A 55,353-nucleotide genomic window follows, 5' to 3' on the forward strand; every position below is an offset into this window, starting at 1 on the left:
TGCAGCAAAATACAGGCACGATATATTACATTGCATCTGTCTTGTCAAACTCATTGAACACATGCTGATTTTGGTTAAACTGAAGTGGTCCAGTGCATATCAAATACAATGCCCCATTCATTTGGTATCCATCAGAGTACTGACAATCGTAAGGATGAGAGCATTTTAAAAAGTCTGTTGCCAGAACCGCTGTGTACTATTTCTGTGAGCCTCCTCATAGGTTGGAACTCTCATTCTACAAAAACAGTCTGTATAACCTAAATACAGTAAACTGTTCTGAGGAATGACTGTGTACAGTGGACTGCAGAATGCAAAATAACTCTAAACTGTCAAGCAATAATGGTTGAAAACATGTGTATTAGGGTTTGATTGCCGCTGTACTGTAGCATCTAAAGCATTGTACAATTCTCTGCTCCTAATAGGTGATGAAATAAGGGAATTGAAGTGTGTGTGACTGAAAGGTAAATAATCTCAACATTTATATGATGACATCTAGTGGCAATATAGTAGACTTGCCTTAAGATATCCCCACACTGACAATAAAATCTTTTTGTTTAACATCAATAACTGAAGGTGGCCTAATATTGAGTGCACACTATGTGAGCTTAACATTTGTCTAATTCGTATATTTTAAGTAAAAAGTGCACATTACAGCTGAACACACTGGTAATTTGTCTTCATACAACTGATACAAATGATCTAATGCATCTAACTTTCTGATTGTGCTCTTCATTTGTGTTGATTCAAATAATCACTTCTAAAAGTTCACAAAGAAAAAAAGTCAAAATTAATTATGTGAGAATGTCCATTGAATGACTCCAGCCCCTAAAACTAATCATTGATTACATATCTAAATGAAGAGTCCAGAAAAAAAAAACAAAATCAGAAATAATCACTGGTTGAAAAGCATAAATATTTTACAGTGTCAGCATACACAAGCACCTCTTTCAAATAATGTGGTATCAAGATCTACGAACAATGTCCACAAGAACAGTTGATTTAAAGTCATGCGACTGCAGTGAGACAAGAAAATACTTGAAAAAAGGTTATCTTTAAAGCCATTGACAGCACTATGACGGATGCCTGTTTGCACCTTAACACTTTGTGACTACTGCAAAGCAAAACACATTCAGTTCTAAGCCCCATTAAAAGCAGATTTCATATAGTGACATACTGAGTGAGCCGTCACGTTATTGGTGAGATTAAAGGACATTTTCCCTAAAGTAATTCATTAGAAATAGCATTTGTTGTCCAAACTATTTTTGTTTCCTCGACCTCTTATCCGACAGCTTCTGTAGAAATGTGGTTGTGCTTGACAGACAAAACTAAAATTTCAGGTTTTTATTCTAAAATACTCTTGTTAACACCTCTTTGAGGTTTGATCTGCACTTCATCTAAACTACAAGAACAATTGTCTTTTTTTTTAATCTTTTAAAACACCAAATCAAGATAGTATGTCCAAATGCACCTATGTCTTCTCAAAAATATATCATTTCAGTCATCACAACAAAATAACAGTTCTATAAATAATTCTTTATGTCTTAAAGAAACCTTGCGCCTTCCAGTGCCTCCAGTGAAGTGGCCAATACCACTGTCAGTGCATCAATCCTTCAGGCAGCTTCTTGTCATGTTTCATCTTCAAGTTTCAGGATGCTAGAAGAGACTGTTCCTATTTCCCATCAGGTATTACAAGCATAGCATCACTGTTTCCTTCCAACCGGCTGTAGGAGACACAGTTCACTCCCGGCTGACACAATTGGTAGATTGTTGTCACGGTGATGGCCAATAAGGTGGCTAATGCTGTCAAATACATGATCTTTTGTCCGTACCTTTGAAAAGAGAAACAGATGTGATAAGTCAGGTTTTTTCTTGCACAGTGTAGCTTTAATTCAACTCAAACCTTTAGTCTTTTGTTTTCAAATAATCTCACCAAAACACACTCTACTTGACCTTTAACTCCATCTTACCGTGCCCTCAGGGTCCACCAGTAGTAGGTGTTTGGCAACTCCATTGTGCATGCCCGTTAGCACATAGGACCCTGGGTTGGTAGTGCTCTTGCGAACCAGGAAGTCCCCATCTTCTTTCAACAGTTTTTCAGCGTCACGGCGGCTCATTTTGCCATGGTACCATACTTGGCCCTCTAGCTCCTCCTGTGCCCGAAAGGCCAGTGAACGCACAAGAAGAGGGCTAGAGTTGTCCACAGATGCTGCCTTGTGAAGACTGGACACTTGGGCTGATGATGGATGGGACTGAGACTGAATGGCGTCCTCGAAGGGCTCTGGTATATGTGAGGGAATAATCAATTACGAGAGGAAAAATTTATTTACACAAGTTGGCATCCCTTCATTTGTCAAGATTATTTAAGTTAGGTTATCCATAAAATAATTGTTAATATGAAAATCTGAAGAGCACAAGGTCAGTGTTAAAATTTTAACTCACTATTAATGTTTTGAATAAATTAACCTGATTTTTCAAGCACTGTACTGTGTATAATCGCAAATCTATCAAATGCAGGAAAAGTAAAATGTGACTGTTAACAAATATAGAACCACAGTAGGTGGACAGAGATGACTACATTTCATATTATACCAGATCATTTTTTAATTGTATACTTCACTGCTCACGTGTAATTTGTTTAATGCGTTGTTACACACTATGCATGAGTCACTGTGTCACTGTGTGACTCAATAATTTCAGGAATACTAAGAGCAAAGTTTGAATTATATATGAAAGTTAAGGTCAAAGTTGAAAGAAGAAAAGAATAAAGCTGTACACTGACATTAACACCGTCTTCCTATTGTCCACATACTGGCACGATGTTATTATATTTCCACACTGAAGTTACTAAGAAACAAAAGCTAGGAAACCTCTATAATTAAGAACTGTGATTAGAAAGGAATTGTACAACGTTCCTATTCAGATACTTTACAGCTGAGTTTGAAATTTTTTAGTAAACAGTGAACTGAAAACTGAACTAAAATGAAAATATATTGAAAAATGTGAAACTGCAGTCTCTTTTTTTGTTCTTGCTTGTAAACCCACTACTCAGACTACTTACTCATGTCAAACAGGTCCGTCTGTGGACCGTCTTTGGCTGCGGCTGCCATATCCTTTGTCACATTTTCCGCCTCTGCCTGTAGAGCTGCGAGCACCTGGGCGTCAATCTGCTGCGTGTTCACATACGTGGGCAGCTCTGCTGTTTTCACTGGCTGACCTTTACTCTCAGGCAGACTGCTTATATCAAACGATCCTAGATATTTGGAGAAACAATCATAGTCACAGACCTGCTCACATAAAATGCAACAAAATTGACCTTATATTTTTAGCTTGTAGGGAATAATGGGTTTTCTTACCCTGTTGTATGAATATGGCCTTTCTTTCATCTCCCCAGTTTTCTCCGCAGTGGCGTCCTTGGTAATACGTCTGATCTACTGAACCTGGGCCCATCTGATGACATAAAGACACACAATGTGTATCATATTTGTATAAAACAAGACTTAATATAAACTGAGTATTGTGGAAAAACTCAGATCTAACCTCCCCAGTAGTTTCCAGCTATGAAAGTTATTCATAGAACTCTGATGTGGACTAAACATGAGTTAGTCTGTTCAGTACCTGGCATCCATCCGGCGCTGTGTTCTGATTGGTCAGTCGTGTGTCGATGAAGCCTCCCGGAGGTGGCATCTTGCCAGGGATGTTGTTATAGTAAGGGTGTTCTGCTGACTCCTCCTCTTCCTCTGTCCAAGGTATTTCCTCCATGTTTAATACCCTGGGTAAAAACACAGCATATACGTCAGTTCAGCTAACTGCATCCGTGTTTCCTCTCACTTGTATCTTCTGCAGTAGCCCCTCTGTCTATAGACACAAGGAGAAATAGAAGCATCAAATCAGACTTTTGATGTCTGTCAGAGCTCTGTTGCTCTTTTGTTGGTTTGTACTTGACCATATATCTGAATTTTGAATCTTGCCATTATTAGTTTAGAGTTGGTTCTGTAATTTATAAAACATGTCACCAACAGATTTCTAGTATAGGGTCTAGTCAGTAAAAGACTTTCATGAAGGCTGAGGAGGGATGTAACCATGGTTTGATCTCAACACCTGCTAGTGCTAGTGAATGTATACTCTTTTCCATCTTATGTGTGTCTGTCATAAGCACCTCACCTGTCATGTGTGGAGGACAGCTTGCTTGAAGGACATTGCAGGTACTGCTGGAAGCGGAGGTCAAAGGCCTGGCCTATGGTACTAATGACGTCCTGGGCCAGACCGTCAGAGCACTCCAGGATGTGACATGCTGAACAGGGTCATAGAAAATAAAAAAGATTTAATGCACATGTAGGATGAGAGACATAAAACACTCTATAAAGTAGTAAATAAAATTTGACTTACCTCTTCTGTTAACAGGGTCCTTTGCTACATAGGCAACATAATCCGTCGTGTCCTGAAAGAGACGTTTTACAACTGCTGTAATAACAACAATAAAATTCCATAACCCAAATACAACAACATTTGTTGGTCTTTAGATGCTGTTGTAACTGATTTTTTGTTTTTTTACAGCAGTAATTGGAAAGTTGAGATAATAGTGATGATAATATAGTGTAATTTCTAAATTTGGTTATTAACAAAACAAAAAAAACGTGCACTAAACGGAAGCCAGTGAGTTCTAAAAACATTGTAATAATACAAATACATTTTGTGCTGCATTAGTAAATCAGATCAATGTTATGATTTCAGATTTTCATTATAACAAGACACAGATGCCAAATGCTAAATTGACAGGAACTACTGGAATACTTACTGGGTCTCCACCTGATGCAAAAGAGATGGACTGCATATGATGGTTGGCTATGATCTGTCAGTAGCAAAGTTATACAACAGAAATTAGTTGGAATGTATTAAGATACCACTTCCCACTAACCTTGTGTTTAAATCTTACTGATAGGTTATTATGTTGCGAATCATATTTGATCAGTCACATGAACACATTTGAGTCTCTAGAAAGTTGCATGTCAATGTTATCAGTTGCTTAATGAATGGTACTGGGGCTCCCAGCACTACTTTCTACCAAACAGAAATTAAGAACAGAGGGTGAATAGCTATGATTTGTCACCACTCGAGATATTACAAATGTCACTTTCTCTTGTGAGATTAATTTGCAGGATTTGGATTTTGTTACTTTGACACCATCTGCTGTTAAAATCAAGAATGACACCAAGTAAGATATGGAGAAACACAGGACAATTGAAATCACCGTTTTTGATAATCCAGTATTATTTGTGCAAATCAATAACAAAAAATAAATAAATAAATAAAATGTGTGTACCACCTGGAATAAACAGTGTTGCTATTTGTTTTATCATAGTAGTAGCGTGTTATCACTCTGTATTTCCTGTAGAGGTTGCCAACTCACCTGTTTGCAGTCAGGTGTCATCAGGTTGAGGCTACTGGTGGAGATATTTAGGTTGATGGACATACCAGCAAATTGCAGGTTGCTCTTACCGAGGATATTGGACAGAGCTTTGGACGGTGGCTGAAAATAACACAGACATCTACAAATAAAAAAATTGCACCCAAAGTATATTTTTTAACAATGTTACAATATATAAGAAATCAACATTTTTGCTTTATGCTTATTTGCCATACTCGCATCCCTATGATTGGAAATGAGAAAACAACTAGTCTGCTTCCATTTTAAGATAAAATAATTTATGTGATGTCACATTTTTAGAGTGCTGTGTATTTTCTCTTTTTATAATAAGCATATTTCCCAAAAATGAAAAAACCCTCTCTTAAAGGGAGTGGATCTAATCTCAGTTTTTGAGATTAGAAGCAGACCAAGACCATGACCATCGCCAAGTAGCTTGGCACTAAATAACTGTCAATCTCCAGCATGACAATGACCCAAAACAAGCAGCCAAGGCAACAAAGCAGTGGTTCAAGAAGAAGCATGTGAAGGTCCTGGAGTGGCCTGGCCAATCTCCAGACATTAATGCCACAGAAAATCTGTGGAGGGAGCTGAAGGTTGGAGTTGCTAAACGTCACCCTCAAAACCTAAATGAGTTGGAGAGGATCTGCAAAGAGGAGTGGGACAAAATACCTGCTGAGATGCAAACATAGTAGACAACTACAAGAACTGTCGGACCTCTGTGATTGCCTGCAAGGGTTTGGCCAAAAAGTACTAAGTCATGTTTTGCGAAGGGTCAAATACTTATTTCTCTAATTAAACAAGCAAATTAACTGTTTGCCAATGCCATTAAAATCATAGACTGATCATTTCTTTGCCAGTGGGCAAAAGTAAAAAAATCAGCAGGGGATTTAATTCTTTTTTCCCCTAAGTGTATAAAGTAAACTGTTAATTGTGCACTGATTTCAAGTCTCATGCTAAGGTGCATGACGTACATAGCGTGTAATGTTTAAAATACTGTCCGAATTTTGTTTTAATGGAGAAAGGAAGCAAAGAGCCAGATAAAATAAGTTAAACCCATTCATGCTTTTCAGTCTTAAGCTAGTTGAACTAGTCGGAGCTGATTTTGTGTTGTATCCTCCTCCCTGACATTTGAACAAGCTCTAGAGTGCAGAGTAAGGCTTTATTTCACACCCCTGATTAATACACAGTTTCCTCACAAACACTGGGGACACACACCATGTGCATGCAAGCATACACATACAGGACAGATATCCACTAAAACATGCACATGACCACACACACACACACACACACACACACACACATTAACACACTTCAGCCTTCTGATCACAGATACAGTGCACTACATGAGTCACTAAGCACTGTGCATGGTGTGCAAAGCATTGTGGGCTGGAGCTACGCCCACGCACATACAGTCCCATACCTCTTAATCTCTCTCTTCTCTCTTCAGCCTCTCTAAGAACAATCTCTCTCTCCCATCATTTCTTCCTCTCTCTATCCATCTCAGTTTTTTACATGAAGGAAGGATTAGAGAAAGGAATGCAGTGGTGCTATATATAGAACGTGGAAGGGGAAATATCTAATGCTGCTTCCTCCTTTCCTATCTCCTAACATTCGTTTTTCTCTGCTCTCTCAGTATGGCCATCTCCTGTGATCACTCCATCTTTTTCTCCCTCCCTCTCTCTTCATCTATACATCCATGTACCTTTCTCTTCCTCAGAGCTCCTTTGGTCCCTGGAACAGCCTCACACACCAGGCTGATGGCTTCTCTAGAGGAGGGGGGGGAGAGGACAGTGAAGCCATAATCGTATCCACAGACAGTCACAAACTCAGTGTCAACAGATATTATTATTGGTTAAATAGCTTGGATCATTGTAGGAACACGAGTAGGAGCAGCCATGTTAGTTAAATGCTAACCAGCATGCTAACCCACTCACACTGGCAATGCTACCATACTGCTGAACACTTAGCAGCAATAGAGTATACAGTACTCACTGGCATATGTTTAGTTTATGTTTAGGATCTAAACATGGAAGCATTTCTAATTAGCACTGAACACAAAATATAGATGAGGGCGTAGCAGTCGTTTTTGCAGCAGTTTAGTAAGAAAACATAAAATCTGAACCACTAACGATGGAACTACAAAGTCATGTAATACACTAAAAGTATTACAGTTAATCCTGAAATGAATGTCTGCACCAATTCATTCATTCATGGTAATCAATACATTTTTGGTTAGGCCTTCATCTTAAAACCACCAAACAAATTAACACACTAAACTCAAACTAAATTTTGTATTTATAGTATGCCTGGACTCCTGCACCATATACTGCCTCATCTATGTAGAGGGTTTACAGCATTTTATATAGTGCCATAGGGAATATTACACTTACATTTCACCTCTTTAAACTGTGTAATTGTATCCAGTATACAGTGTTCGACCAAATGAAATAAACAAACCTTTTTATTTGTAGCTGCCATCACATTTTCATAAAAAGGTCAACAATATGAACAACAGTGGCTAAATTTAGAGGTGATGTGAAAAAATGTCCGATTCTCCAAGGGACAAAGCGAATATTGATTTCATGTTGGAAACTGAAATAGAAACATTAATTTCTGCATCTTTTCTAGGTGGATAAATCATGCACAACAGTAGCTTCTTTTGGAAACGCAGAACTCTAATAATAGCAACAGCATGAGACACAGCTTTTATTTTCTGTTTGTTTTTATCTCGCTTCCAACTTCTCTTTATTAGAGAGAAACAGAAACACAAAGTGTGAGAGAGACAGAAGGCCTACTGCTGTGTGGCCATCTAACGTTAACACTGGTCTTCAGGAAGTCAAGCAGAAAAGTGGACATGACACAAACTGATTCACTGTTGGCATTTGCCTCACTGCACAATAATAATTGATTTCAAACATACACATGGAGTCACAGAAAATTCCATACAAACAAATGTACTCTAAATAATTTACAATTTTACAAGTGTCAACATACCTTGTTATTTGTGACCTTGTGGTGAAATCCAGTGATCTCATTGAGCGAAGGACTTCTATACAGCCCAGATACTGGAAAGCAAGAGTGAAAAGCCTGCATTAAATAAATATTAAAAGAAATGTCAAACATTAGAGTAATAATGTATATTTTCCATGATCAGAGTTTTCTGTGTTAACTGAAACTCACTAAATTAAAACTAACCGTAATACTTCAGTGTACTTTACACCAAATCCCTACGACAGTTACATAATATTCCGCAGCTTATTCCATAAGAAACCATGATAGGCCAGACTGTTTGTTTAACATGAGACAATGAAACATGACATGAACGTGTCAATACTAACAGCACTACATGCTAAATGCTGTTTTTTCTTTCTACCTTCTACGTTGCTGTTTTGTAATAGTTCCAGGGAACAACAAGGAAGTTCAAATTTGTGGCCGGTAAATGTGTCAGAATGTACCCACACCACAGGAACTGGTCAATTTCTGACTAAATTCATTATGAAGAAGTAAGTCCCATGACGCATTGCCTTTCTGTAAGTTACTGTGTATAATATCCAGTCGGCACATAACTAAACAAACTTTTGATAAACGTTAAATGATCTCACAAACTGATAATTTTAGCAGTTATCCTTTCATCTGACCTTGCTCTGCTCTTGTAAAAAATAGTTTACAGGCAGATGTAAACCTGCATTACATCAGCAAATGTTTCCATAAACTTGCTAGTATAATCATTTTATAGTTTCTAGTTAAAAATAGAAACATCCAGCAGGAGTGCACTAAGCCAAAGTCTGACACAAAGTTGATGAAAAGATAGAAAAATGTAATCATGTTAAAACCACAATATGTATTACTACACCATTGACTGTTGTCCTTCAGTCCCAGTACAAAACCTCTTCTGGTTCCTATTACACGGACTGGGAACATTTTGTGCTGACAAGTTCTTGTCGTTATCAGAATTACATTCATACCATTTCTATTTCCACTCCTTTTCAGGAATAGGCAAGTTATTAGAGTCATAACTTTCATGTTATGAGTCCCCTTCTCTCCAGCGAGCGTTTTGCAAGTACAAGCAAACAGACATGATGTGTGCCCATTTTTCATTTTATCTATTTTTAGAGTGGTGAGTTTGAAATGCACAACTAATCGGGGCCACAAATACACTGCTCGTCCAAAAACAAAGTCACACATTCTGATATTTCATTGGACCGCCTTTAGCTTTGATTATGGCACGCATTTGCTGTGGCATTGTTTTGATAAGCTTCTGCAATGTCATATCATTTATTACCCATTATCCAGAGTTGCATTCATTTTTGACCAAGATCTTGATGATGGGAGAGTCGGACAGCTGCACAAAGTGTTCTCTAGCACATCCCAAAGATTCTCAATAGGGTTAAGGTCTGGACACCGACATTGCAGTGGCTAATCCATGTGTGTAAATGATGTGTCATGCTCTTGAACCCCTAACAGCCCAAAGAGCCCAAAGAATCCTGGCATTGTCATCTTGGAATAGGCCCTTGTCATCAGGGAAGAACAAACCTGCTCTTTCAGTATATTCAGGTAGTCAGCTGACCTCATTCTTTGGACATATAATGTTGCTGCACCTAGTCTTGACCAACTGCAGCAACCCCAGATCATAGCACTGCCCCCACAGGCTTGTACAGTAGACACTAGGCATGATGGGTGCATCACTTCATCCGCCTCTCTTCTTACCCTGATGCACCCATCACTCTGGAACAGGGTAAATCCGGACTCATCAGACCACATGACCTTCTTCCATTGGACAGTTCTTAACCCAGTTTCAGCAACCTCCTCAGATGTTTTCTTTGACTCCTCTGAAACAGATTAACATCTTTTCCACGACCACAGGATGTGTCTTCCGACATGGTTGTTTACGAAATGAGAAGCTACATAAATAACTTGTTGCTGTAACTTGATGATGAAAGATAATCATCCATGCAGTAATTATCCAATAGGCGGCTCTTACCTATTTGCTTAGTTAAATCCAGGTGGTGACTTTTTTTTTGGACAGGCAGTGTATATCAAACAGTTGTAGAATTGATGGAGACCTATTCTGAGCACAACATGGAGACAAACAAGGACATGATTCACACTGTAACACTGAACTTCAGATTAATTATGAAAATCAATGAGAGGCCAGCTCTGAAGAGCCCATAAATAATCCCAGTAAACATTACAGCTAAATTAAGAGATCGTATTTATAGCAGTACATCTGAGACCCATCACGACATACATATTCTGTAACACACATACACAATAGTGCTTTCGTAAGAGGTAAAAACCTTCTCAAACAGGAAATTGTGATATTGCATACCGTTTTGTTTACTAGTGTCAAGATGTTGTCTGAACACTGAGTTTGTTCACAGGACTGTATGTTGACTCTGGAGGGTAAACGGTAAAGGAGATCAAACCAGAGCTAAAAAGCGGAGTGACTATAGGTGTGGAGAAACACAACCTTAAATGCATGCAAATGTTCTGTATCTAATGGCTGTAAATGATAGGGTACTGTTTGCTATCAGGTTAGCCACGTCACCTTTGTAAGGATATGTCAGTAGTTTTATGTCAGTGTTGAGTTCACAGCTTATTTGTACTGCCTCAACATGGCCAAGAAATCAGTACTTGCGAGTTTCAAAGCAGCAAGCTGCTACTGAGAGTAAAATGTCAGGTAATTCAACTTATAATTGTAACATACATGTCATCTATTATGTGCCCTGTTAGCCTATAAATACATTTGCTTGTCACTGTTGATGTTGTTTAATACGCCTATTAATAATACACTAGAAACCAAGAAGGCCATTACAAAGAGCAGATTTTTTTAAAAACACATAGTTGCCATGGTCTACAAGTGTGAGTGTCCCGTGTCCCTATGTCCCTTTGTCCTTTTAGAGTAATGGTGCATGATGTGCAAGGAGTGACCACATGACACTAATTAAAAGTGCTGTGAGCGGAACACCACATTGAACTAAATACACACAGGACTCAAACCACAGGAAAAGCAGAGGGTAGGGCAGAACAGACCAGACCCATTTCCCCTCTCACAGTGTGGACGCTTTCAGCGGCATTGACTGTACAAATAAGCGCTTTCGGCTTTAATGCAGTTAATGGAATGTGACGCTGGTCACAGATACAGTAGGCTTTGTTCAGCCACGCTGTAGTAGGTATCATATGATGGCAATAATTCTGGGTAACTTCATTTAGAATACAACATATTTCACCTGGCAATGCAATCAGCCCCCAACACAAAACACTGATAAAATGATTTAGTGTGCTAAATAAATAAAAGACAACAAATCATACCTTCAGGCAAATGCACAATTTACTGCTACTATATGGTTTCAGTCAAAATGGTTTATTCTGTTTTTTCTGTTCCATTCACTTCACACCTTTAAGGGCCAGGGCTCAGCATCATCACTCCTCATGCTAGTGACTCACTGCCAGCATGATGACATTCACAGCTCTTGTAGTTGTGCTCCTTTAAAAGATGTATGATGGCTGAACGACACTGCCATGAGATTTGGTGACGATGAACAAACACACACTATAGGTCTTCTTTCCTATTCCTCCATTTCACTAACAGCAGGCTAAAACAGCCAAAGAGCTCATAGAGATGCACATTGTACAGAAATAACACATCACCATGGTTACAAAAGCACAACGCGGTGGCTCCACATACACAAGACAGACATAAATATTATAAAATTTAAATGTGTACGTGCTCAAAACAACACTAATAACTGCTGTTTTTGTTCTGCCACATTTTACCCTCTACGGTTCTCCAGTGTTTTCTAAATTATCCAATGCCTGTTTTATGGTTGCTGCTCCTTTGCTCAGTCTTCTGCTGTGGCCAACCGGTATACACCCACTCAAGGGCATGTTGTGATATATGAGTAAAACTACATTATCTCTCCTTTAGCCCTGCTTGCAGGTAGCCAAGCTTGAATCACTGAAAAGCAGAATGAATTGAGGGAACGGTCAAAAATAGAAAGAGGGAGATGACAAAAACGGAAATGAGACAGAGGGAGGCAAAGACACCACCAACCTTCACAATGTATGTCACTCCTGGGCCAGAGATCTTCTCACTTGAGTGTAGCCATCCTCTGGACGGTTTGCTCACCAGACCACCACCTCCACCTGGATTCCAGTCCTCTCCGCCGGGCTGGAGCTCGTCCAGCCTGCTCTTCTTGCTCATGATGATGGCTGGCTCCAGCTGTGAACAAGGGGTTGAATGGGAGGCCAAGCTGCACAGAGAGCCGCCCACACCAGAGGCTGCTGCTGTTGCCGCTGCTGATGTCGCCGCACTGGGGCTCGGGCTACTAGAGCTGCCTGAGCCCAATCCCCCACCCCCCTGCAGCTTTGACACAGCCAGGTCCTTGACAGCTGAGGGCAGACCCTTGATGCCCAGCAAGCTGCCTGAGTTGCTGAATTTCAGGCTGGACACCTTGTTGATGAGGGTACAGAGGGTGGTGCCTCCATCTTCCAGGTGGTCAGAGCCGTGGCTGGTTGGGGTGCTGGAACCGGTGGTTGAGGACGACGACTGGACCTCAGTCGGGGGTGTGTATGATGTCTCGGCTGCAGACTGGGGGGAGGCCGAGACCTTGGGGTTCATGGACAGGCCGTGGAGAAGCTCATCGACAGATGTTACTGACTCATTCCTGAAGCGGTTGTATTTAGTACGGTGAAGCATACCCTTCTCTCTCTTGCTCTCTTCTTTCTCTCCACCAAGTGACACGCACAGGCTGCCTCTTTCACAAGTGTGCTGGCAGACGTGGCTGAGCCGTACTGATTTCCCTCTCCTGTAACATAGCAGCAGCAGTAAAGGCAACACACGTCTTTTAGCAATCACAGGCCACCTGACTGTAATTTTCTCTATTGAGGTTACAGTGGTAGTGTTGGCGTTGAGCTGCTGCTGCTGCTGCTGCTGTCGCCAAAGTCCAATCTGCTCTCAGTAAAATCCAGAGCTGCAATCCAGTCCGTCAGAGAGAAATACACAGATACAATCCATGGAAACACAACACTGAAGCACAGGGCGAAGAGGATGGAGAAAAAAAAGGTCTCTAAAAGGCTGCCAGTGTTGTGGTACAGCTTGTTTGGTTTCCAGTAGTGATCCTGCTGCTGCTGATGATTTCTATCCTCAAAAATCCAAAAAGTAAAAGAACAGAGAGAGAGAGGTCTATGTTGTCGATGATCACGGATACTGCAAGGGAAAAGCAAATACTCTCTACTGACTGCTGCCTGCCTGCCGGCTCAGAGCTATAGCATGACTCACTGATCTGAGAAAACCTTCTCAACAAAAGGCTTGCTGAACACTGCAAATCACTTCCTGTTGGAGGGAGAGAAAAAAAAACTCCCACTTACAGCACACTAGAACCAATCAATTTTTAAATTCCCCAGTCTGATATTTATTCTCTGTAATTCTTCCCCTCTTGTTTTTCTGAGAAAAGGAAATGAAGAATGAGAGGTAGTTTAATCATTTGACTTCATTCCAAAATATTTGTAATAGTTTTAACTCATGTTGTAGGCAGTTATGTCTATGTTATGTAAATTTGATGTACTGATAAAATTGAGGACATAAAGACAATTAATTAATTGTCTTTATTAAGGGAAATAAATAATGAAAACCAGCATCTATTTAAGGGACAGCTATAATCACATTATCTGTCAAAAAACTAACACTTATTTGATTCAGGAATAAGAGATGCCATTTTCCTTAGATGTAAAACAAACCTCTATAAATCACTGAATGAAACAATGCAGTAAAACTTTTGCATCACTCAAAATATGTACCATCACTAATATCCATGTGAATTCATAATAGAGAAAATGACTGTCGCATGTCAGGTTTTTAGGATAGCACTTTTAAGCACTATAATTGAACATTACACTTGTTTTTTCTGTGCAAAAATATTTATAATCAGACATTAATGCAAAAATAATGGCTTTCTTTAATTTATTTTTAAATTAAGCGATTTTGATGTACGATACTAATTCTCTATCAGCATTCTGGAACAAAGAAATTAATAAAAAAACATAACCAGGAAGCGGATACAGATTCACAGCTTGTCTAAAATATGCCACAATTGGTCCTCGTTGAACAACATGAATGACAAAACTCAAAAGAAAAAACAAACAGTATGAACGACATGTTTCTCAGACAGGTGAATCAATGAAACAACCAAAAGGGAAGCGGATAAAAGCCCAAGAGTCTCCTTAAACCAGCAGCAATCAAGCATCTTTGTCTCTCTGCTAGCGGAAAGCGCACAGCCAGGCACCATTCATGTAAAATGTCCTCAGGAGCATCTACCAAACCCGAAAGAGTGACACTCATTCATAAGCAGCTTCCGCTCTCACTCTGCTGCAGATTTCGCACTGCAGTCCCTCCCAACATCTCTCTTTCCTGCCTGGCAAATATAGAAGAAAAAAAAAAAAAGCACGTCTGCCTTCTCTCCTCAGAAACAAAGGCAAACACAAAGGCAGGGAAGGAAAGACAAGCCCTCGCAAATCAAAAGAGGAGGCAAAAAGATAAAGGAGAAAAAGAGCAAAGGAGAAAAAAGCATGCAATATTTAGTCTTTTATGTGAATGAAATAGCAGGCTGGCATACCAATGTTTCTGTGAATGGAAGCAAGGCCTTTCTGCCTCTGCAAGGCAATCCCTAGGGATGGCATGGTCTTATCCAATGAGGAGCCAGCTGGATGACTCATTCAGGGGAGGCTTGCAGAATAGTGGAAGAGACCATTTCAAATGCAGGTGTACATATTGTTTTCTCTTAAATACCCTTCAAAAATGCTGCGTGAATCATCATAAATAGGATGTTTGCATAATTTAATAAGAACATGTTTAGTTAACAAGATAACAAACAACAAATATATCCAGAACAGAAAACAGTAAGTTAAAATGACCCCCCTATGATTTTGATTGTCACCATTATCACCAGCTTTTTTCCACATTCATGTGAACAGTTACCACCTACACATTTAATTAGTTATTTACTGTTTATACATATGAAGGAAAGTAGTAATAATACATGAGACAGCCTGATATGCTTAGACATAACTGGAACGTTTGTGTTTTAAAAATGCATAATTAGCACCCTGTCCCCCTGGATTTTACTGCAATAACTGAGATACTTTACATATTATATATGTGAATAATATAAAGTTCAAATCATTGCCTTTTGCAAATGTATGACCCTCTAAGACACATATCTGTGAGATATTGATTAACAAAAGCATATCTTAAGTAGAGTAAATTTTTTTTGCCTTATTTTTAAACATCATTACTGAAAGTCACGAGGTGCAAAAAGCTCTACTCCACACGTTATAGCGCTCTGTAAACAGGAGCCAGTGGGTCCTGTTCACCTGTCACTGGGGAGAGACACGCAAGGTGCTCAGTTGAAAGGAAAGGGCTGGAATATCTGGAATATCTATTGGTAATGGGATGAAGTGTGATGGTAGCAGATTTCTGTGGGAAATACCTGCTTGTAACATACGTCTGTAGAAGGGACTGAAGAAAAAGTTAATCCATGAGCAGGGGCTGATGCAGTCGGATGCATAGGTCACAGCATGGAGCTTCCTGTGTAGTATTAGGGGGTCAGGTCACACAGTGTCCTTTGATAAACAATACATAAGGTTGCTGATTGTAAAGGCTCTAGAAAGCACATAAATACAACAGAAACACAAATATAAATCTAATGATTCACATATCATATATGCATATACACATATATGCATTTAGTCATTCAGATAGTAAGAACATATGTTTCATCCCAACCAAACATGTGATGTAATGTAATTTGTCTTATTTTCAGACATATATTATGATCGAGTGAGAAAGTAGAGAAAGAGGAGCATATAGTGGCAATGAAAGCGGCACACTTTATAACTTGACTACTGTTGCCAGCTTACCAAAAACATTCAAAAAAGCAAGAGTTATTTTCAGACTAGCTAGAAGAAAAATCACCAGTTCTGTGAATGGTTGACTAAAAACAGTAGGTTCACATACGCATGAGTGTGTCTGTAACCCTACTTAGTAATCTTTGGTCATATGCAGGGGTGATGGGTGACATAAGCACTCTGAGAATATAAGACATAACTTGATTAATTAATATATCACAGAGTCAGTTTAAGAGATAAAAGTGAAGACACAATTATTTTAATTGATAAGTGAAGGAAATGAGAAAATTCACTTTTTCACTGCACAAATACTTGAATTTCTTTCAACAGTACAGTGTAAAATACGTGCCATAGCTACTGCCAAATAAAATTTGTCAATACAAATAATAAAACAGTCTGATAAGTTTGTTTGTTTGTTTTTCTTTTAACGCTAATCACAATATTTAACATCACTCACCTGTGTTTTTGTCATGGTTGAGTTCCTGGAAGATTTCTGGTCACATGACCCAAATCATCCAATCAGAGTCCGCGTGCAATTTACACGCAATAGGCTAAACGTGAGTCGTGTTGACACTGAAACGTTTTCTAAATAACGTTTTACCTGAAAATATGTCTCGCAATCAAATATACTATTCGGACAGGTACAAAGATGAACACTATGAGTACAGGTGAGCAGTATTAATCAGTAATAGTGTTAACTTGCTGAAAACCTAGAGGCTAACTAGCTAACTGTCAATGCTAACTTCCATGCACTTCCGTTACATTTCGCCAAGACAACCGATTCATTTTCACCCTTTAAATGTTTTCTTGTGTTTTCACTTCTAATAAAGTATTAAGTTCACCTTTTGTATCGCTTGTCGAATCAGTGTGGAATAAGTTAAGTGACTGTTGCCCCGTGTGGCCGCTGGGGAAACACTCCGCTAAGTACCCGCAGGTGCTTTCTGGTACCCGGCCTCAGGGGGCAGTAATGAGCCTATTACAGTTTGGCGCACCGCTATGATGCGAAGAAGACGTGTCACTACAGTGAATGTTTGGACAGGCGACACAAAGGTGAGATTTATGCTTTCCAGATGTGTTTTCAGTCCTAATGTTTCGGATTTACAAGAGAAAAGACTAGTTTCTAAAAATAGATGATTAGCTTGGCACATGGACGTCAGGTTCACCGCCCTCTTCCGTTAATTGGCAGCGCACCGCCGCTTCCCTGAACTTTTCTATGACACGATCCAGGAGAGTGTCCAAAGGATGCTAGCTTGGCTACATCCAGTTAGCACTTGCAGGTCAGTCTGGATCTCAGTGTTTCTAAAATTGATGGAATTGGGTTTGTTTAAAATCACACTTTAAGCTTTCATAACCTCATAAGCTGGATTGTGATATCCAACACTGACATGCACCCACTAATCTTAATTGCTAACTGTATACAGAAAACAGGGAGTATACAGAAGACACATCAGTCATGACTATGTTTGTTACTCGTTATTGTGCAAATACTTAGATGCATGGGTGTATATTTATTTGGCCACAGTTGAAGATCTGTTAGTGTTGCATTTTAGGAAACGCTTAAAAAATTTAATAACATGTTATCACCCAAAACTAAGAATACTCCTCTTTTTTACCTCACATCACTAGACATGTTGTTCTGCCGAGGGAAATGGCTAAATATGTTCCAAGATCACACCTGATGTCTGAAGATGAGTGGAGACAACTGGGAGTTCAACAGTCCCAAGGATGGATTCATTATATGATACACAAACCAGGTACTGATTATCAAACACATAATGTTTTTGGCTTGGTTTTGAAATGCAAAATGCACTGCTTATTCATTTTAAAACAAGGCAACCTTTATGTAGTTCACTGGCAAAAGCCAGAATCATTTCGTATAATCTTTTAAAAGCATATTGTGAGGATATTGGCACTCTTGGCATTGTAGTAATGTCTGTGTATCATTTGTGTGTTTTGTACCCTCAGAGCCTCATATCCTTCTCTTCAGAAGACCTTTACCAAAGAATTGACACCATCCCACCATCATCCATCTGGAAGATTTCTCCCATGCTTTTATTATTCAGTGAATACTGTGTTGCCTGCTGTGCACTAGCTGTATTTTCTCAGCCAAATAGTCTAATAAGATATGTTATCAACTTAAATAACCTACAAGATCTTTCTAATTTATGACTTATATTTTCTGGGAGTTTGCTTTTTTTTTTTTTTTGTTCGCATTAACAAGTTTACAGGTTAAATCAGAACTGACAGAATTAGCAAGTTGCAATTGTCATGAATTTGTTTGATGCCAATTGAAAATACAACAGTAATACATTTTCTTTCAACATTATATTTCAATCACTTTGCTTATGTGACGCTGAAGACCCTATTTGATAAACAATATAATCCTTTGCTTGGTCACAAGGGGGTGGTGTGGCTCCAGTTGTGGCTAGTGGCATCATAAAGGACATGAAAACATTAGTCATGCTGAATCATTGATGACTGATCTTTTCTTTAAGGTTTTATCATTTGCAGATTTTTGCATTTATTTATAGTTAATAATTTAGATCATAGAAAGTGTTCCTGAAGAAAGTCTGTCAAGATGCCACTGTAATTCTGTAATTCTGGTGCAGGAGTAAGAGGTCTGTCATTATTTTATAATTTGATATTGTATCAAATATGATGCATTGATAATCAATGTAAGGAGTCTCTATTTAAAACGTAAACTTATTTCTGCATATTAAAGCTGCTGTATAATCTGAAGAGAAAATGTCAAACTGCAAAGACTAAACAGATGCTTTGGAAGGTTGTTTGTGTGTGCAAACATCAAAATAAAACATTAACCAGATCTGAACTAACAAAGGCTTTGCATACATAAGCTTTATAGTCTGTCTTTAATAATCTATAAAAAAAAAACATTTGCATGTTCAAGTGAAATTTGCATAGTTTTTATTTAAAAAATAAGTTACGGGATGATACAAGAAAAATTCCAAGTCACTAAATATCTCTTGTAGTTAAAACTATCGTTAAGAAATTAAATATGGCACATGTAAATCTGCCTACAGCAGGCTGTTCTCAAAATCTATGCCATAGGTGGACTAGTGAGGAAGGATACTGAGACTCCTCTGTAGACTTTTACTTGGAAACCCATTTTCCACTTTGAAAAGTTTTCCCTTTTTTTGTCAAAGCCAGCTCAACCATGATTCAGTGTTATAAAAAAATAATAACTTCCATGGTAGTTGTAGACTTTTATAGCTTGTAAATACAATATAATTATCAGAATTGCTTATATCTCACCACTTTTATTGTTCCATGCAAGCACTGCTTTCAGGATGTACATTTTCATCAGTAGAAATATACACAAATGCATTTTTGATAGAAAGGTAGCCCACATGTCCTCAGATTGAGGCAACCCATGAGCTTCATCTCCTCCTCAGCTTTGATAAGTCCTCATCATCACAACCAGGTGAGCCCCTGCAAAAGGCAGGCGTTGTGAATGCTTTGCTTCATGGTCCAAACTTCTGTGTAAGAAGTGACACTGAGAAATCTTTATAACATTCAGTGTCAGAGGTGTGGTCCACCTGAACTGGTGATAATATTCACTACTAGGTTCAGCCAGTAAACCTCATGACGTCTTCACAGAGCTCTGTGTCCATCACAGCTTTCCTGAGGAGGGGAAACAAATAGAGGAGGATGTATCTAAGCATTTATGATAAATGCACAAAAGTCTCACCAAATGCACATAAACCTGTATTAAACTGCTATTCACTATAACAAAAGCAGGTATTTTTATTATTATTAATAACTAACCTGGATCTGAATCTGTAAATCTCATTAGGAGACTGACGCTTTACCATTTGGAAACTGCTTTGCAATAAGGAAGTTGAGTGTTTTAAAACTACTATTTCATGCATGTACATAGTAAATCTGAATACTGAAATGACAGCGTGTTCATCCAAACGTGTAGCCTAATGCTACAGGTGCAGGTCAAAAAAATAAATAAATAAATAAATAAAAAAAAGCCCCTTTTTCATTTGAACGACAGCTGTAAGAAAAACATCCTGATGGTATTTTTCTATCACTATTTTACACAAGTGTAAAGTGGCTAATAGATCATGTGGTAAATAAAATACTGTCAAGTGTGCTTACATATGATGTATAAATTGTAATGATAATTTCCAAAGCTGAATAATATTACTTTAAAAGACTCTGGAAAACACTGTAGAATAAAGATAATTTGCAGAGCACTAAAGCCATTCATTTCATGGTTTTACTGCCCCACTAAATTTGGACTTTGTGCTTCTCTGGTGCTGAGAGACACAGGAAAAAAAACTTGAGTTTGAATGATTACCCCAAAGGCAAACATCCAGAGCAGGAAGTCATGAATGAGATCAGGATTACACACACCCACATGCAAGAACAAAGACCTACCCAGGCCTTTTCCCATCTTTTTAACAGCTGCTCGTGTTCTGTTAGTGCACCTCTCCACTGGTTCAAATCTCTCGACGGAATGGTCTCTTCATCTGTCAATAACAACATCTTTTATGGGTACAGCAGAAACCATTACAACTCTCTACACTACTGAAAGAAAATGCAGCAGAATTCCAAATGCTTTACGCCCTCATGTTATTTTATCATTTGGAGCCACATGTTGCAGAACTAGACGGTTCCAATTCTCACAGCCACACCAGGTCCAGATACCTCCAACAGTGAGGCGGAGGTCCACCACAGACTTGTCATTTCCTGTGCTGGCTTCAGCGACACAGTGGTAACTGGCATCTTTGATCAGTGGCCCCTGTCTGAGCCAGCTGCTCACCAATACCTCTCTCTGACTCAGGGGCTGGCGGTGCTCCATTATGGGGGTGTCCAGGCTGTGTCCATTTATTAGCCAATGAATGTGGACATCACTGGGACCTAAAGGACAGAATGAGACTTCATGTTGACCTCTGATTGTCGCGACACGGACATGCCACACAGACGCTGTACATAAAATGGGAATACTTGCCTTTGGTTGGTCCGTTTGTCGTGTTCAGTTTCAGTTTCAATAAACATGTCTCAAGTTTTGAGAGATTAAAACCTAAATTGTTACATTCCGATTTAGGCTCCAAATTTTCACTGTTCTTAATCAGCAACCTTAAGTCTAGTCTCGCCTAGCTGAGAGATCTAATTATCCACATACAGTCATTTTTGCCTTAATGAATTCACATTGTTACAAGCAATAACTTAAAACAAGCCAGTGTTGAAAACATTTGACGATTTATTTAGCCTGCCTACCACGATCCAGAGCCCCAAATTATCCCCTAAATTTATGTACATTTTCAAAAGGTTTTTCCATATATACAAATATATTTACAATTGTTTACAGGCACAAAAAATGATCCAGATAAAGTATAGAGACAAGAGACATATGAGCCGACTATATTTGTTCTGAGAAGAGAGGATCTGTGTCTAAAGTTGACATGTTTACAAGTTGACATGTACACATTACACTGTTACAGAACAATTTGACCACAACTGTACCTTCCATTGACACAGAGCTGAGACGACCAGATCACCAAGAGGCAAACAATGTAATATTCCATGCATATTTCAGCTTTTTGAACATTCACTCCTTTTACAGGTATCTGTAGCCTAAAACAGAAATTAACAGTTCTCAGATGTGTTAAAACAAAGCTCAAGCTTGCTTTAAACAAATCCACAAAACCACACACACATTCACACACACACACACTTTCAAGTTAGCTTATGTTTGTTAGAGGTGAGCGGATGGTTAAAATAACAGCACAGGTGAGAAAAGGTGAGGGTTAAAAAGTGTGCAGAGTTTTCCAAACCAAGCAACAGGACAGTTTGGTTTTGCGATCTGAGCCGAGTCATTGACACAGACACCACTCACCCAAGGCGAGGCAGAAGAGCAGGAAAGCCTCCTGAGCATGAACCCCCCAAGCCTGGTCTTTCAACAGGGGAGGCAACAGTCTCACCTTTGCCTCCCGAGCCTCCACATTGTGATGCTTGGTGGAGGAAGAGGAACAGGAGGAGGAGGAAGAGGAAGAAGAGGAGGAGGAGGAGGAGGAAGGGAGAGCAGAGGGAGTGCTACTTCCAGAGGAGGAGAGGGAAGATGAAGTGTCGACAGGAGAGGAGGCTGTGAGGGAAGGAGTGATGGAAAAGAGAGTATTGAAGAAAAGTGGAACTCTGAACAAGGGAGGACATGCAAAACAGACGAAAGGAAGACGAATGAATGAAGGCTATGGTCTAAAATCCAAATCTGCTTCAATAAATAAAACAAAATAAAAACAAGAGTGGAATATCACAACTACTTACAAAATGGCCAGATTTATAGTACAACACAGTGACTCATCTTAATACCTATACTACAACTGGAGGCTTAATAAAAATATTAAAAACTTCAGATTGCATCTAGGGCTTTTTTTAGAAAAAGAACTTATAGATGATATTATCAAACATTGTGTCACATTGTACAGATTTGTTAGGATCACATAAGGGAAGGTGACTAATAGAGGTTAATACACAGGAACATGAGAGTTTGTATCTATGTACGACTGTTGAATTCACAGGGAGGACAAAGTTCAAATATAAATAGAGACTTAACACTGTAACTAAGGGTAACTGCACAAGACAGTGGTTCGATTTTCCTTCCTAGCTTTCCATCATGCGAGTTGTCATTTGCCCACTTGTTTTTCTTTACAACGCTCTACAACGCCACCTCACTGGGTGAGATTAAGGCCCACATACCAGGTGCTGCAGATGGCAATACTGAACAACGAAGCAAGGCTACAACACTGAGCAAATCTTCCCTGAGAAATGACAGAAATGCTGAAGCATTTACCCAAGTCCAATAGCCGACGCACTGCTTTGAGGAAAAAAAACATGCAAAAGCTTAAAGAGATTATTTTTTTTACTCAGGCTGTACAAAAACTTGATTCCAATTTGGAAAACATGGTAACTTACCAATTTGGTAAACAATGTTTCCAGTTTGGAATTTATGAAATAGCTTTACTTGCTGGACTAAGCTTAGAGGGTGCAGCTTCCATGAATACTGTTTCTGAGCCCTAAATCAGACAGCAGGAGTTAAGTCGCAACAGGGAAGATGGATGCCTGACTTAAGCCTCATGATGAACTTCATGAGGCCCATGATAGACTTCAAATGATGCTGTGCACTGAGCATGTATCCATACAGAGGAAACCACTTAAACTTGTAGGTGGTGAAAAGGTGCAACAAGCGCATGACCCCCTTTAAATAGTCTCTTCACTAAGACAAACAGAACAAAGGCTAATCTTCATCTGCATACTGGATGGACTGAGATTCACAGTCCACATCAAAGGGTTTCTCCTGGGATGGGCTGTCGTCTCCAAAACTGTGTGAGGGGATCCGACCGTTGCCACACTCTGGTTCAGTCTCATACCCCGTGTCACGGAGTGCCCGGTGGTTTTGGGTGGCCTGGCTGCCGTTCTGTGTTGGTTGCTCCGTCATGTTAATTTTGTCTGTTGCAGATGTTTCAATTAGACCTGCTTCACAGGCAAGATACTCAGGCTGGTGGGCGCTCTTGTGACTGCCCAACAGAGCAGCTCGCAACCGCAGGCAGGGAGCTGGAAGATACTGCATGTAGCAGTTGTACGCCAACGCGGCCAGGAAGAGGAGGAAAAACAGCAGGAAGAGGAAGAGGAGGGCAGTGCTGTTGTTGTGCTGCAAATATTCAGCCGCTGGGTCCTGGTTGTCGGGGCGGGGGGGACTGGACAGTGGGGGAAGATGCTGCTTGGGCTGGAACTTGCGTGTGCTGCTGGGGGGTGGGGTTAGTGATGAGTCAGTTTGGGGTGAGGAGGTGAAGTGGACTGTGGCGGTGAAGCTGGGAGGAGCAATGGCCGAAGTTAGTGGGACTCTATATGTCTTACTATTACCTTCAGCAGCATGTGTGCCAGATTCCTCCTGGATGCCGAGGGTGGTGGTGGTGATGTGGCCTGCCTGCGGTGGGGCTCTGGGTGGGAGATCCAGAGTCAAGATGTATCCAGCCAGGAGGCGGCTGAAGTTCTTCCCAGCAGCAGGAGCCCATTCCACAGACCAGCACTCATAGTGACCTTGATCCTCTGGAGCCACGCTGTAAATGAGGAGACCATTTTCGCCTAAGAAGTGGAAGCGAGAGGCCTCAGTGAGAACCGATCCATTGGATTTCCACGTAACCTGGGCTAGGTTAGAGTGTACCAGGCACGGCAGCTCAGCGGAGCTCCCCGGTTTCACTGTCACACGCTGGTAGTCCTTCAGAGGCAGACTTGGCACTAGGAAACAAAACAGAGAGAATGTAATGACTTTTGGATGATTAAGGGCTAGTTAGATGTTATATTCAAAACAGATGCTGCTCGCTGCTTCCAAGTATTCCTATATGAACGTGCTGCTCCTCACCTGAAGGACACTTGTCTGCATCACCATTCAGACTCTGGATCAGCCTCCTGAAAACACAAACAAGCATTTTGTTCATAAGCCTAAAATATGCACACACTCTGAAAGTCTTTAACACACACACGTAGTCCGAAACAGTGAAGCAGGTCAAACTGGATGGAGTATCTGCAAAGATGTTTGTCAGTGGTGGTTTTGTTTTGGTTAACCAGCATAATAATGCATGAGTGAAGTACTGGTATGTACTTCTCTCTTGCAGAGAGATGGAGTGATAGAGTGAATGCTGCAAATCTGGCTTGATGGTGAGTTACCTCAGCTGCTGGTTAGGGGTGTCAAAGACAGTGACACAGGCAGCAGTGTGAGGGTCCCAGGCGCAGTAGGGGTCTCGTGCCAGGACACAGTCGTTGCAGGATGGATACCTTCCACAGAACTCTGTGGGCGACTGGACTACGCCCGAGTCTGAACCAGCATACAGGGATCGCGTCTGTGGAGGCACAGGGATGTTGACATGAATATGCAGAAGAAAGTGTTATACTCTTATACAACAAAGTTGAATCACAGATCTACAAATCAGTAGTATAACTAGTCTCACTATTTGCTTTTCACTGCTTACAGGCTTCTTGGTGACTTCCTACTGTGGGCATTTTGAGACCAGAGTAACCACATCAGCAAAAACATGCAAACACAGACACACTACTTGTCTCATTACACAGAAGTCACTGACCTCGGAGGACAGCAACAAGTTCTTGATGGGCTCAGAGTTCTTCAGGAGCTGGATCTCCTCCACAATATGAACTTCTTCATCAAACACCACCGACTTGTGCAGAACTCCTTTATCTAAAGATTAAACAAAACAAAGATGAGTCTTTTATAAAACAAAGATTAAGAAAAAGAAAATATTGTGTGTACAGTATTAAAAGTATTGTCACCTGTTCCAGTAAAGATGACATCATAAATCTTCCCATCGAGTGCTCGAACCCTCTCCACAACAATCTGAGTGTAGTTGACGTCTTTGGTGATTAGGCGAGGCCCGTTGCCAATGGGCAGGACAGGATCCTCCAGCAGGGGGTGGTCCTTCACAAACTGAAGGGTCTTGTCAGGCAGATGGAGTGAGCTGCTAATGTTCTGCTGTCGCATCAGGTTGTTAATACACTGGAGGAAGAAAAACACACATTATACTGTATGTGAGCTGTTCTGTCTTTCATGTAAGGGCTAAAATCATTTAGTAGTTTTCTTAGTATTGTTTTATAATTAGTGAATTAATTATCTTTGTGCTCTGCAGTGATGTTCCCACAAAACTGAGCTCAGTCCTTATTAATAAAGTTGAGGTACTTACTGCTCCAGGACGTGGAGTGGGAGTGATGCCATTGTACCGCACCCACTTGGTGTGAGACTGCTCCACTGTCGTCTTCTGCATGTACTTGCCTTTGGAGAAGACGTCTTCCAGTGCGGTCAGACTGTAGGCACAAACTGCTGACAAACCCACATTGCCCCTGCAGGACGAGGATTATGAGAAATGGGAAAAGTCAGGATACATTTTAGCACCTCCTTTAGAACCTTATGTTGTAAAATTGCACATTTTTTCTTCTTGGCTTCACCAAATCACTGACCACTGAGAGGTGAAGACGCCGTAGATGACTGTGTCCTTCCAGTCTGTGCCCTTCAGGATGAAGACATCATGCACTACATTGAAAACAAAGTTGAGCTCAGGCATGGAGCAAACCAACTTCGCTTTCAAGAAGGAGGTCCATTTCTTCTGCAGAGTGCGCTGCCCGCCGAGGTCACCCTGTGGTGCGGTATTGAAGACATTAAGCAGTGCAGGAAAACGTAGAGGAGAAAGGAAATGAATGGAGAGAGAACAGCGGGTGTATGAGAGGGTGTACATGTTAGTCTGATAATCTGTTTCAGGCTACGCTTCTGGTCGTAATGAAATTGTGAACTTAACAACAAATGAATGTCAGGGAAATTAGAGGACATACATATGAGAGAATCAGACATGAGGGCAGATTTGAAGTCAATAAAAAAGTAACTGGGATATTTTTGGGATGGATGTCCCTAGATTAGTGAGGTGAGTTCTTTTCAGTAAAGCTCAATGATCTCTGCATGCTGTTTTACAGCTACACTTGTTGGTAACAAATCCTTAAGTTAAGATTGTAACTCGAGTTATGCCTGAAACAGGAAGTTCTTTGTAATGCAATGTATGAAGGAAGTTGTGTTCTGATTAATGGTACACCTGTGCATTGGTATTTTTTGTGTCAACACTTGAGCGTGAATTACACAATGAATAACATAACTGTAGCTGAACTAAACTCAGGTTAGATCGAGATAAAAAAAAGATACAAGATAAGTAACTACAGAGAAAAGGCCATGCACAGTAAGATAAGAGCTAAAGGATGCTGCTGGTATGAACAGATGGCACATGACGTGCGCTGACCTTACAGACGCGGGCCACCCGGGGGATGAGCAGTTTGCCAAAGAATTCGTACTCTACTGACACCTCGGTGAAGAAATAGTAGATTTTGTCGTCTTCACCATCTGCTTTATTTTTCCTTTCTCTGATTACGTCGGCAAAAACAAAACTGGGCTCTGAAAAGAAAACAGGGGGCACAGATAGAAAGGTGTTGGTAAAAGGTACTAGAGCAAAGGACAAACCTGCACAAGGTGCTGTTGTGCATAATTGATCAGAGAACTTTTTTTCCCCAATGATAGATAACAGACACTAGAGATCAATCAAGTTGCCCCAATCTCAATCCGAGTCCTTAAATGCTGGGTATCTAATGATTTTGGCCTGTAGTCACACAGTGACTTCCCATCACAATGACAGTTTGTCATTGTGATGGGAAGGATTTGTTACCACAGGAGAAGTGTGTCATATTTTCCTTCGCACATCAGTGAAATGCTTGTGCAGTTAGACGTCACCAAAAAGAGGAACGAAACTAAAACAATAGCCAGCTGAAGGTTTGTTACAGAAGGGATCAGATTGTGCTCTGCTTTAGAGAGACTGGCTTCGTACATGTCTACCTAAACCAATCACATATTAAAAAAAAAAATGTCACAAATTGTCCCAACTCACCATTGAGCCATGACGTAGAGTACTCTGTCCTCAGCAGAGACTGGTATGGAGAATATCTGGAAATGATGGGTTCACTGCCTAAAAAGTTATAAGCTGTCCCAGAGTACAGCTCTCCATCTGATAGAAAACCAGAAAATAGAAGAAGAAAGAGTCAATTTTACATCCCTGCCCAAAAAATAGATTACTAAGGATTATTATGCTTTTGCTGCAGGGCTGACGACCAAAATGGTTCTTTACGAAAAAAAAAAAAAAAAAAAAAAAACTGGTGTCAACTCACCAACCATGACAGTAGTAAAGCTTTGTGAAGGATCGAAAGAGCACTTTCCCCGGCCATCCTCAGGTTGACCCACCAACGAAAAGTCCGCGAGATTCTAAGAGAGGATACATTTCTTACATTGTGAGGCTGCTGCATTGATTAGCGGGGTCAAACATCTTTATTCATGAAGCGTGAGGAGCGGCAGGACATTAACCTACCAAGTAGTCACACTGAGGCTGAAAGGCATGGGTGCCACACACATACAGTCGCTCGTTGTCTACAACTTGGAGAACTCGAATGTAGTTTAGACAGTCCCTCTGAAAAGTAACATTGGATAAACAAACGTAAACATACTCCTATTGTTGACTGTTCAGTTATAAAAAATAGCATTACCATATGAACCACTCGACTGACCTCTTTTGATTTTCCTTTAAGAGTGCACATCTTCATGGCCTGTTCTTCAACTGTCCACTGAACCTTAAAGTTGTGTAGAAAGAAAATTGTGATTTAAAAAAAGAATTGAAATATATTTTTCTTTCTCTGATATTTTTCGACTTTTGATACCTTGTTGTTTCTGACGGTGACATTCTTCTTGCTGAGCTCAAAGACGGCCTCCCTTGCTCCCACGTACAGCGCATCTCCTTTCTCACTCAGCAACAAAGTGGAGTAGTTGAAGATCCCGGGCTCCGAAAACTCCATCAGATCCAAATCTGAGCATAAAGCGATTGGATCACATTACTTCAGCATCAAAAACTACCGTGAATTCAATATTTAGGAACACATGATGACAATCATGCAAACAATGAATCCAGTTCCTCTCATCTCTCAGGAGCTTTGTCTCATTTAATGCAGTTTTGATTCACTTCTACTGCTCATTACGGAGACTCAGTAGTCAGGTGGTAATAGAGGAAATAGTTCAGACAAAGCCATTATACACTTCCTGCTCAGCATCAAACTACAGACAGATTGATTTAGTAGGACTATACCAGGGGTAAGAGAGTGAAGGATGTGTGAATAATAACATAACTAACAACTTTCTAAATTCATCGTATGTCACAAAATACTGTGTTTACAGCTTCCACTGAAAGTGAGAGTGTAATACTGCGAGTGTCAAGCCCAGAGGAGAGTTTGGATGAAATAGCTCGAGCCGAGGTCAAGTGGGTTCAAGTTGCAGGTGCAAGGACATTGGCGCCTCAATAATGAAAGCAAATAAGTTCAATGACAGATTGACAACAACAGCGTCCGGAGAAGCCTTTTTCTAAAAGGGTGAGCTGGACTGGTTCTCACAGAGCGACCGAGTTACTGAAGCTATTTATGTAAATGGCAGCATGCAGGCAGGACTTCCGTCTGACACTCGCTCTAACGTGACAGCCTGCGGTGAGAGCTGTCTCATATAAATGAAGGAAACAGGTGTAACCAAACAATATATTGTGAGCCTCGAGTTGAAAGAGAGCTGTGATGTGAGATCTATACCGTGTGAATTTTCTGTTGTTGCATTGTTGGCGGAGCGTCGAAACTTTACAGTGTCTCATGTTTCTTGCTTTAAGGCAGCGAAAACTCACCGACTCAGGCTAAACACCACAACTTCTCAAATTGAGAATGATGTGGAGCCTGTCACTCAATGTTTCAAAATAAGCTGTGGTTTGGTTTTCAATTGGAAGACAATGTAAAGAAACACATATGTCGTTAAACTAATGCAGAACTTTAACATCTATAATCTATGTAACATGATAGTATTAATATATCCTATAACTTATCGGGTTATTTAAACATAACTTCTCTAATGTAAATCTAAGTATAAATACCAGTCTAAAATAAAATTCCCTTATTTCAAGTTACATACTGCATAGACTTACCTTGGTGTCGCCACAACGTTCGTGGCACAGCATGCGGTCCATGGGTGGACACCTCTAGAAGCAGCCCCAGAAAAACTCCTAGTACCCCAAAACCCATATTGGACTCCGTTAACTTCGGCACTGTGAAGTTTCCTCTGCAAAACACACACACACACACAGAAAAAAAGTAAAGTAGCACACTAAAACTTGCGGTAGCAAAAAGCACAGTACAAGGATGCAGAAACAAATGAGTTCCTCACAGGCTGATTTTATCACACAGCACAGACGGTAAAAAGGGGACAGGCACCAAATCCACTTCCCTCATACTGAAAGCTGGCAGGATTGGTTCATCCTCTTTTGTATCGCTTTAGAAGGTTTGCACAGCACATCACACGCACTTGAATAAAAAACAGTGCTCAGTCAAAATTGTCTGGTAAATTAAAGGTCTCAATAATCGTTAAGTTTACTGTTAACCTCAAAACCTTGTTTGTCTACAGCAAATGTCCAGAAACCTCTATGTGGGATTTTTTTCATTATTCATTTATTTATCTTGTTAGTCAGGTCATTTCCGTTCATGAATCAGTTATTTTTATTCTATATATCACAAAACAAGTGGAAGTAAATGCTCACCGGAGAATTTTCTGTTGATCTCATTACAATGAAAATCTAAAAGCTATGTTGGAAAAGCCCCATTTCCTTTTAGACCTGGAAAAACTTCAGAGAAGCTGGGCTAAATAAAGTCTGAGAAGGCTGCACTGAGGAGCGAGGGACGTAGCACATGATGAGATCCTGAACTGCCACATGATGACCGGTAGACACACCAACGCTTGTTTGTAGTAATCACAAAATATATAATACACAAATGGAGCTGGTGTCACACTCTGGCCTGTGCTGTGTTCAGGTGTGTGTGTTTATGAATGACTCAGTTTAATGGCATGCGCTGTGCAACAACTTGACACCAGTTAAGAAAATCAGCCTTTTCTTTGCAACTTCCAAAAGCTATTGTTGATGCTTCCTCCTGCACCTTTAAGCGTGTCTCGACTGATGATGACGACAGCAGCGATGACAACAGCATTCCTGGTAGCTATCAGCTCTTATCAGGTGCAGGTGTCGCTTTCCATTTGCCAATTTGCAGTGATCTTTCTGCCTCTGACCAACACTCCCCTGGTGCACTGACATCACGATGCGCAGCTCTCTATTTGTGTTTAACTTATCCAGACCTGCCTCGGGAGGTTGTCATTGTAAATAAAACCTGTTTTGGTTGTAATTTTTAAAGCATGTTTTTTTTTTTCCTTTGGTTAGTCAATGCAGCTTCTTAACACAAATAAATGACAACAAAATGCTGGTAAGTGATATAATCACTAACAGCCTCACATCATCATCAAACCTTGACATTGTTTTCTATTTCACACAGTTTAGATCCTAAAATTTATGGTAAGTACATAGTTGTTATCTTGAAATACCAGACTTATGAAGACTTTCAGCTTTTCTTCCTTGTTTTTAACTGAATATCAGCACAAAACCACACTGAAGTTGTCAGGATATCATAATTATAGGTGTCATTTGGTGACTGAATGGTTAGTGGTTTTAGTCATTTGTTGAGCTATATTTTATCTTTAATAGTTAATATCTTACATTTGAAACATATTCATATTCCTAATTGACAGTTTTGGGTCAGCAGAAAAGTTGGGGGTAAAGCACAAGCTTTTAAGCTTAAGTAAAATATGAAATTAAATCTCTAAATCCGTTCTCAATCCTGCTTGTAATACAGGCAAAATAATCTCGAGGTTAATTTTTTTTTTTGCCTGTCAACCCAACTCACTCTGACATGGACGTTAGACTGGTTTGTTTCTTGTACTCTGTAAATATATTTAACACTTAAATGGTGTTAACTCAAAAAGTGATTAACTGACATAACTCAATTGTTAGGCTCAACTGCTTCCTTTCTCTTAATCCAATCATGTGAAAGGGACAATGGTGGAGGGCTTCTACACAGTTAAGCTTTGTATTCTGGCTTTACTTAAGTGTAACACCCGTTAGTGTGTTGTTTTTTTTACAATACTAACCCAACTCACCTAGATGACTAAGAATCTCCACAGACAACACTACATTAACTGTAGATCAGTTATTAGTCATTGTCATTGCAGGCGTATCTGACTGGTCAGATGGTTTGACCTGTTCACTCTGACAGAATACGCCGACACAAAACAGGTTAGTCTGGTTTTTTTCTTTGCAGAACACCTCTGCAAAATGGGTGGGCTGGTCACGTGAAGCAGGTGACAAAAGGTTATCGGATGTCTTGTAAAACGAGGACCGAGATAACAAAACGCACTCACAGGAAGCCAACAAGCAAGTCTCGCTGTGCTCAAATAATATGGATTTAATCCGCATTCAAGCTACTGAAAAGAACCGTGTTCCCTCAAATTTACAATGAGCTGACTGAAAGAGAAATCTGCTGAATAAAAGTGACCTACAGAGGGAATGTAAAGTAAATCTTACAAGTTAAATGTAAAGTAAGTTGCTGCTTTAGCAGTACATTTGTCCTCATTTTCGATGTTTTAACCAAAATCACAGAACAAATTATAGGTTCATAGCTCAGATAAATCATTGTCAAGCACTTTTTAAATGACCCAGAAGCACCACTGTGGCTCATTCCAATGAAATCTGGGTTAACAATCAGTTACCCACACCCAGGGGGAGGACATATCATATGGCACAGCATGTATATACAATCAATAAAGGCCACTACTGCTGGGAAAAAAAGGCAGAGACTGATAATTGATTACTGATTCGTTTGTAAATAGCCAAAAAGCTCTGCTCCCCTAATACTGAGATTGTTAGGAACTAAATCAGGCAAAGATGGAATTCAATCCCAGCTTCAGCCCCAGCCGAGGACTCCACTCTGCTAAAGAGCAGGTCAAATACACAAGGACCTATTGTTTACTGAAGATGAGGGTAGCCTCCACTCCACTTCACTCCACCCCCATCACATCCACATCATCACTGCAGAGTGGTAACAATGAACAGAGAGCAAGGAAGGAGAGAGAGGGAGAGCGAAGGAGAGAGAAAGGCAGCACTTCTCCCTCTCATCCAGTTCTTTTACAGTCTTGCCAATCTAAATGCCGGGACAGCTTAGCTGTGAGGAAAACCCTGAGCCAACATAGTGTTTTCAAAGATCACATAAACTCGTGAGATCTCAGAGCATCTTAGAAATATTATCCACAAACTGCCTCACGACAACAGAAGAAACTGGGAATGGTTATATAGAGGTGGAGAGGGCGACAGGCTCAGAGGGAATGAATGATATAAAAATACTGAATCCATGATGGAAACAAAAAACAGACCAAATTTCTTTCCATTCTTTCCACCACTCTAAATCCTCTGATGGCACGCTGCATAAGTAAAGCTTCAAACAGACTCATCTCTCTATCAGTGCACTCCCGGTGTCCCCTATCTATCCTACCACTCTGCGCCCCATTTAGAGCAAAGCTTAAAAAAAAAAGCTTCAAACCCCTTTGAGAGTCAGTGTTACAGTAGCAGAAAGAGAGGACTGGCAGCTACCCTATGCTGCTGAGAGATTCAGAGGAGTGGTCGTGCTGGCCTGGGATTTTTAAGACGGTTACCATGCTGGCAGGTCTCTTTGAGCCTATTGTGTTCCCCTCTCAGCTCCCTTGGCTGGGCAGGGAGGTTGACACCTGCTTGGGGCCTTGGGGTTCCCAGCACTGTGCTGTTAACTCGGCACAGATATTGGCAGGCTGCCCGCTGAGGACGGAGAGGGGGAAATTGGAGTTCTGCTTATCTGTGAGTATGAAACAACTTTCTCAGCTTTAAAGTCTTTATGGGTCAAATGGGAATTATTTAATTTTGATTGAGCCCATTTTCATAATGGCTTAGTGAACACAGAGATTTCACAAACTAGTTGTCTCTTGTAAATAGTTTAATAACAGATAGAGAATAAAATCTGTGTGTATGCATCTTCGCTTATGCAATAAGCAACAATTTCCATCTGGTGAGTGTCTGTGAAAAAAGTAAAATTTAAAAACCAATATTAGAATCTTTTACTTCATTAACACTTAGGACCACAGACCAGCAGCTTCACCACTTGCCACTGAGAGGATACAGAGTGTAATGTGAGGGATTGGACATTCAGTGCTTGCCAACAACTCCAAACCCACACTTCTTTTTCCCCCTCTCTGGCTTCTCTTTTCCATGTACTCACTCTTCATCAGCATCAATGCACAGAGATGCTCTTCTTCCTTTTTCTGCAGCACGCCAAGAGCCAGCTTTTTCTGTCGCTATAATACCAACAGGCCTGACCACGCACAAACAAACAGTGTAATGGGAAACGTGCTTTAAGTAGTTAGGTTTGTGGAAAGAATGTCTCATCTGGCAAAGCAATGTAATATTTCTATACTGCGCTGCAGACAAACCTTTCTCCAAGTTGTTCTTGCTTCTGCTATTTTATAGTTGCTAGTTACTTTTTACACCTCCAGCAAATGTCTATGGTCAATTAAATAAGCATAAAGAGGAGCAACTGCTCGGTCGCTAATACGTTCCTAAGAGAAACAAGGCCTATTAGTGTCACCACTCACTCCAATACGAACTATAAACTACATTTACTTAACTCTATGACTACTGACTTAATCAGAAGAACCATCTGCACAGCACCCACCCAGCTGCAGGAATGGTGATAATGCAGAACCAGCAGCTTGTGATAATCTGGCTGCTTTACTGAAGAGTTTCTAATAGACCTGTTATTTAGTTTAGTGTCATAACTGGTATTAATGTAATGATTGTGTAACTATCAGTAGAAATTGCTGCTTTAATCAAGAAGCTGGATGAAAGCAGAGCATGTATTGATAAAAAACAATCACTGGCCAATTTATGAGCAGGAAAACCATAGATGATTAAAAGGAAATTACCAGAAGGCTCAAACGAGGTGTGTTTATAATTGTTTAATAAACTGACACGACACCAACTTGTTCATAATATATTATATTTGAATTAGGCCTTAAACTGATTGCACAGTAACTTGTCATAAAAAATTGGCTTTTTGATAAATTAGAGATTCATCCATCAGTTGATTAAGTGACAGAAAATTGACACACACCAAGTTTGGTAATTGATTAATCTTTAACTGAGCTTTTAAATGAAAATGACAAATAATCACTGCTTACAGTTTTCTAAATGCATTTTTCTCCAGTTTAGGAACCTGTGATTTGCATTTTTACTGACAATACTTGAGACAAAATAACTGACAAAGAAAAATCCTCAATTAACCATTATTCTCGTTCTAGCCCTTTACATTGAATCATCCACGATTTATTTTGCATTGACAAAAAGACGACTTTTGCTTCTCTCTCTCCAACAGTTTTATTCTCCAAGGGTATTGTGGGTTATTTGGAGAAAGTGAGTGAGCGAGAGAAAGCCTTCACTTGAAACAAAATACTGCAACCACAGAGGATGACACACTGATGGGGACAGATGTCTGCTCCAATGTCATTTACAGATTAATGGTGTTTGGCTATAGATGTGGCAGAGACATGAGAACGCTCACATGTGTACGTGATAATGCCAACTGTGGGCATCAAATCCCTCTTATAAGACCAGACAGGGACCAAGAGCCCATCCTAAAATATTGCCAGCTGCATCAGAGTTTTGGGCTGCGTGTCCCTGCAGGCTGATGAATCATTTTTGGCATTTTGGATATGGACAGCCAAAGCTTTATGGTCTCTCAGTATTGGCTAAGCTTCTTGCATTACAACTCCAGATGAACGTTACACTACACCATCTGATGATTAAGGCTACAGCCTGTCTCCAATTGTGTTCATGAGCAACGTCCTAAAAGTTTGTAATGCAAACTGATTTTGCATTGCAAGCCCAAAAAAAAAATCATCATCAGCGATGCAGAAGAAGCAGAGAAGATCTTTTTTTTTTTTTTTTTTTTTAACTCAACACATTTTCCTTGGCAGCCTTGAGGAACTAGATTCAATTAGAACTGAGGAGTGGGCTACAGAGGACTTTGAAGCTCACTTCTTTCCATCTTCATGCTTTCAGATTTATTTCCATTTTCACACTTCGGCCCCTACTAACACTGACTCAGTACTTCTCTTTAGGCAATTTATCTCCCTCTGGAATCACTAAATGCTTTATTACACGTTCTTTTCCACATATGCAGTGGTACTGCCCAAAACCTTAAAAACAGATTTAAATGTCAAACTGGTGCAGCTCCTCTTTCTTCCAGCAATAGTTAGATTTGCTCAACTCCTCTAAATGGATAAATCAACACAACAGTTAAACCTGTATCTCCGGTCCAAACCATCTGGAATTCACTGGAGGCAGACATCAGTCTTCAGTTGTGAAGTGCAAAGCCACCGTGTCAAAGCCACATCATGTTAACATACAGTCATCTGAAAGCCAGCGAACAGCTGTGTGACCTCCACAGCACAGCTGACGTGGAGGAAATCATCTAAAAACTGAAATACATGATGCAGCAGTCACTGCACTTTATCCATGGTGAGCTCATTGGATTAAATGTAGGGGGGAAAAGTTCAACTTTTAAAAAGAGCCACATCAAGGATTAATAACTTAATAATTAATAATTTGCCTCTACAGTACATTTAAAGTAGAAGGATGACGAGGAGCACATGAACCTCATTTATGATGCCCAAGAGGCTGGAAACTATTTATTTTTCCACTGAGACGATGTAGGTAGAATTGAAGTGGAGGTAAACCATCAACAACAACCCAAATGTCTAAATTGAAAAAAGAGTTTGTGTGAAGGCAGCACTATACAGGGGGATGTAAAATGGAAACCCTTCTATATAATTACTAGTTGTAGGGCCCCTGCTGAGCTAGCATGACGACCTAAAGTGGCCACAGCAAAGGCAAATGAGGGGTCAGGTCCAGCAAAGGGTATATTTAGTCTGCCGATGGCAAGCTTTTTAAAAACAACACACCCTTTCCCTGAGTCACATGGTTCTGGAAGATCTGAAAACTTCCCTATAAACATACGGGCAAGTGGAGTAAGCTAACTAGAGAAACAAGGATTGCTGTGTGGCGTTCCCCATTCAAGAACCAAATGTGCATCTGTAGTCCAACATGAAAACATAATCACCATGCACAGTTTCTTTTGATTAAAGGAGGAAAAAGTGGAAGGAATTTTATTATTGACATCTGCAATGGCAAAAAATAACAATAAAAGGGACTTTTATATTTGAAGACCACCTAGAACAGAAACAACTGGGGGTAAGGGGGGGTGCGTGTTTTGTAAAAGCCTTTTGTAGACACTTACTTTGCTAACTGAAAACTGTTTCCTAGAGAGTACAAAGCATATTACTCACTCACTCTCACTACAAGAATAACATCAGCTTGGAGCTGCTGTGAGTAGATGACCCAAAAGATACTGGCTCAAAGTTTAAATTTAGCATTTAGAGAAAAAAAATCCAATGAAAATCTTAAGTGGTTTTGGTTTACTTTAGCAGGAACACTGGTGATCTTTAATAGCCTGGGGTCACATAGAAGCCTCTACTAAGAGTAAAGTTGTAAACTTTTCACTTGATGTAGTTTCCTTGAGGCTCCTGTGATGCCAGCCAGGCCTTGAGGCGTATAATATGAGACTATTCTGGGAATCTGCGAATGCCCAGCTGAAGGTCTTGTGGTGCCAAGCTGGCGAATGGTAGTCGCATTGGTGGTACTTATTTAAATAGTATAATGGCCGCGGGCAGGTGACTTCAGCTCCTCAAGTGGAATAAATCTTATGGGCCCGGATTTAAATGTGAAAGGAAAACATCTAAATATGATTCCTCTTAATTGAGGTAACATTTCAAACATTTCACTGATTTTTTTTTTAAGCAACAGTGAAAGAACAAAACAAACATTCCCACCAGTCAAGGGGCATTTGAAGGGGCTGTAAACTTCACTAAAAACCTTGCTATAGTTTCTCCTCTCTTTTCCGCCTTTAAAGAGGACCCCTTTCTTTTGCTCTCTTCTCATCGCAGTCTTCAGCAGGCACTGATTTCATGGTGATAATTTTGGCCGTCAGAGACAAAAACCTCCTTTGGAGAGCTGTGTGAAAACTCACCCCATCACCCACAAGCTGCCACAACACTAACAGTGTGTCCTCCTGAACTTGGCACACCAGGAGATAAAAACACAAATTTCACCGTTTCCTTCACAGTATCGAGAGATAAACACCACAAAGCCAAGCATAAAACTTGTAACACTTTTCACACAGACTTCTCATGATCTAGCTGGCAGATTTAGGGCTCACTTCTGCTGTTGTGATAATGAAAACCACTGAAGGCGTTACAGAAAAATGGGTCACTTAAAATTCAAGCAGCTGAATAAGCAAATAATTTTCATTTGAAAACTAGCACTTCTCTAGGAACTAATGAATGAAAGAAAAATGCATGAGCAGCAGTTACTGATACTTGAAGCACAGGTGCATCCATTAAGCCATTAGTTGCTACATGTCAGCTTTCACATAGAATATCATATTTTAAGTTAACAATAACAGAAGGACAGTAGATAATAATATGGAAAACCAACATTGTTCTTCCACCGCAGTGCAGAGCCAGTTAGATTCACTACAGAATGATGCAAAACCAAGTTTAAAGTTTTTTTCAGACATTTCTTTTGTACTGTTGGAGGGGGACCTGCTGGAGCATATATTTTCCTAAAGGACAGTGCAGCGCATCTTCCACACAGTGAATATATTGGTCCTGAATGAGGCTTCTTATAAATGAAACTGTATTACAGTACAATGCAAACACTGAGGACACCTACATCAGAAGTAATGTTAACCTGTTGCTAATAAACTCATCTAAAAAATATTAAGTTTGTGTTCTTCTGCCTTTGGTCTAGAAAAGTGATATAAGGACATCCCTGTCTGAGCTCCAAGCTCTAGATCCTGAGTATTACCCTCCCCCTTGTTATGGTTGCTAAGCTAGAACTGAACAACTTTGAGAGGAGTTTGGTGAAAAGTCAAAGCTACAAAGCAAAGCTGGTTTTGGAAGGACGCAAAAAGCAGGCAGCTGTGTGCACACAGTGTCTGTCAGCATTATATCATTGTATATAATTAAGACAACACAGAGCATCAGCTTTCTTCCAGGCAGATTTAAAACAAGCAAACCACAACTTAAATAGGAAGGCAAAACCAAATCACACAGTGAAGGCAAATGACAAAAGGATTGGTAAAAAGGAAAAGTACCACAAGGACCAAAGCCAAGCAGAATCAAATCAAAGTTGGATTGCCCAGGTGTGGTCATGCAAGAGGGAATAAAAAAGGGGAAAAGCCCTGGAGTGGTTACAGGGAGTGTTGGAGAAGCATGCAGCATTCGTGTTGAAGCACGCAGACCAGTAAGCAGCTCAGTGTCGGTCTGCAGAGCAAAAAAAAGGAGGGAGGGAGGGAGAGGAGTAGAGTTTCTGACCTGTGGCTCCGTGCAAGATGCGACGCTCTTCCTCTGGTGAGAATTATAAAATCCTCAAGCTAGGGAGGGGGAAAAGACAGAAAGATCAGACAAGACAGTTATGTTGTGCCAGCGTGTGTGTGGCTACAGTAGAGGGAGGAAGTGGTTCATGTGCATGTTGAGTCTGCATGTTTAACTCTCAAGCTTTTGGTTAGACAACAAAACTGACATTTCACACAAATCACACACAGTAGAAAAGCAGTCTGAGAACAAACAATTCCCCACACAACTGTGCAGTAGATCGTTTTATAACTGAGCGCAAACTAATTGTGAGCAGCCAAGTGATCAATATTATCGTGTGAAAACCATCACAGCACCCAGAGGTCTCTGACGACAACATTCATCTCCTCTACTTCGTTGTCTAAAGACAGACTACGAGTATGTGCGTACACATGTAAGGCTGCAGGAAGCCACAGCTGTAAATCAACCAAATGTAAATAAAGTGAAATAAGTCTCCCTTCAACACCGTTGAATTATGTTGGCTTTATGTGGGATAATCCCACAAGTGGCCAGTCGTGACCAAGCCTTAAACATACACAGCGTCCATTCTAAGTAGAGGGTGCACAATTTATGCAATTATCAATGTAAGAGTGTAATACAGAAACATAAGGCAAATAAGGCATACTTCAGTACTGTTTGCTCACTGTTAGGGCTGGGGAGAAAAAAAAACATTGCAAATGCTTCTCATTTTAATAGATGTTGATGTATATCCCCATCTAAATTAAATCACTATCTCTGTCTCTTAAAGGTTTCGTTTTACTCCCAAGTGAGATGTGAAGATATCATGTTAATTAATTTATTATTTAATAAATCCAAAATGTTGTCTTCTGCAATAAAGTCAGATATGGCATTTATGATATATTTATATTTTGCTTTTTTAGTTTAAATGTTTTTTTGTTTTGTTTTTTTCCTAAAGCTTGGTCCTGGAGAAAGTGGACACTATGGTCTGTTCCTGTTACACTGGTCTCACACTGGGCCTGGGGCTGTAATGTCTTGCACGTGTGTGCTTTAAAGGATTGCACTACTTCAGATGGTAAAAAAGATTAGTGGTATTACTTATTTTTGATCCTTTCGACAGTTTGCAGTGCATGCCACTGTTTCTTGTTCAGCCTTTAATTTCTCAGACCCTTCTTTTCCACGTTCTTCTTTGTCTTTTCACCCTTAGGCTGGCTCTGTTTGGATGTCTCTTTCAGTAACACTGTTGCTCAAATTTCTGTTAACATTTCCTGTCATCATTTGCTCTTTGATCTCACTTCTACTCCTGATGTGCTGGTGTGCACAGCTGCAGCAGCCCAAACGTTAGCATGTGTGGTCAGCCAACTACTCCTCCTCCACCTACACGTACACCGCCGCTGTGCGCATCAACCTAACTTAATATGGTGATAACTCTTCCAGCCCCACGATTGGTTTGGCAAAAAGGAAAAGCTAATGTAGGATATGTCATCTGGGGGCATTTTTTTTTTTTGGGGGGGGTTAATCCATCTAGAATGAAATCTTTATTGTGTTGATAGCACAACATTAAAACACATAGGGCCACCACCATCAATACTTACCTTCTAATATTAGAGCCCCACAGCTTGTAGACATATTCTCATGTACACGCTTAATACTCAATTTAGCCAACTTCACAGGAACTGTTCACACCAACTAACAACCCACGAGGCTCATTTGACTTTGAGTCAGACATTATGTGACATCTACCATTGCACTGGTCAAAGCTCTGCAGTAAAATTCTGCACTGTTAACTAAACAAAACACACTTTATGGAATAATGTGCATCAGAGCAGTAGCAACGGTCAGCTGGAAAATTCTTTTCTTTTTAGTTTGTGAAATGTTATAAGCCCAAGAAGGGATGAGAGAAATCTTCTTATTGCCATTGTGACAGATGATTGGGTCTCTATTCACAAAAGTTTCCAGTCTGTTCCTTTAGACTGCTTCTGTGAGCAAAATGAAAACCTTTAGGAACAGGCTGAATACATTCTCCCTGCTCAAGTACACAGGCTTTATTCACAGTCGGTACACAGTCCACTGCAATCAAACTAGGTAGAAAAACACAGACCTACATCTTGACAGTGATCCAGTCATACTACAAATGAGAATCAGACAGGGAAAATCATCAGAACTGTCGATAACATACTGAGCTGTCAGAGTGGAAGTTGCTGCCAATGCAACAAATCCTGTCCCAGAATAAGTAGACAAATCTTCCAGACTACTGAATTCAGGTCACCCAAATCAACCCAAATATGCAGATTCATTTGCATTTGCTTGGTGGGGTAAGCTACTGTAATGAACCCCCATCCACTCTGCTCTGCTCTGCTCTGCTGTATAAAAACAATCACATTATGTTAAGATGATACATACCAGACTACAAACATGACTGGTTCACTTCCCGATCATCACATTAAAAAGGATGTTCATTCACAGTCCGTACTTGGGTTTCACATTAATCAAACTGGTGACCACAGGACCATAGAATGAAGTGCTTGTGGTGGTCAAATATAGATTTTAGCTGGCTGTAAATAATAGCATATTACTTCAGATCAGTTTCTATGGAATATGGTTCTTCACAAAGATCAAGGTCAAGAACTATTCTTGATATACTTGCAATTTGTAGCACCTTAAGGCAGCATTAACCTTCAATGTACACAACAGAACCCTTTGTTCTTACATCTTCCTCTAGAAGTTCCCATGATTGTCATTTCTTCACTTACATACCATCAAAAAAACAAAACATATATACAAGCAAGCAACAACACACAACGAGACGAGTCCCTGCCTCTCGTCCTCCTCTGACAGCATCAATGCAGCACTGGGAGAAGATGACAGTTGGATAAGATTGATGAGCCGGAGGCCAAAGGGTGCATCCCCCTCGACATCCTCAGGAAGCACTTTGACTTGGCTCTCATCGGCTCCCACAAAACCTTGTGACAGCTGATAGAGTTTTTACTATGCAACCACAAATCCCAACGACACCACGCCTTCACATGTCTCAATTCAGTTTGTCCCGAGCGGCTGTCAAGCCTCAGTGCGAGCCCAGCGGTGCCCTGAACCACGCCCTTGGTGACACCGTGGTCTGGAGAGGTGATGAAGAGGAAGTGCCGATGTCACGGGTCTCCGTTTTTTTTAATTGATGATAGGACTTGAATGACGACTGAGTAATGGTGGCTCTTCTAACCAGAACAAATTTATTAATGGCCCTACTTCAGAAACTCAGCCTCTGGTAAACATGCTGACAGCGTGGGCTATTGAGCTCACGCCACTGTGTCACCTGACTTTCTGATTGAGCTTCAGTTTGTATCTAACAGCTGCCAAAACTCCATCTGTTAATCTGCTTTTAATTTCAATTAAAGGCCTCAATTAAAAAATACTGGACAATAACGATCTCAAAAGGTTATCTGCTATTAAACATGGTTTAAATTTACATACGGTTAAGTTAACATTCATTTAAGTAAAAAAAATAACACTAAGTTATGCTTGTGGCTTTGTGGGGCTGTGCTTAAACACAGCGGTGCTTTAAAAGTTGCTGCTGTCAGCATTTTAATATCCTCCCAATTGCAATGTTAACTAACTGGCATAAAGTGACGCAGTGTTATGCAAGTGACAGAAGCTCTTAACCAGCTTCTGTTGGTGGTTTTGTCTCCCCTGAGAAAGACAGACACACACACACACACACACACACACACACACACACACACAGCTATACAGTAGACCAATAGAGGCTACTCATCTCTTTGACAGCATGGTCATTCCAGTAAATGCCCTTCACCCCATCACCATGCACACACCCTTGCTGTCCATCTAACTAGCCCAGCCTTCTGACAGGGCTGTAAGCATGCATCACCACAGGTGGGGGCAGGGAAGAAAAATGAGAGGGAGAGAAAACAGGCGCTGATATGGGAGATAGACCGTGACTGTGCAAATTCATAAAGTGGTTGATTAGAGGACAAAGAAGAACGAGGAGGAAGTGAGTTGGAGGAGATTTTCCTCATTGAAAACAAGAATCAAAACCGTTGAACAAAGAAACATGCATTTGCATAGTGACATATTTTCTGCAGGGACTGCATTCGCTCTGTGAATTTGGAGCTTTATCCTCCTGCCCTGCTTTTACATATGATGCAATACTGATGAATCCTGGAGCAAATCTTTTTTCGAAAGAATAAAAACAGAACGACTACATGGAATTCCTGTTCATTTAAATCCTGGATGAAAGGTGCATGGACTCTGTACTTTTGCACACACATACACACACAAAGCAGTGTGTTGAAGGGGATTATGCAGGCTTGAATTTCAACAGAAAGAATCCCTGTCTACAAGCACTATGGAGCAAATCTGGATTTAGGAACGTTTCTCATCCCAGGGCATCATGGTACAAAAGAGGGCTGAACTTAAAATCCTGCAGTTGAAACATGTTCATTTTTGAGGACGCATGAGCACACGGATAATCAGCAGCAGCAGCATCAGCAGCAGCATCTGCACAAAAAACACAAACAGAGAGGCAAAGCTCTACAAAACTTGAACATCATACGCACAAAGCCAACTCGTTTCTGGGAACAACCAATTGGAATGCACACACTGGCAGGAATGTCCACTGATATCCTGCTATGTGTAAATGTTTGCTCATGAGCGAGCTGGTGGAAAAACAGGGGGCATTTATGTGCGTTAGAGAGAAAATAAGTAGCCATCCTCTTCTGCCTTTGTATGAATCTTAAGTAGTCCCATGATGGGGGAGGCTTTGTTCGCCATCACTGTCGGGGGGGATGTCTTCCAACTTTTCCCCTCACTTCCTTTTGGCACAACATTTATCATTCTTCCCCGATGAACAATCGTCCTACAACATGGACTAGCATCTAGTGCACAATCATGACCACCCTCCCCCTCTCCTTTGCCCCTTTCTGGTTGCTCGGATACCTTTCACTCAATAGGACAGCTTGTCAACAACATCATCACTTACTTAGGAACTCCCAGCCTTAGTTTCACTCCACTTAGATTTGGCTCAGCACATCCTTATTAAAAAAAAATACTGCTGCATTTAGTTTTCAAAATAAAGTTACCAAGAACATCTTTTTCTTGTTTGCCTTTCATGTAGCATCCAAAACATTTAAGGCCTTTGAGGCTGAACGTTTGGCTCTGCAAAAGTCGCATCTTAAAGCAGTTTAACCTTCTAATTTGCAAGAGAAATTCCCCTTCGGTCAAATATAGCATTATCAAGCTCTCATAACCTGCTTCATGTGTGATATTTTATGCTGGCATTATAGTGTGACAGCGTTAGCCAGCAGCTTCCCTGAGGCCTTGTTCATAGAAAGACAGTGACTCACCAGACCACCTCTCCCTCAACAGGTGCTCCAGTAATAAGTGGAGTGGTCACACACCAAATCACATCAACTTAATTTCTACTAACACTACCTCAGAAATCTCACTCTATGCATGAAAAAGCTCCTCTACCACTTCACTAACTCCCACACCAACATAATTTATCACCACAGCTGTCAAGATATTCTGAAAACAATCTGTCACTTTATTGTTTTTGTACTGGTCAAACCTTTTTTTTTTTTTTTTTTAAGTTTGGCCCCTTCATTTTCTGTAACTCAAGCACATAATAGAGCTGCCTCGTTTGGCCTTTGCTGTGCCTATCTCTTTCAGCTGACTAGCCTGCACCACTTATCCCGCTTATTATGAATGCTGACAGTGGATTATTTTGCTTACTGCACCCAAATTCTCCATCCTCCATAGAACAAATCTAACAAACTGAGACAAAGACAAAGTTGACAAAAGAGAGAAAATGAGATTAAAGATAGGGAGCGCAGAGAATTCCTCCAAAATGAAAAGGGGGAAGAAAGAAAGAAACAGAAGAGAATACAGAAAAGGGAGTGAAGAGAGATGTGGTATGGCAAAGGCAGAAAAACCTTTAAATGTGTTTTGTCAGGGAAATAAGGACTGACTAACAGCAGCTGCAACATACCAGCACACTGAACAAGAATGCAAATCAGCCCTGATGCAAATGTCATACATGTTTGAGTGTGAAACAGACTGTCTTTATACCAACGGCCCACCTCAACAACACACTTCTCTGTGTGTTTTCGAACACCCCAGTTCTGTACTGAAACACACTCACACAAACAAATCCAGAAGACAACCTTCCCGAGCGAGAGAAGTGTAATCACAAGAGACAACATCATCTTTTTACTTCACACTCAAACAAAAGGCCAGAGTACAGTGGTACACTTCACACAAACACACTTGAGGAAGATAAACCACTTACTTGTCCATCATGGCGTCGGCTAGCGAATACTGATTCATTAAAACTTCTTTTCACTTTTCTTCACACAGTTGGAAAATGCTGAGGGCAAACAGCACAACAGAGGTCTGCAAGAAAGGGAAACAAATCATTTATTCACACTTACAGCAAGTAGGGAATATTACCACCTAACAGGGATTTCCATTACTTATGTATAGTACTCTCTAATAAACATAGGAAAATAGTGAAAGATGTCTGCCATAACTGGGGCTGATGTAAGAAAACAGCTTGTTCGTTATAACTAACAGTCTAAAACCCAAATAAATGCCGTTTACTCTTATTAATGAAAAGGAAAACATCAAGTCTTCATGTTGTATGTTGTGCCCTTTAAACAAAGGTCTGAGCAAATCACTTCTGTTGTGATGGCTACTGCATGTCTGCAAAAAACAATAAGGACAAAAAGAAAAACAAAACAAAACAAGCCATCGTCCAGCCTGGGACAACATCTAACTTTGTAGACATGCTTCACTTGCTCACAATTAGCCTAGCAAGGCCTGGGCTCCTTAACTTCCATGGGGATACTGTTACCATAGTTACCTAGGCAGCCAACCAGCCAGCTAGCCAGCATCAATAGAGTGCAGCAAAAAGTCCTCTGGGTAGCAATCACAGAAGAATAATGCACAGTGTAACCAAGAACCAAAGATGACGAATGTGAATCTAGAATCAAAAGGTGAATAATCCATCAATCATCACTAATAAAGAGATCATAAAAAATCAAAATTAAATCGAGTGTAATGACAAATGCCATAATTTAGAGAAATGTATGACACACCCTGGCTAATGAGGCACATTATTCAGCAGATGTTCACTGCTAGAGGTCTGATTTTTAATTTTAATGAGGCGATGAGACGAGACACATCCTGTGTCCTGCTGGTTCATGAGCAATCTCCAAAACCCGGCATTAGCTCTTCAGATTATGACAACAGCACATTAGATTCATAGATTATAGCCCACTGTGTTATGCATTAACACAGACTGTGACCTGCCAAAGAGGGATTTTAGTCCCCTAAGCTGATAAAGATTATAAGATACAAATTCAGACACAGATATGTATTGATAATAAAACCAGGAGCAAACATATCGATTTAGTTACTAATCCAAACATGATGAACCAATTGGTTTTATCACCGTTAGCTGACGGGGCTCCAACTGGAAGAAGACACAGACAGCCACCGGCCCTTCAGGCAGACAGACAGTCTGTCTGTCTGTTTGGTGACCATGACTCCTGTGGGTGGGTTCCTGTGCCTCCATTTCTCTGCTTTCCTTTTACCTTGTCCATAACACATCAGCCCTGAGTTCTTAAATGTGTTGTGTCTCTCTTCAGCTTAGAAACAAGCATTAGCTGTGTACACCCAAGTAATCAATTTACTTCCATTTCCTGTCTTGCTCTCTCAGTCGCTGTGTTTATGGGAAATATTTTCTAAAGACGAAAGACGCCAAGATTCCAGTTACCCTCCCTTTTTTTTTTTATCTAGGCTTGGGATCAGCACCAGGGTTGCCCTTGGTGGCTGGGTGGGGTCCCTGGTGAGGTGGGATGCAAACCCGCTGCAACCCAGTGCTCTATAACCGAGTCACCAGGCCCCCACTTCTACATGACATTGCATAACATTACTAAATTGTTAAAATATGCCCGACTTCAATCAATCCACCCAAGTGTGACAGTTTTAAATGAAAAATGTGTCATTCTCACTGTGGTGATGATGTATGTGGTGTTTTTCTCCAAAACAAGAGTTCTTTACCCAAAACTAAACATGTAAGGAATGATACAGCGCCTGGACGCTGGCTCAATGTTTAACACTATACTGGATGAACAATAAAAGGCAGTCAAACTGTGCTGAAAGAAACTGGGAGACACACATGAATGACAACAGACTGTGGTTTCAGTCAGTGCACAGTAGAGATGAGGACCTGCTCAGTGGTAGAACAACACTGCGGTTTTAAACCCAGCTTTAAATATAGTGCTTTTTGCATGTTACATGTTAGCTAGCTTCAATGCACCTGAGACAAGCACTCACAGTAGAACCAAGCATCTTTTCCAAGTCTTTCACAATCAAGAAGGGCAGCTTGTGGCATGGTAAAGGAAAATGTGAAATGTCCAAGCCGAGAGGGCAACGCCACTCCTTCCCCTCTCAAAGGAGATTCCTAACAACTGCCTGGCAGGGGAAGACAAACTCTTTCCACATCTTGCTTGAACATAGATGAAAATAAACATACTGCCCTTTCCCATTTTAAAAATGTTAGACCTTAACTCAAAAAGCAGCCAATAAGTGAAGAGGGTGGCCATCACCTCAATTAAGGCACATCACTTACTGAATCATGAGAACCTGCCATCTACCACGTCAATAAATTATTTACCTCCCATCTGAAAATTTGGGTAAAAATAGCCTGCACCATAGTGAAGACCTCCTGCTCCACTGTACAGACCATGTTTATAAAAGATACCCGATTACTGTGGCACAGGAAAAAAAAGGTGTTGACATCGTGAGATGCCGGCAGTCAACACACACACACAAACAGGCTGTCTGCAACGTTATTCTTACCATAATCAGAGTGGGAAGCTCCTGCAGGCAGAGCGAGAAGAGCGCTGTAGGAGAGGCTCTTCCACCACGGCTTAGTCACACTGTTATTACTGTGTAAGTCACCACTGTTTATTGTGACAAATAAAAAAAGAAAAACGGAATATGATCATCCAACGGTCTGTCACCTCCTTCCTCCCTGCTCTCCAGACATGTTCCTTGCCCTCTCATTCACTCTCCTCTCTCCTTTGGTCTGCCTCCCTCTGTCTTGTGCACTAAACATTAGAGATAAAAAAAAAAAAAAAGCACAAGAGGCTGCAAAGGATGGAGAGATGGTGCTTGCATTAAAGGTCTGTTTCACTTCAATGCATGTCAGTGGCAGACTGTCTCCATCGGAGTGTGCAACAAAAACAGGCAGGACCTGCCTTTCCCCCTGTCACAGCAGTAAAAAACGCTGCTCTCCAGTGGAGAGCGACAGCGCAGAGATCGCGCCTCTGGAAAGCGTCAATGCACACAATTGCTGGGGAGGGGGAGGGGGAATTTGGGGTGGTGGGTGACAGAAGAGAAGAAGGGGGGAGGGGGTTGAGGTTAAGGTTGTGTGTGCATCTGTAGGAGTGTGTCTATTGTTGGTGCGACGTTTCCCCCCCCCCCCCCCCCTCACTCCCTTAAGGAATGAATGGGGACTGCAGGTCCAGAAGCTGCTCCCTCTTAGCACTGTATGGTTGACACAAACTGCAAACTAACATACATTTGTTAACTGTACAGACAGTTTGCATATACTGATGCCTGGATTTCCCTATCAGTATGCAAATATTAGACAAATGAACCATCAAACATTTTCTCCGCCGCCTATAAACAAATGCTGCCGAGTTTGGAACTACTGTACCGCTTCATCACAGACGAAAGTTGGACAAACAGAACACTTTCTCCATTCATCTGTATCAGACAGCGATATCCTCCACAGTAACAGAATGTACTGTATGTAGGCTTGCTCTCCCCACATCATTCCCTTCCAGCTCCCTGCTCTCGGCAACACAACTCTGGGAACATTGTCAAAACACGAAGTAAGCTATCAATAGCAGCAAAACATCAGTAAGCCCCCTGCACACTCAGCAATCTCTCCCATAGATCGTAGGTGCACCATCTTGGGAATCTTCAGGTTTCCTGCACAATTTTCACAAATGCATGGTCAAAAATATAACTGGTGAGCTGTGGATGCTAATACAATACCTACCATTAGTCATCAAAAACATTAAAAGCGCCTGAGCCTTTAAGGGTGTGGACTGTTTTACCTTGATTGTTAGCTAACGCACAGAATTAAAAACAGGAAACCAAGCCTAATGTCTTTGCATCAGCTGTTTTAAAATCATCATTCAATCATAAGACAATTATGCTGAGACATTTCTGGAACACAGCAATGCATTATGTATGGTCAGTAACCAACAAGCATAGACTTAAAGTGCCTGCACATGCTGCGGGTGCAGAGCCAGATGCTCTTCTCCTTCTCCAATAGGAAATTATTCCAGCCTGAGGGTGTTGGGGGAACTAGGGTGTGGCAGGGGGTCTGTATGTTTCAGAAGGAGGTGGGGGGTTGCCTTAGATGTCTGCGCTAGCACAGCGCACCTCAACATCAGAGCACCAAAGACTGGCTCCTGACCTCTACCCTTTAACTCCTGCAGGACTACAACAATGAGGCTGTTGGAAATCAAACTCACCGACCTCGTTTCTTAAAACCGTGACATCCAATAGGCTCATACGAAAGGTCACTGCTGTTGTCATGTGCGTGAAACATTACATCCTTCAGTGTGCAGTCCCTACGATTTTAAATTAAAGTAGGAAAATCTAATTTGCTGACTCGGCTGCCAGGAGAATCTTGATAATAAGATTGCTAATGAGCGGGAGGGAGTGGGTGGTGGGAACAATAGGGGGTTGCATGTGTCAGAGACATAACACCTTTTACAGTGACCTCCACAGCAGGAGGTGAAGTGCTACTGCCCAGACCATTTGCAAATATTCCAACCTTTTCTACCCGAGGAGCTGGCTGACGACCAAACTCAGCAGAGGTGATGAGAAGAAAGCCTCTGAAGGCTGGTAAATGGTCACCTTCAAACCAATTAAAACTTTATTCAATTACATGACAGTCAGAAACGTGGTGTCTCTTATAAAAGGGGCTCCTGTGAAGAGATTGAATAATTGCATTTTGCAGATGCAGTATGTTGCCTTAATGCGAGCTCCCTATATGCAACACTGGATACAGTCCAGTAAAAAACAATTTCAGTGTTCCAACTTTTTACAAGAGAGAAATCTGACAAACAGCCAGAGCTCGGCCTGAAACCCAAACAAGGCGTCCAAGTAAATAACTCCTGACATCCAAAACAAATGCCATTTCTGCACAAAGTTCACATTTAAAACAAAGCCCCCTTTCAGACACACAGTTCCTGACTCAGTGCCTACTTCCCACCCATTTTAAATTGATTATTGATAAAAGGAAGCTCCTCCTCAAGAGGAAGGTGAGCGCTTCAGCAGAGTTATAATCAATACGAGCATTCTGCATAATTTCATTCAGCACATGTGACTCCTGTGATTCTAATGAATGTAAGACAGAACAACAGAATTCAAACAAATCACATTCAGACTCACATGTTTAAATGGACTACTTATCTTTCCTAAAAGGGGAAGTACCAGGAAAGCTTTTTATGTACAAAGAATTCCTCCCAGAAAAAGCAAATCCACACTATCCACACTATAAAATGACTGCGTTCATCACTCAGCGACTGTGACTTGCAATTTGTTCTGACACCAAACACAAAATTGAGCTAATGAGTTAATCAGTCAAAGGCAAATCCTGCAAGAAGCACTGACAACCTCTCAACACAACACAAATACAACCACAACCTCTAACCCGAGGGAAAGTCAGACAGAAATGCCTGCACTGCTCAGCAGCACGCAGCCACTGGTTTAATGATTTGTCTGCTGCTGGTGAATGATCACATAGCAATATCCTGTTCTGGCTAGTTCTCTGGGCCCCCCCTGAGGGTCTGGCTGACATGATTCTGGCTTGCCCGGGTGCCACTGAAGCACCAGCTAGCCCATCATATTGACAAGATCCGGGTGGTTGCCCCAGTGCCTGACGTGACCCAGCCAAGGACCTGTGGATCAGACTCGATGAGGCAGAAGAATTAATTATTGAGGCCACGAGGGAAGGGCTGTCATAACGCATGCATTTTGGTGACAGACCGAGCAAAGAGGATTGGGAGGCGGGGTGGTTAATGTCACTGACAAAGCAGTGGAAAAACAGATTTAGGAATAGTAAGACAACAGCTGGATTTGGGCAAAAACTACACGGCTGCCATGCTTTCAAAGCGTCCACTGTGCTTATGCAAAGTGAGCAAATCCTGTGTGTAAGAAGTGTTTCTTTACTTTAAGAGTATTTAAGCTGTCATTTTACAAATTCTTCAATGTATAAGGAGCATGGCTGAAACTAAAACTTATTTCAAGTTCAAGCAATCCTTTAGTCTAGATTTAAAAAATGTCAGCGTATCACAACTATGCATTTCACTTTAGGGTTGAAGAAGGTGAAGAGAAGCAACAAGGTGATGATGGGTGCAGCTTTAAGAAATTATGCTGCACAGCGCCGAGGGAGAGTCAGGACTTGGGTTTGCCAGAGGTCAGATTGTGAGACAGAAAGCAGCTCCATAAATTCAGTACACCTTCCAGTCAAAGGAAGCTCCAGACAAACTAAGGCTAGACATGCACGCAGGTGAAAGGTTTATAACTGCACTGGACAGCCCCCTCCTCCTGGCACAAACTTCCTACAACACATCTTGAGAGACAGCAGTGCATGATACATGCAGGTATTTATTTCAGATGATGGCACCTCGAGGCTCCAGCCTCATATACTACATGTAAACGGTGGTTATGTGCTTCAGTCCTGTCAATAAAGGTCTTTTGTTGCTGCAGTGAAAGAGCACCCTTGATTTATGCATGCCAAGGGTAGAAAACCTCTGCATGACCTCTTGGTGCCAGAAATGGCATTTTTGAGAGTTCTCTGGGAGTTTAATCTTTAAAAAGATTTGTATACGCACGGCCAGTGGACAGGTAACTTTATATTCAGGTGATATTTTGCGGACTTAAAGCACAGTGACAGCGACGACATGGACTCTTTAGCACAACAGTCGTCCGCGAACATCTTTCTTTTTTCGCAATTCGACTTCGAAAAGTCGCCGGGAAGTGATTTTAAACTTTTACGCGCGGTCAAAAAAGCGGAACAACTCAAAGATAGAAAAAGTATAACGATGTAGTTTTGTGCTTCAAATCTCGGGGAGAGTTTCGGCTGCAGCGTGCAACAAGTGCAGCTGAGCTTGTTGCAGTCCGCGACAGCACGCATGAGTACGAGGCTGGAATAACGCAGCAATTTAAAACAGCAACCGGCTAAAAAGAAGCGCTAATCCAAGTGCGCACCGGGGTGAAAACGACTGGTACTCACTGCGGGGAAAGGTTTCCTCTCTGTCCAGCTGCGTACGGAGATGAGTGTTGGGAAAGCAGCGTGACAAAGTTTGGTTTAGTCGGTCTCTCAGCTCAGCATGGCGGCGTCTAGGGCCAGAGACTGGATTCAAACCTCTCCGGGCTGCGCTATGAACGCACAGGGGGAGGGAGCGGGGGAGCGGGGGAGTGGTGGTGAGGGGGGACCAAGGGACCGTCTCAAAGCACATTTACTTAAGTTCAGTACCTTCTCATGCTCCATATAACTTTCTGAGGTGAATATAAAGTCTACTTTTTACTACACTACATTTCTTTCCCAGCTTCAGTCAATTTTATCCCAGTATTGGTCTAAAACACAGAAATTGATGAAGACTCACAGAACTAGAACTAAATAAAGTAATAAGTACAGTAAATATCTGGGTACTTATTCCTGTGTAAGTTACTGAATTAACGAATTGATCAAGAATGATTGTGGCAGACAGTTATATTTTGGTTGCAAATATTGTAGTTTTTACTTCACTGTTTTGTATTTGACAGCAGCTTCACTTGCTGGTTTCCAATACAAAATGTAACCACTAAGTAAATTGTGTCCTATAGTAAAATGTGAGGACTTTGTCCTCCATAATTACCAGTCTGAACTATTGACTTGCAAACAAAGTCATGTGCAAACAAAGTGATTTTATTATGTTAAGTTTCCATTTTCTGTAGATGTACTGAAACCTAGTAACTAAAAGTAAGTGTACTCAAGTATTTTGCATAACTACACTTATGTAGTTTTTTCTTTATTACATTTATTGGATTGGTCATATACTGGTTACATTGCATATTAAAGTTTTGTCATCTTTCATGACATATGATACATATATTATTTTTCTCCAAAATATATCAAAATCAGCCACAAACAACCAATTTACTGTGCGTGTAATTGTAAAATTTTTTTAAATGTGACCTGAGGACATGACCTGAATGTCCTCTGGGGCGGCTACAGCCTTGGTGAGGGGTCAGTTACCTTAAACCTCAGGCTTAGAGGATTCTGTGGGTGGGGCCGGCACATTTAAAAGGTCACCACTGGAGGTCAAAGGCTGTTCAACATTTTCCTTAAGGAGTGAATCAAAAACACAGTGGAGGAAAGACAGACTGACCCTTGTGTTATTGTGCAGCGCAGCAGCGGAGGGAGTGGGGCTTTCCATGGCACTGCAGACCGAATACAATACCATCTTTGAGTCAAGGACAGATTGCTGCTGGTTGAAGATAGAACAGTGTTGCACTTTACTTGTGTGGCTGCTTTGTGGGTCCACTGAATAACAAATGCTAAGAAATGTACCTGTCTAGTTGAGCTGCACTAAGTCTGTAATGTCCTTTTATGTCAACAAGAAAGGATTAGTCCCCGTGCTTAAACATGCCAATACTCCCAGGCATGGTCAGCTGTACTACAAATTGTTTATATTCATATCAGCCCCTTGTGATGTGAGACCCTAGAGTTGAAGGCTGGCTGCAGTTAAAAAGGGACATAAGTGCTGCTTGAAATGAATACGAAAAGCAGCTGGGTTTATCTTCACTCACTCTCTGACATGTGCTGCTAAGAGAAAACAGGTGACTGAGGAATGCGTGCTGAAGCGCAAATGTAATACTAGCGCTCAAATGATTTGTTGCATCTTAGTTAGACATGCATTTTTATAGTCATATATTATGTACTTATCTGAATTCTCTATTTTAAAATCCTCTGTTCTTATAGGTCTGTCGCCCTTCATATCTTGATGGACACACACATTCAAGCTGCTGGTGGTTTATTTACTGCTGCATGAGAATGACAGCCTCTAAATTTTAGAAGTTTAAGAATGAGGAACATGCAATAAGAGGAGAACAGCTTTAAAGAGAACCTTATTTAAACAATGTTCTAAATGTGACACAGACTGAGAGTCAGAAACACACACAATGGATGAGAAAGTAACAGAGTAAGGTGTAGGTTTCCAGCACAAGTACATGATCTTCATGCCTTCGAGCTCTTCACACACCAGATGGATATATTTAGAATCTCTAGCTGCTGTATCCATGTTACAAGGCAGGCCACAATTATTCACAACACTGGAAGGGCCAGTGCCGGTCTGAGATCAAGTGGTCAAGAAGAGAGTTCATGTGTATCGACTCGTACAGGACGGGATTAACACCACAAGAGTCAGAGGTCAGGGAGAGTGGTCCACTCATGTTAAAAACAGGTCTATACTGTAAGCCATAAGAGTGCAAAACTATTCCCTTAATTCCCTTTAAATATGAATACTTTGTTTATTGTATGTTTCAACATCTACACAATGACTTCCATGGCTGATAATTTTAAAAGAACTATGCAAATGTGTTATCCAGCTTGAATCGCAAAGTAGTTTGTAACCAGGAAATTCTTATGCATTTATACCAAACCAAACCATACAGAGATGAGAAGGGCAGGATTTGATGTGTGACTTTGCATTAATGTTGTAGCCAATATTGAAGTTCTCTTTCCTAGTTAAATGCAATGAAATGGTTTAGTCAAACAGCACAACAAAGTGCAAGCCTCAAAAATGACATGCAATTAACACCTCTTCATTTTTAGCTGAAACTGTTTAAAAGAATGCAGAACTGTTGTGGTAGACAGTGTTGGTTTTAGCTGTATGTGTTACTAATAAACTATTCATGTTGGTTAGTTCATGTGTTTCTCTTACTTTGGGAAATGATT

At 40.7% G+C, this 55,353-nt stretch overlaps 3 protein-coding genes across 6 annotated transcripts; 1 reads left to right on the top strand and 2 right to left on the bottom strand.

Moving 5' to 3' along the window:
* Positions 1-1,690: 1,690 nt before the first annotated feature.
* Positions 1,691-13,375, bottom strand: shc3 (SHC (Src homology 2 domain containing) transforming protein 3). Its single transcript, XM_026355252.1, has 12 exons — positions 12,483-13,375; positions 8,423-8,493; positions 7,131-7,194; positions 5,408-5,527; positions 4,796-4,849; positions 4,387-4,438; positions 4,162-4,291; positions 3,616-3,769; positions 3,354-3,447; positions 3,059-3,250; positions 1,968-2,278; positions 1,691-1,829 (listed from the first exon to the last, which is right to left on the bottom strand). Exons 1-12 carry the CDS (start codon positions 13,125-13,127, stop codon positions 1,701-1,703), a joined length of 2,016 nt encoding a protein of 671 aa, XP_026211037.1. The 5' UTR covers positions 13,128-13,375; the 3' UTR covers positions 1,691-1,700.
* Positions 13,376-16,873: 3,498 nt separating this feature from the next.
* zgc:86839 (CKS domain-containing protein) lies at positions 16,874-19,166 on the top strand. 2 transcript variants are annotated; one of them, XM_026353927.1, is made up of 4 exons: positions 16,874-17,001; positions 17,520-17,610; positions 17,960-18,087; positions 18,299-19,166. In XM_026353927.1, exons 1-4 carry the CDS (start codon positions 16,983-16,985, stop codon positions 18,340-18,342), a joined length of 282 nt encoding a protein of 93 aa, XP_026209712.1. In that variant the 5' UTR covers positions 16,874-16,982; the 3' UTR covers positions 18,343-19,166. The 2 variants fall into 2 exon arrangements, with proteins under 2 accessions (XP_026209712.1, XP_026209713.1); XM_026353928.1 differs by lacking the exon at positions 17,520-17,610.
* A 378-nt stretch (positions 19,167-19,544) lies between these two features.
* Positions 19,545-52,799, bottom strand: sema4d (sema domain, immunoglobulin domain (Ig), transmembrane domain (TM) and short cytoplasmic domain, (semaphorin) 4D). 3 transcript variants are annotated; one of them, XM_026354149.1, is made up of 18 exons: positions 30,141-39,275; positions 29,902-30,035; positions 28,610-28,755; positions 28,460-28,522; positions 28,264-28,362; positions 28,067-28,160; positions 27,790-27,906; positions 27,151-27,302; positions 26,327-26,502; positions 26,053-26,209; positions 25,646-25,868; positions 25,441-25,553; positions 25,028-25,200; positions 24,723-24,769; positions 24,224-24,598; positions 21,011-21,223; positions 20,741-20,832; positions 19,545-19,975 (listed from the first exon to the last, which is right to left on the bottom strand). In XM_026354149.1, the coding sequence occupies exons 1-18, from the start codon at positions 30,203-30,205 to the stop codon at positions 19,946-19,948; spliced, it is 2,469 nt and encodes an 822-aa protein (XP_026209934.1). In that variant the 5' UTR covers positions 30,206-39,275; the 3' UTR covers positions 19,545-19,945. The 3 variants fall into 3 exon arrangements, with proteins under 3 accessions (XP_026209934.1, XP_026209933.1, XP_026209932.1); XM_026354148.1 differs by lacking the exons at positions 19,545-19,975; positions 20,741-20,832; positions 21,011-21,223; positions 30,141-39,275 and adding exons at positions 39,312-39,370; positions 45,610-45,713; positions 52,648-52,799 and having other exon boundaries at positions 22,544-24,598; XM_026354147.1 differs by lacking the exons at positions 19,545-19,975; positions 20,741-20,832; positions 21,011-21,223 and having other exon boundaries at positions 22,544-24,598; positions 30,141-39,271.
* Between the last annotated feature and the right edge of the window lie 2,554 nt (positions 52,800-55,353).

This window comes from Anabas testudineus, chromosome 12, assembly GCF_900324465.2.
Source record: "Anabas testudineus chromosome 12, fAnaTes1.2, whole genome shotgun sequence".
Taxonomy (NCBI): domain Eukaryota; kingdom Metazoa; phylum Chordata; class Actinopteri; order Anabantiformes; family Anabantidae; genus Anabas; species Anabas testudineus.

Excerpts from the sequence above, each read along its gene's own strand:
- shc3 (XM_026355252.1), bottom strand. The coding sequence starts at position 13,127 with ATGCTTCACCGTACTAAATACAACCGCTTCAGGAATGAGTCAGTAACA. Across the intron at positions 4,292-4,386 it reads GGACCCTGTTAACAGAAGAG|CATGTCACATCCTGGAGTGC; the intron begins GTAAGTCAAATT and ends GACCCTGTTCAG. Across the intron at positions 3,251-3,353 it reads GGCCATATTCATACAACAGG|GATCGTTTGATATAAGCAGT; the intron begins GTAAGAAAACCC and ends CCAAATATCTAG.
- zgc:86839 (XM_026353927.1), top strand. Across the intron at positions 17,611-17,959 it reads CATCCAGTTAGCACTTGCAG|ACATGTTGTTCTGCCGAGGG; the intron begins GTCAGTCTGGAT and ends TCACATCACTAG. Across the intron at positions 18,088-18,298 it reads TTATATGATACACAAACCAG|AGCCTCATATCCTTCTCTTC; the intron begins GTACTGATTATC and ends TTGTACCCTCAG.
- sema4d (XM_026354147.1), bottom strand. The coding sequence starts at position 30,205 with ATGAGGGAAGTGGATTTGGTGCCTGTCCCCTTTTTACCGTCTGTGCTG. Across the intron at positions 25,869-26,052 it reads CCACTCCACGTCCTGGAGCA|TGTATTAACAACCTGATGCG; the intron begins GTAAGTACCTCA and ends TTCTTCCTCCAG. Across the intron at positions 25,201-25,440 it reads ACTTGTTGCTGTCCTCCGAG|ACGCGATCCCTGTATGCTGG; the intron begins GTCAGTGACTTC and ends GTGCCTCCACAG.